Source organism: Salmo salar, chromosome 21 (genome assembly GCF_965601325.2).
Source record: "Salmo salar chromosome 21, fSalSal1, whole genome shotgun sequence".
NCBI lineage: Eukaryota > Metazoa > Chordata > Actinopteri > Salmoniformes > Salmonidae > Salmo > Salmo salar.
In genome coordinates this window covers 58,979,573-59,051,661 of record NC_138311.1, presented here as the reverse complement: position 1 = coordinate 59,051,661, position 72,089 = coordinate 58,979,573, and the positions used below count along the sequence as shown (strand labels likewise).

Genomic DNA, 72,089 nt, shown 5'->3' with positions numbered 1-72,089 from the left:
TACAGGGTCAGTTCCAGGGTCAGTAGCTATATACAGGATCAGTAGCTATATACAGGGTCAGTAGTTATATACAGGGTCAGTAGCTATATACAGGGTCAGTAGCTATATACAGTTTCAGTAGCTATATACAGGGACAGTAGCTATATACAGGGACAGTAGCTATATACAGGGACAGTAGCTATATACAGGGACAGTAGCTATATACAGGGTCAGTAGCTATGTACAGGGTCAGTAGCTATATACAGGGACAGTAGCTATATACAGGGTCAGTAGCTATATACAGGGACAGTAGCTATATACAGGGACATTAGCTATATACAGGGTCAGTAGCTATATACAGGGACAGTTCCAGGGTCAGTAGCTATATACAGGGTCAGTAGCTATATACAGGGACAGTAGCTATATACAGGGTCAGTAGCTATATACAGGGTCAGTAGCTATATACAGGGTCAGTAGTTATATACAGGGTCAGTAGCTATATACAGGGTCTGTAGCTATATACAGGGTCAGTAGCTATATACAGGGTCAGTAGCTATATACAGGGTCAGTAGCTACATACAGGGACAGTTCCAGGGTCAGTAGCTATATACAGGGTCAGTAGTTATATACAGGGTCAGTAGCTATATACAGGGTCAGTAGTTATATATCGGGTCAGTAGCTATATACAGGGTCAGTAGCTATATACAGGGACAGTTCCAGGGTCAGTAGCTATATACAGGGTCTGTAGCTATATACAGGGTCAGTAGCTATATACAGGGTCAGTAGCTATATACAGGGTCAGTTCCAGGGTCAGTAGCTATATACAGGGTCAGTAGCTATATACAGGGTCAGTAGCTATATACAGGGTCAGTAGCTATATACAGGGTCAGTTCCAGGGTCAGTAGCTATATACAGGGTCAGTAGCTATATACAGGGCCAGTAGTTATATACAGGGTCAGTAGCTATATACAGGGTCAGTAGCTATATACAGGGTCAGTAGCTATATACAGGGTCAGTTCCAGGGTCAGTAGTTATATACAGGGTCAGTAGCTATATACAGGGTCAGTAGCTATATACAGGGACAGTAGCTATATACAGGGACAGTAGCTATATACAGGGTCAGTAGCTATATACAGGGACAGTAGCTATATGCAGGGTCAGTAGCTATATACAGGGTCAGTAGCTATATACAGGGTCAGTAGCTATATACAGGGTCAGTAGTTATACACAGGGTCAGTAGCTATATACAGGGTCAGTAGCTATATACAGGGACAGTAGCTATATACAGGGTCAGTAGCTATATACAGGGTCAGTAGCTATATACAGGGCCAGTTCCAGGGTCAGTAGCTATATACAGGGTCAGTAGCTATATACAGGGTCAGTAGCTATATACAGGGTCAGTAGCTATATACAGGGTCAGTAGCTATATACAGGGACAGTTCCAGGGTCAGTAGCTACATACAGGGTCAGTAGCTATATACAGGGTCAGTAGCTATAAACATGGTCAGTAGTTATATACAGGGCCAGTAGCTATATACAGGGTCAGTAGTTATATACAGGGTCAGTAGCTATATACAGGGTCAGTAGCTATATACAGGGTCAGTAGCTATATACAGGGTCAGTAGCTATATACAGGGACAGTTCCAGGGTCAGTAGCTATATACAGGGTCAGTAGTTATATACAGGGTCAGTAGCTATATACAGGGTCAGTAGCTATATACAGGGACAGTAGCTTTATACAGGGACAGTAGCTATATACAGGGTCAGTTCCAGGGTCAGTAGCTATATACAGGATCAGTAGCTATATACAGGGTCAGTAGTTATATACAGGGTCAGTAGCTATATACAGGGTCAGTAGCTATATACAGTTTCAGTAGCTATATACAGGGACAGTAGCTATATACAGGGACAGTAGCTATATACAGGGACAGTAGCTATATACAGGGACAGTAGCTATATACAGGGTCAGTAGCTATGTACAGGGTCAGTAGCTATATACAGGGACAGTAGCTATATACAGGGTCAGTAGCTATATACAGGGACAGTAGCTATATACAGGGACATTAGCTATATACAGGGTCAGTAGCTATATACAGGGACAGTTCCAGGGTCAGTAGCTATATACAGGGTCAGTAGCTATATACAGGGACAGTAGCTATATACAGGGTCAGTAGCTATATACAGGGTCAGTAGCTATATACAGGGTCAGTAGTTATATACAGGGTCAGTAGCTATATACAGGGTCTGTAGCTATATACAGGGTCAGTAGCTATATACAGGGTCAGTAGCTATATACAGGGTCAGTAGCTACATACAGGGACAGTTCCAGGGTCAGTAGCTATATACAGGGTCAGTAGTTATATACAGGGTCAGTAGCTATATACAGGGTCAGTAGTTATATATCGGGTCAGTAGCTATATACAGGGTCAGTAGCTATATACAGGGACAGTTCCAGGGTCAGTAGCTATATACAGGGTCTGTAGCTATATACAGGGTCAGTAGCTATATACAGGGTCAGTAGCTATATACAGGGTCAGTTCCAGGGTCAGTAGCTATATACAGGGTCAGTAGCTATATACAGGGTCAGTAGCTATATACAGGGTCAGTAGCTATATACAGGGTCAGTTCCAGGGTCAGTAGCTATATACAGGGTCAGTAGCTATATACAGGGCCAGTAGTTATATACAGGGTCAGTAGCTATATACAGGGTCAGTAGCTATATACAGGGTCAGTAGCTATATACAGGGTCAGTTCCAGGGTCAGTAGTTATATACAGGGTCAGTAGCTATATACAGGGTCAGTAGCTATATACAGGGACAGTAGCTATATACAGGGTCAGTAGCTATATACAGGGCCAGTAGTTATATACAGGGTCAGTAGCTATATACAGGGTCAGTAGCTATATACAGGGTCAGTAGCTATATACAGGGTCAGTAGCTATATACAGGGTCAGTTCCAGGGACAGTAGCTATATACAGGGTCAGTAGCTATATACAGGGTCAGTAGCTATATACAGGGTCAGTTCCAGGGTCAGTAGCTATATACAGGGTCAGTAGCTATATACAGGGACAGTAGCTATATACAGGGACAGTAGCTATATACAGGGTCAGTAGCTATATACAGGGTCAGTAGCTATATACAGGGACAGTAGCTATATACAGGGACAGTAGCTATATACAGGGTCAGTAGCTATATACAGGGACAGTAGCTACATACAGGGACATTAGCTATATACAGGGACAGTAGCTATAAACAGGGACAGTAGCTATATACAGGGACAGTAGCTATATACAGGGTCAGTAGCTATATACAGGGACAGTAGCTATATACAGGGACAGTAGCTATATACAGGCTCAGTAGCTATATACAGGGACAGTAGCTATATCCAGGGTCAGTAGCTATATACAGGGTCAGTAGCTATATACAGGGTCAGTAGTTATCTACAGGGTCAGTAGCTATATACAGGGTCTGTAGCTATATACAGGGTCAGTAGCTATATACAGGGTCAGTAGCTATATACAGGGTCAGTAGCTACATACAGGGACAGTTCCAGGGTCAGTAGCTATATACAGGGTCAGTAGTTATATACAGGGTCAGTAGCTATATACAGGGTCAGTAGTTATATATAGAGTCAGTAGCTATTTACAGGGTCAGTAGCTATATACAGGGACAGTTCCAGGCTCAGTAGCTATATACAGGGTCTGTAGCTATATACAGGGTCAGTAGCTATATACAGGGTCAGTAGCTATATACAAGGACAGTAGCTATATACAGGGTCAGTAGCTATATACAGGGACAGTAGCTATATACAGGGTCAGTAGCTATATACAGGGTCAGTAGCTATATACAGGGTCAGTAGCTATATACAGGGTCAGTAGTTATATACAGGGTCAGTAGCTATATACAGGGTCAGTAGCTATATACAGGGTCAGTAGCTATATACAGGGACAGTAGCTATATACAGGGTCAGTAGCTATATACAGGGTCAGTAGCTATATACAGGGCCAGTTCCAGGGTCAGTAGCTATATACAGGGTCAGTAGCTATATACAGAGTCAGTAGCTATATACAGGGTCAGTAGCTATATACAGGGTCAGTAGCTATATACAGGGACAGTTCCAGGGTCAGTAGCTACATACAGGGTCAGTAGCTATATACAGGGTCAGTAGCTATAAACATGGTCAGTAGTTATATACAGGGCCAGTAGCTATATACAGGGTCAGTAGTTATATACAGGGTCAGTAGCTATATACAGGGTCAGTAGCTATATACAGGGTCAGTAGCTATATACAGGGTCAGTAGCTATATACAGGGACAGTTCCAGGGTCAGTAGCTATATACAGGGTCAGTAGTTATATACAGGGTCAGTAGCTATATACAGGGTCAGTAGCTATATACAGGGACAGTAGATTTATACAGGGACAGTAGCTATATACAGGGTCAGTTCCAGGGTCAGTAGCTATATACAGGATCAGTAGCTATATACAGGGTCAGTAGTTATATACAGGGTCAGTAGCTATATACAGGGTCAGTAGCTATATACAGTTTCAGTAGCTATATACAGGGACAGTAGCTATATACAGGGACAGTAGCTATATACAGGGACAGTAGCTATATACAGGGACAGTAGCTATAAACAGGGACAGTAGCTATATACAGGGTCAGTAGCTATGTACAGGGTCAGTAGCTATATACAGGGACAGTAGCTATATACAGGGTCAGTAGCTATATACAGGGACAGTAGCTATATACAGGGACATTAGCTATATACAGGGTCAGTAGCTATATACAGGGACAGTTCCAGGGTCAGTAGCTATATACAGGGTCAGTAGCTATATACAGGGACAGTAGCTATATACAGGGTCAGTAGCTATATACAGGGTCAGTAGCTATATACAGGGTCAGTAGTTATATACAGGGTCAGTAGCTATATACAGGGTCTATAGCTATATACAGGGTCAGTAGCTATATACAGGGTCAGTAGCTATATACAGGGTCAGTAGCTATATACAGGGTCAGTAGCTACATACAGGGACAGTTCCAGGGTCAGTAGCTATATACAGGGTCAGTAGTTATATACAGGGTCAGTAGCTATATACAGGGTCAGTAGTTATATATAGGGTCAGTAGCTATATACAGGGTCAGTAGCTATATACAGGGACAGTTCCAGGGTCAGTAGCTATATACAGGGTCTGTAGCTATATACAGGGTCAGTAGCTATATACAGGGTCAGTAGCTATATACAGGGTCAGTTCCAGGGTCAGTAGCTATATACAGGGTCAGTAGCTATATACAGGGTCAGTAGCTATATACAGGGACAGTAGCTATATACAGGGTCAGTAGCTATGTACAGGGTCAGTAGCTATATACAGGGACAGTAGCTATATACAGGGTCAGTAGCTATATACAGGGACAGTAGCTATATACAGGGACATTAGCTATATACAGGGTCAGTAGCTATATACAGGGACAGTTCCAGGGTCAGTAGCTATATACAGGGTCAGTAGCTATATACAGGGACAGTAGCTATATACAGGGTCAGTAGCTATATACAGGGTCAGTAGCTATATACAGGGTCAGTAGTTATATACAGGGTCAGTAGCTATATACAGGGTCTGTAGCTATATACAGGGTCAGTAGCTATATACAGGGTCAGTAGCTATATACAGGGTCAGTAGCTACATACAGGGACAGTTCCAGGGTCAGTAGCTATATACAGGGTCAGTAGTTATATACAGGGTCAGTAGCTATATACAGGGTCAGTAGTTATATATCGGGTCAGTAGCTATATACAGGGTCAGTAGCTATATACAGGGACAGTTCCAGGGTCAGTAGCTATATACAGGGTCTGTAGCTATATACAGGGTCAGTAGCTATATACAGGGTCAGTAGCTATATACAGGGTCAGTTCCAGGGTCAGTAGCTATATACAGGGTCAGTAGCTATATACAGGGTCAGTAGCTATATACAGGGTCAGTAGCTATATACAGGGTCAGTTCCAGGGTCAGTAGCTATATACAGGGTCAGTAGCTATATACAGGGCCAGTAGTTATATACAGGGTCAGTAGCTATATACAGGGTCAGTAGCTATATACAGGGTCAGTAGCTATATACAGGGTCAGTTCCAGGGTCAGTAGTTATATACAGGGTCAGTAGCTATATACAGGGTCAGTAGCTATATACAGGGACAGTAGCTATATACAGGGACAGTAGCTATATACAGGGTCAGTAGCTATATACAGGGACAGTAGCTATATGCAGGGTCAGTAGCTATATACAGGGTCAGTAGCTATATACAGGGTCAGTAGCTATATACAGGGTCAGTAGTTATACACAGGGTCAGTAGCTATATACAGGGTCAGTAGCTATATACAGGGACAGTAGCTATATACAGGGTCAGTAGCTATATACAGGGTCAGTAGCTATATACAGGGCCAGTTCCAGGGTCAGTAGCTATATACAGGGTCAGTAGCTATATACAGGGTCAGTAGCTATATACAGGGTCAGTAGCTATATACAGGGTCAGTAGCTATATACAGGGACAGTTCCAGGGTCAGTAGCTACATACAGGGTCAGTAGCTATATACAGGGTCAGTAGCTATAAACATGGTCAGTAGTTATATACAGGGCCAGTAGCTATATACAGGGTCAGTAGTTATATACAGGGTCAGTAGCTATATACAGGGTCAGTAGCTATATACAGGGTCAGTAGCTATATACAGGGTCAGTAGCTATATACAGGGACAGTTCCAGGGTCAGTAGCTATATACAGGGTCAGTAGTTATATACAGGGTCAGTAGCTATATACAGGGTCAGTAGCTATATACAGGGACAGTAGCTTTATACAGGGACAGTAGCTATATACAGGGTCAGTTCCAGGGTCAGTAGCTATATACAGGATCAGTAGCTATATACAGGGTCAGTAGTTATATACAGGGTCAGTAGCTATATACAGGGTCAGTAGCTATATACAGTTTCAGTAGCTATATACAGGGACAGTAGCTATATACAGGGACAGTAGCTATATACAGGGACAGTAGCTATATACAGGGACAGTAGCTATATACAGGGTCAGTAGCTATGTACAGGGTCAGTAGCTATATACAGGGACAGTAGCTATATACAGGGTCAGTAGCTATATACAGGGACAGTAGCTATATACAGGGACATTAGCTATATACAGGGTCAGTAGCTATATACAGGGACAGTTCCAGGGTCAGTAGCTATATACAGGGTCAGTAGCTATATACAGGGACAGTAGCTATATACAGGGTCAGTAGCTATATACAGGGTCAGTAGCTATATACAGGGTCAGTAGTTATATACAGGGTCAGTAGCTATATACAGGGTCTGTAGCTATATACAGGGTCAGTAGCTATATACAGGGTCAGTAGCTATATACAGGGTCAGTAGCTACATACAGGGACAGTTCCAGGGTCAGTAGCTATATACAGGGTCAGTAGTTATATACAGGGTCAGTAGCTATATACAGGGTCAGTAGTTATATATCGGGTCAGTAGCTATATACAGGGTCAGTAGCTATATACAGGGACAGTTCCAGGGTCAGTAGCTATATACAGGGTCTGTAGCTATATACAGGGTCAGTAGCTATATACAGGGTCAGTAGCTATATACAGGGTCAGTTCCAGGGTCAGTAGCTATATACAGGGTCAGTAGCTATATACAGGGTCAGTAGCTATATACAGGGTCAGTAGCTATATACAGGGTCAGTTCCAGGGTCAGTAGCTATATACAGGGTCAGTAGCTATATACAGGGCCAGTAGTTATATACAGGGTCAGTAGCTATATACAGGGTCAGTAGCTATATACAGGGTCAGTAGCTATATACAGGGTCAGTTCCAGGGTCAGTAGTTATATACAGGGTCAGTAGCTATATACAGGGTCAGTAGCTATATACAGGGACAGTAGCTATATACAGGGTCAGTAGCTATATACAGGGCCAGTAGTTATATACAGGGTCAGTAGCTATATACAGGGTCAGTAGCTATATACAGGGTCAGTAGCTATATACAGGGTCAGTAGCTATATACAGGGTCAGTTCCAGGGACAGTAGCTATATACAGGGTCAGTAGCTATATACAGGGTCAGTAGCTATATACAGGGTCAGTTCCAGGGTCAGTAGCTATATACAGGGTCAGTAGCTATATACAGGGACAGTAGCTATATACAGGGACAGTAGCTATATACAGGGTCAGTAGCTATATACAGGGTCAGTAGCTATATACAGGGACAGTAGCTATATACAGGGACAGTAGCTATATACAGGGTCAGTAGCTATATACAGGGACAGTAGCTACATACAGGGACATTAGCTATATACAGGGACAGTAGCTATAAACAGGGACAGTAGCTATATACAGGGACAGTAGCTATATACAGGGTCAGTAGCTATATACAGGGACAGTAGCTATATACAGGGACAGTAGCTATATACAGGCTCAGTAGCTATATACAGGGACAGTAGCTATATCCAGGGTCAGTAGCTATATACAGGGTCAGTAGCTATATACAGGGTCAGTAGTTATCTACAGGGTCAGTAGCTATATACAGGGTCTGTAGCTATATACAGGGTCAGTAGCTATATACAGGGTCAGTAGCTATATACAGGGTCAGTAGCTACATACAGGGACAGTTCCAGGGTCAGTAGCTATATACAGGGTCAGTAGTTATATACAGGGTCAGTAGCTATATACAGGGTCAGTAGTTATATATAGAGTCAGTAGCTATTTACAGGGTCAGTAGCTATATACAGGGACAGTTCCAGGCTCAGTAGCTATATACAGGGTCTGTAGCTATATACAGGGTCAGTAGCTATATACAGGGTCAGTAGCTATATACAAGGACAGTAGCTATATACAGGGTCAGTAGCTATATACAGGGACAGTAGCTATATACAGGGTCAGTAGCTATATACAGGGTCAGTAGCTATATACAGGGTCAGTAGCTATATACAGGGTCAGTAGTTATATACAGGGTCAGTAGCTATATACAGGGTCAGTAGCTATATACAGGGTCAGTAGCTATATACAGGGACAGTAGCTATATACAGGGTCAGTAGCTATATACAGGGTCAGTAGCTATATACAGGGCCAGTTCCAGGGTCAGTAGCTATATACAGGGTCAGTAGCTATATACAGAGTCAGTAGCTATATACAGGGTCAGTAGCTATATACAGGGTCAGTAGCTATATACAGGGACAGTTCCAGGGTCAGTAGCTACATACAGGGTCAGTAGCTATATACAGGGTCAGTAGCTATAAACATGGTCAGTAGTTATATACAGGGCCAGTAGCTATATACAGGGTCAGTAGTTATATACAGGGTCAGTAGCTATATACAGGGTCAGTAGCTATATACAGGGTCAGTAGCTATATACAGGGTCAGTAGCTATATACAGGGACAGTTCCAGGGTCAGTAGCTATATACAGGGTCAGTAGTTATATACAGGGTCAGTAGCTATATACAGGGTCAGTAGCTATATACAGGGACAGTAGATTTATACAGGGACAGTAGCTATATACAGTGTCAGTTCCAGGGTCAGTAGCTATATACAGGATCAGTAGCTATATACAGGGTCAGTAGTTATATACAGGGTCAGTAGCTATATACAGGGTCAGTAGCTATATACAGTTTCAGTAGCTATATACAGGGACAGTAGCTATATACAGGGACAGTAGCTATATACAGGGACAGTAGCTATATACAGGGACAGTAGCTATAAACAGGGACAGTAGCTATATACAGGGTCAGTAGCTATGTACAGGGTCAGTAGCTATATACAGGGACAGTAGCTATATACAGGGTCAGTAGCTATATACAGGGACAGTAGCTATATACAGGGACATTAGCTATATACAGGGTCAGTAGCTATATACAGGGACAGTTCCAGGGTCAGTAGCTATATACAGGGTCAGTAGCTATATACAGGGACAGTAGCTATATACAGGGTCAGTAGCTATATACAGGGTCAGTAGCTATATACAGGGTCAGTAGTTATATACAGGGTCAGTAGCTATATACAGGGTCTATAGCTATATACAGGGTCAGTAGCTATATACAGGGTCAGTAGCTATATACAGGGTCAGTAGCTATATACAGGGTCAGTAGCTACATACAGGGACAGTTCCAGGGTCAGTAGCTATATACAGGGTCAGTAGTTATATACAGGGTCAGTAGCTATATACAGGGTCAGTAGTTATATATAGGGTCAGTAGCTATATACAGGGTCAGTAGCTATATACAGGGACAGTTCCAGGGTCAGTAGCTATATACAGGGTCTGTAGCTATATACAGGGTCAGTAGCTATATACAGGGTCAGTAGCTATATACAGGGTCAGTTCCAGGGTCAGTAGCTATATACAGGGTCAGTAGCTATATACAGGGTCAGTAGCTATATACAGGGTCAGTAGTTATATACAGGGTCAGTAGCTATATACAGGGTCAGTAGCTATATACAGGGACAGTAGCTATATACAGGGTCAGTAGCTATATACAGGGCCAGTAGTTATATACAGGGTCAGTAGCTATATACAGGGTCAGTAGCTATATACAGGGTCAGTAGCTATATACAGGGTCAGATCCAGGGACAGTAGCTATATACAGGGTCAGTAGCTATATACAGGGTCAGTTCCAGGGTCAGTAGCTATATACAGGGTCAGTAGCTATATACAGGGCCAGTAGTTATATACAGGGTCAGTAGCTATATACAGGGTCAGTAGCTATATACAGGGTCAGTAGCTATATACAGGGTCAGTTCCAGGGTCAGTAGTTATATACAGGGTCAGTAGCTATATACAGGGTCAGTAGCTATATACAGGGACAGTAGCTATATACAGGGTCAGTAGCTATATACAGGGCCAGTAGTTATATACAGGGTCAGTAGCTATATACAGGGTCAGTAGCTATATACAGGGTCAGTAGCTATATACAGGGTCAGTAGCTATATACAGGGTCAGTTCCAGGGACAGTAGCTATATACAGGGTCAGTAGCTATATACAGGGTCAGTAGCTATATACAGGGTCAGTTCCAGGGACAGTAGCTATATACAGGGTCAGTAGCTATATACAGGGTCAGTAGCTATATACAGGGTCAGTTCCAGGGTCAGTAGCTATATACAGGGTCAGTAGCTATATACAGGGACAGTAGCTATATACAGGGACAGTAGCTATATACAGGGTCAGTAGCTATATACAGGGTCAGTAGCTATATACAGGGACAGTAGCTATATACAGGGACAGTAGCTATATACAGGGTCAGTAGCTATATACAGGGACAGTAGCTATATACAGGGTCAGTAGCTATATACAGGGTCAGTAGTTATCTACAGGGTCAGTAGCTATATACAGGGTCTGTAGCTATATACAGGGTCAGTAGCTATATACAGGGTCAGTAGCTATATACAGGGTCAGTAGCTATATACAGGGTCAGTAGCTATATACAGGGTCAGTAGCTACATACAGGGACAGTTCCAGGGTCAGTAGCTATATACAGGGTCAGTAGTTATATACAGGGTCAGTAGCTATATACAGGGTCAGTAGTTATATATAGGGTCAGTAGCTATATACAGGGTCAGTAGCTATATACAGGGACAGTAGCTATATACAGGGTCAGTAGCTATATACAGGGACAGTAGCTATATACAGGGTCAGTAGCTATATACAGGGTCAGTAGCTATATACAGGGTCAGTAGCTATATACAGGGTCAGTAGTTATACACAGGGTCAGTAGCTATATACAGGGTCAGTAGCTATATACAGGGTCAGTAGCTATATACAGGGACAGTAGCTATATACAGGGTCAGTAGCTATATACAGGGTCAGTAGCTATATACAGGGCCAGTTCCAGGGTCAGTAGCTATATACAGGGTCAGTAGCTATATACAGAGTCAGTAGCTATATACAGGGTCAGTAGCTATATACAGGGTCAGTAGCTATATACAGGGACAGTTCCAGGGTCAGTAGCTACATACAGGGTCAGTAGCTATATACAGGGTCAGTAGCTATAAACATGGTCAGTAGTTATATACAGGGCCAGTAGCTATATACAGGGTCAGTAGTTATATACAGGGTCAGTAGCTATATACAGGGTCAGTAGCTATATACAGGGTCAGTAGCTATATACAGGGTCAGTAGCTATATACAGGGACAGTTCCAGGGTCAGTAGCTATATACAGGGTCAGTAGTTATATACAGGGTCAGTAGCTATATACAGGGTCAGTAGCTATATACAGGGACAGTAGCTTTATACAGGGACAGTAGCTATATACAGGGTCAGTTCCAGGGTCAGTAGCTATATACAGGATCAGTAGCTATATACAGGGTCAGTAGTTATATACAGGGTCAGTAGCTATATACAGGGTCAGTAGCTATATACAGTTTCAGTAGCTATATACAGGGACAGTAGCTATATACAGGGACAGTAGCTATATACAGGGACAGTAGCTATAAACAGGGGCAGTAGCTATATACAGGGTCAGTAGCTATGTACAGGGTCAGTAGCTATATACAGGGACAGTAGCTATATACAGGGTCAGTAGCTATATACAGGGACAGTAGCTATATACAGGGACATTAGCTATATACAGGGTCAGTAGCTATATACAGGGACAGTTCCAGGGTCAGTAGCTATATACAGGGACAGTAGCTATATACAGGGACAGTAGCTATATACAGGGTCAGTAGCTATATACAGGGTCAGTAGCTATATACAGGGTCAGTAGTTATATACAGGGTCAGTAGCTATATACAGGGTCTGTAGCTATATACAGGGTCAGTAGCTATATACAGGGACAGTAGCTATATACAGGGTCAGTAGCTATATACAGGGTCAGTAGCTATATACAGGATCAGTAGCTATATACAGGGTCAGTAGCTATAAACAGGGTCAGTAGCTATATACAGGGTCAGTAGCTATATACAGGGTCAGTAGCTATATACAGGGTCAGTAGCTATATACAGGGACAGTAGCTATATACAGGGTCAGTAGCTATATACAGGGTCAGTAGCTATATACAGGGACAGTAGCTATATTCAGGGTCAGTAGCTATATACAGGGACAGTAGCTATATACAGGGTCAGTTCCAGGGTCAGTAGCTATATACAGGGTCAGTTCCAGGGTCAGTAGCTATATACAGGGTCAGTAGCTATATACAGGGTCAGTAGCTATATACAGGGTCAGTAGTTATATACAGGGTCAGTAGCTATATACAGGGTCAGTAGTTATATACAGGGTCAGTAGCTATATACAGGGTCAGTTCCAGGGTCAGTAGCTATATACAGGGACAGTAGCTATATACAGGGTCAGTAGCTATATACAGGGTCAGTAGCTATATACAGGGTCAGTTCTAGGGTCAGTAGCTATATACAGGGTCAGTAGCTATATACAGGGACAGTTCCAGGGTCAGTAGTTATATACAGGGTCAGTAGCTATATACAGGGACAGTAGCTATATACAGGGTTAGTAGCTATATACAGGGTCAGTAGCTATATACAGGGTCAGTAGCTATATACAGGGTCAGTAGCTATATACAGGGTCAGTAGCTATATACAGGGACAGTAGCTATATACAGGGTCAGTAGCTATATACAGGGTCAGTAGCTATATACAGGGTCAGTAGCTATATACAGGGTCAGTAGCTATATACAGGGTCAGTAGCTATATACAGGGACAGTAGCTATATACAGGGTCAGTAGCTATATACAGGGTCAGTAGCTATATACAGGATCAGTAGCTATATACAGGGTCAGTAGCTATATACAGGGTCAGTAGCTATATACAGGGTCAGTAGCTATATACAGGGTCAGTAGCTATATACAGGGTCAGTAGCTATATACAGGGACAGTAGCTATATACAGGGTCAGTAGCTATATACAGGGTCAGTAGCTATATACAGGGACAGTGCTCCAGGGTCAGTAGTTATATACAGGGACAGTAGCTATATACAGGGTCAGTAGCTATATACAGGGTCAGTAGCTATATACAGGGGTCAGTAGCTATATACAGTGTCAGTTCCAGGGTCAGTAGCTATATATCGGGTCAGTAGCTATATACAGGATCATTAGCTATATACAGGGTCAGTAGCTATATACAGGGTCAGTAGCTATATACAGGGTCAGTAGCTATATACAGGGTCAGTAGCTACATACAGGGTCAGTGGTTATATACAGGGTCAGTAGCTATATACAGTTTCAGTAGCTATATACAGGGTCAGTTCCAGGGTCAGTAGCTATATACAGGGTCAGTAGCTATATACAGGGTCAGTAGCTATATACAGGGTCAGTAGCTATATACAGGGTCAGTAGCTATATACAGGGTCAGTTGCTATATACAAGGTCAGTAGCTATATACAGGGTCAGTAGCTATATACAGGGTCAGTAGCTATATACAGGGTCAGTTCCAGGGTCAGTAGCTATATACAGGATCAGTAGCTATATACAGGGTCAGTAGCTATATACAGGGTCAGTAGCTATATACAGGGTCAGTAGCTATATACAGGGTCAGTAACTATATACAGTGTCAGTAGCTATGTACAGGATCAGTAGCTATATACAGGGTCAGTAGCTATATACAGGGTCAGTTCCAGGGTCAGTAGCTATATACAGGGTCAGTAGCTATATACAGGTTCAGTTCCTGTATATGGAGGAGTTAGTGGTGTTGAACGCTGAGCTGTAGTCAATGAACAGCATTCTCACGTAGGTATTCCTTTTATCTAGATGGTTGAAGGCCGTGCGAAGTGCAATTGAGATTGCATCATCTATGGATCTGTTGGGGGCGGTGTGTAAATTGGAGTGGGTCCAGGGTGTCTGGGATGATGGAGTTGAAGCACTTCATGATTACAGATGTGAGTGAGTCCAGGGCGGTTAGTCATTGTGACATGAAGCCTCAGAGTTCTTAGGAACAGGAATAATGGTGGTGGTCAATTTAAAACATGTGGGGATAACAGAGTGGAACAAGGAGAGGTTCAAAATAACACTGAATGTGCCTGCCAGCTGTTTTGTGTTACCGTGAGAACGCGCCCTGGACCACTGTCTTGCCCCTCAGCCTTGCAAGTGTTCACGTGGATAAAGACCTTATTCACGTCGACCTCGGGAGAGCGAGATCACCCAGTTCTCTGGGTCGGTGGGGACCCTCACCCACAGTACAGTTTGGTTACTGTCGAACTGTGCATAAAATGCATTGAGTTCGTCTGGTAAAGAGGTATCGTTGGATAGATCACAGCTAGGTCTACCTTGTTAATTGGTAATTGACTGATGCCCCTGCCACATGCAGTGGGCATCGCAGCCCACCTTATTCCTTTATTGTCCTGTTGCTCGTTTAAATACTCTGCGGAGGTCGTAGCAGGACTTGTTGCACTTGTTCCTGTCCTCAGCCGTAGCCTTATGGTTGTCTGCGATAGCCCTTTGTGCAGTAGTCCTGTCCTCCTTTAGCTAAGCTCCAACCTCAGTGTTATTCCAGGGCTTTTGATTGGGCAAGCAGTGAACCATTACTGTGGGGACAACATCTCCGTTGTATTTTCCGAATGAAGTTTGTGATGGAGGTGGTTAGCGCGTCGATATTGTTGGGGGAGTCTCGGAACATATTCCAATCAGCGCTAGCAAATCAGTCCTGTAGCATAATCTATCATTCTGATTACCATTCCTCAACAGAGCGAGTCACGGGTACTTCCTCTTTGAGCTTATGCTTGTAAGCAGGAAGCAGGAGTACGGAGTCATGATCTGATTTGCCGAATGGATGACGAGGGAGGGCCTTGTATGCTTGCTTGTGGGTAGAGTAACACTGGTCTATGAGTTTATCGCCCCTAGTGATTGTGGGTAGAGTAACAGTGGTCTAGGACTTTATCGCCCACTAGTGGTTGTGGGTAGAGTAACAGGGGTCTATGAGTTTATCGCCCCTAGTGGTTGTGGGTAGAGTAACAGGGGTCTGAGTTTATCGCCCCCTAGTGGTTGTGGGTAGAGTAACAGGGGTCTAGGAGTTTATCGCCCCCTAGTGGTTGTGGGTAGAGTAACAGGGGTCTAGGAATTTATCGCCCCTAGTGGTTGTGGGTAGAGTAACTGTGGTCTAGGAGTTTATCGCCCCTAGTGGTTGTGGGTAGAGTAACAGTGGTCTAGGAGTTTATGGCCCCTAGTGGTTGTGGGTAGAGTAACAGTGGTCTAGGAGTTTATTGCCCCTAGTGGTTGTGGGTAGAGTAACAGTGGTCTAGGAGTTTATCGCCCCCTAGTGATTGTGGGTAGAGTAACAGTGGTCTAGGAGTTTATCGCCCCTAGTGGTTGTGGGTAGAGTAACAGTGGTCTAGGAGTTTATGGCCCCTAGTGGTTGTGGGTAGAGTAACAGTGGTCTAGGAGTTTATCGCCCCCTAGTGGTTGTGGGTAGAGTAACAGTGGTCTACGAGTTTATCGCCCACTAGTGGTTGTGGGTAGAGTAACAGGGGTCTAGGAGTTTATCGCCCCCTAGTGGTTGTGGGTAGAGTAACAAGGGTCTAGGAGTTTATCGCCCCCTAGTGGTTGTGGGTAGAGTAACAGGGGTCTAGGAGTTTATCGCCCCTAGTGTTTGTGGGTAGAGTAACAGTGATCTAGGAGTTTATCGCCCCCTAGTGGTTGTGGGTAGAGTAACAGTGGTCTATGAGTTTATCGCCCCTAGTGGTTGTGGGTAGAGTAACAGTGGTCTAGGAGTTTATCGCCCCCTAGTGATTGTGGGTAGAGTAACAGTGGTCTAGGAGTTTATCGCCCCTCTAGTGTTTGTGGGTAGAGTAACAGTGGTCTAGGAGTTTATCGCCCCTAGTGGTTGTGGGTAGAGTAACATGGGTCTATGAGTTTATCGCCCCCTAGTGGTTGTGGGTAGAGTAACAGTGGTCTAGGAGTTTATCGCCCCCTAGTGGTTGTGGGTAGAGTAACAGTGGTCTATGAGTTTATCGCCCCTAGTGGTTGTGGGTAGAGTAACAGGGGTCTATGAGTTTATCGCCCCTAGTGGTTGTGGGTAGAGTAACAGTGGTCTAGGAGTTTATGGCCCCTAGTGGTTGTGGGTAGAGTAACAGTGGTCTAGGAGTTTATCGCCCCTAGTGGTTGTGGGTAGAGTAACAGTGGTCTAGGAGTTTATCGCCCCTAGTGGTTGTGGGTAGAGTAACAGTGGTCTAGGAGTTTATCGCCCCCTAAGGGTTGTGGGTAGAGTAACAGTGGTCTAGGAGTTTATCGCCCCCTAGTGGTTGTGGGTAGAGTAACAGTGGTCTAGGAGTTTATCGCCCCCTAGTGGTTGTGGGTAGAGTAACAGTGGTCTAGGAGTTTATCGCCCCTAGTGGTTGTGGGTAGAGTAACAGTGGTCTAGGAGTTTATCGCCCCTAGTGGTTGTGGGTAGAGTAACAGGGGTCTAGGAGTTTAACGCCCCCTAGTGGTTGTGGGTAGAGTAACAGTGGTCTAGGAGTTTATCGCCCCCTAGTGATTGTGGGTAGAGTAACAGGGGTCTATGAGTTTATCGCCCCCTAGTGGTTGTGGGTAGAGTAACAGTGGTCTAGGAGTTTATCTCCCCCTAGTGGTTGTGGGTAGAGTAACTGTGGTCTAGGAGTTTATCGCCCCGAGCGGCGAAAGAGAAGTGTTGATGGAAGATGGGCATCACGTGTCTTAATGACGAGGAATAAAAATCACCGGCAACAAGTTTTCCTGCATCTTTATAGCCTTATACAGTTTGTTAAGTGACAGCTTGTTCTTTTTCTTGTGGAATGTGGAATACACCAGTCAGGTGGAATGTATACACCAGTCAGGTGGAATGTATACACCAGTCAGGTGGAATGTATACACCAGTCAGGTGGAATGTATACAACAGTCTCAATAAGAGCTGATATTCCCCTAGGAGGTAGAAGGGTCGGCCTTTGACCATCAGGTATTTCAAGACGTGTGAACAATTTTTTTATTTTACCTTTATCAAAACCTTTATCAAAACATATTCAAAACTTTATAGCCTATTGTTTTATTGGTTTCTACTTTCATAAAACAATAATTGTCCACCTCACAGTTCAGCTGTCAGAGATTTGAGTACTAAATGCATAAGGGCATTCATTGCATGTATAGGCCTGTAGACTTAGGTGTCCACCGTATGATTTGAATATTTACTAAATAAATCTAAAGGATGAGAAGCTAAGGCCTGGCCCCAGAGAGACCTAGAGAAAGATACATCTACAGGATGAGAAGCTAAGGCCTGGCCCCAGAGAGACCTAGAGAAAGATACATCTACAGGATGAGAAGCTAAGGCCTAGCCCCAGAGAGACCTAGAGAAAGATACATCTACAGGATGAGAAGCTAAGGCCCCAGAGAGACCTAGAGAAAGATACATCTACAGGATGAGAAGCTAAGGCCTGGCCCCAGAGAGACCTAGAGAAAGATACATCTACAGGATGAGAAGCTAAGGCCCCAGAGAGACCTAGAGAAAGATACATCTACAGGAAGAGAAGCTAAGACCTAGCCCCAGAGAGACCTAGAGAAAGATACATCTACAGGATGAGAAGCTAAGGCCTGGCCCCAGAGAGAACTAGAGAAAGATACATCTACAGGATGAGAAGCTAAGGCCTGGCCCCAGAGAGACCTAGAGAAAGATACATCTACAGGATGAGAAGCTAAGGCCTGGCCCCAGAGAGACCTAGAGAAAGATACATCTACAGGATGAGAAGCTAAGGCCCCAGAGAGACCTAGAGAAAGATACATCTACAGGATGAGAAGCTAAGGCCCCAGAGAGACCTAGAGAAAGATACATCTACAGGATGAGAAGCTAAGGCCCCAGAGAGACCTAGAGAAAGATACATCTACAGGATGAGAAGCTAAGGCCTAGCCCCAGAGAGAGAGATATGCCTGCGTCATGCTACGACACCAACACGAATTGCAGAAGGAGGCAAATTTGTTCATTTTCTACAATAATATATTTTTTTATAAAGATAAGCATTATATTGTTACATTATAGGAGTAACTAATAGGCCTAAAACATTCTTCTTCAACCCAAATTAAACTGTCGGAGTCATTCGGAGCACCTGTGTGCACTGCATGATATTATATTGAGACAAACACAACATTACAAGTTGGAACTGAATTTGGCCAAAGAAATTGACTCAACAGAATGAAACAAAACACTTGCAACCCGATTTAAACCTTGACAACAGTTTTGAACAGACTATATTGTAGCAATTACCAAGAAAGCCCGGTGCCTACTGTACCCAACAAATGACAGCAATAGGCGGATGATATTATTTTACAACAGGCCTACTGACAGAGCCTTCAGAAAGTATTCACACCCCTTGACTTTTCCCACATTTTGTTGGATACAAATTGGATACAAATTGATTTAATTGTAAAAAAATTATTTAAAATGATGTCAACAATCTACTCAAAATATTCTGTAATGTCAAAGTGGAAGAAAAATTATAACATTTGTAAAAAATAAATAAAACACTAATATATCTTGATAAGATAAGTATTTAACCCCCTGAGTCAATACATGTTAGAATCACCTTTGGCAGCGATTATAGCTGTGAGTCTTTCTGGGTGGGTCTCTAAGAGCTGTGAGTCTTTCCGGGGGCGGTCTCTAAGAGCTGTGAGTCTTTCTGGGTAAGTCTCTAAGAGCTGTGAGTCTTTCTGGGTAAGTCTCTAAGAGCTGTGAGTCTTTCTGGGTAAGTCTCTAAGAGCTGTGAGTCTTTCTGGGTAAGTCTCTAAGAGCTGTGAGTCTTTCTGGGTAAGTCTCTAAGAGCTTTGGACACCTGGATTGTACAAATAGATACACATTATTATTATTTTTAATTCTTCAAGCTCTGTCAAGTTGGTTGTTGATTATCGCTAGACAGCCATTTTTGATTCTTGCCATAGATTTTCAAGCCGATTTAAGTCAAAACTGTAACTGGGCCACTCAGGAACATTCAATGTCGTCTTGGTTAGTAACTAAGTAACTAAGTAAGTAGATTTGGCTTTATGTTTTAGGTTATTGTCCCGCTGAAAGGTGACTTCATCTCCCCAGTGTCTGGTGGAAAGCAGACTGAACCAGGTTTTCTTTTAGGATTTTGCCTGTGTTTAGCTCTATTCCGTTTATTTTTATCCCAAAAAACACTCCCTAGTCCTTTCTGATGACAAGTATACCCATAACATGATGCATACCCAAACATAACGCTTTGTATTCAGGACAAAGTTTATTTCTTTGCCACATTTTTTGCAGTTTTACATTCTTTTCACTCTGTCATTTAGGTTGGATACAATGATACAATGTTGTTGATCCATCCTCAGTTCTCTTCTATCACAGCCATTAAACTCTGTAACTGTTTTAAACTCACCATTGGCCTCATGATGAAATCCCTGAGCGGTTTCTTTCCTCTCCGGCAACTGAGTTAGGAAGGAGGCCTGTATCTTTGTAGTGATTGGGTGTATTGATACACCATCCGAAGCGTAATTAATAACTTCACCGTGCTCAAAGGGATGTTCATTGTCTGCTTTTTAAAAAAAACAATTTACCAATAGGAGCCCTTCTTTGCGAGGCATTGGAAAACGTTCGTAGTCTTTGTGGTTGAATCTGTGTTTGAAATTCCCTGCTCGACTGAGGGACCTTACAGACAATTGTACGTGTGGTGTACAAAGATGAGGTAGTCATTCATAAATCATGTTGAACACTATTATTGCACACAGAGTGCATTTTATAATGTGACTTGATAAGAACATTGTTCATCCTGAACTTATTTAGGCTTGCAATAACAAAGGGGTTGAATACTGATTGACTCAAGACATTTCAGCTTTTCATTTTTAATTCATTTTGTAAATATTTCTAAAAACATAATTCCACTTTGACATTATGGGGTATTGTGTGTAGACCAGTGACACACAATCTCAATTTAATCCCTTTTAAATTTAGGCTGTAACACATCAAAATGTGGAAAAAGTAAATTATGTGAATACTTTCTGAAGTCTTAAACTAAATACAGAGCCCACAATTAATAAGACAAATCAAACTTCAGTTAGACAATGAAGATGACACAGAATGAAATCAAACACGTTTTTGCATATTTTAAGAACTGGTTTAGATTAATAAATAGGCCTACAGTAATAACAATAATATACAATAATAATAATGATAAAACAAATTATTATAAATATGAAAAAATAAATAAAAATTCCAAAATTGCATCCTACCTGAACAGTGAGTTGCACAGTACCTTGTACTTGGCCGTGCCAACATTCTTCTCATCTTTGACAAGTACAATATTAAAGCGTGTCCAGATGGAGGACATTCCCCTTGTAGTTCCAGACTAACATGGAGGACATTCCCCTTGTAGTTCCAGACTAACATGGAGGACATTCCCCTTGTAGTTCCAGACTAACATGGAGGACATTCCCCTTGTAGTTCCACACTAACATGGAGGACATTCGCCTTGTAGTTCCAGACTAACATGGAGGACATTCACCTTGTAGTTCCAGACTAACATGGAGGACATTCACCTTGTAGTTCCAGACTAACATGGAGGACATTCCCCTTGTAGTTCCAGACTAACATGGAGGACATTCCCCTTGTAGTTCCACACTAACATGGAGGACATTCCCCTTGTAGTTCCACACTAACATGGAGGACATTCACCTTGTAGTTCCACACTAACATGGAGGACATTCCCCTTGTAGTTCCACACTAACATGGAGGACATTCACCTTGTAGTTCCAGACTAACATGGAGGACATTCCCCTTGTATCTCCACACTAACATGGAGGACATTCCCCTTGTAGTTCCAGACTAACATGGAGGACATTCCCCTTGTAGTTCCAGACTAACATGGAGGACATTCCCCTTGTAGTTCCAGACTAACATGGAGGACATTCCCCTTGTAGTTCCAGACTAACATGGAGGACATTCCCCTTGTAGTTTCAGACTAACATGGAGGACATTCCCCTTGTATCTCCACACTAACATGGAGGACATTCCCCTTGTAGTTCCAGACTAACATGGAGGACATTCACCTTGTAGTTCCAGACTAACATGGAGGACATTCACCTTGTAGTTCCAGACTAACATGGAGGACATTCCCCTTGTAGTTCCAGACTAACATGGAGGACATTCACCTTGTAGTTCCAGACTAACATGGAGGACATTCACCTTGTAGTTCCAGACTAACATGGAGGACATTCACCTTGTAGTTCCAGACTAACATGGAGGACATTCCCCTTGTAGTTCCAGACTAACATGGAGGACATTCACCTTGTAGTTCCAGACTAACATGGAGGACATTCCCCTTGTAGTTCCAGACTAACATGGAGGACATTCACCTTGTAGTTCCAGACTAACATGGAGGACATTCACCTTGTAGTTCCAGACTAACATGGAGGACATTCCCCTTGTAGTTCCAGACTAACATGGAGGACATTCCCCTTGTAGTTCCAGACTAACATGGAGGACATTCCCCTTGTAGTTCCAGACTAACATGGAGGACATTCCCCTTGTAGCTACAGACTAACATGGAGGACATTCGCCTTGTATCTCCACACTAACATGGAGGACATTCACCTTGTAGTTCCAGACTAACATGGAGGACATTCCCCTTGTAGTTCCAGACTAACATGGAGGACATTCCCCTTGTAGTTCCAGACTAACATGGAGGACATTCCCCTTGTAGTTCCAGACTAACATGGAGGACATTCCCCTTGTAGTTCCAGACTAACATGGAGGACATTCGCCTTGTATCTCCACACTAACATGGAGGACATTCCCCTTGTAGTTCCAGACTAACATGGAGGACATTCGCCTTGTAGTTCCAGACTAACATGGAGGACATTCCCCTTGTAGCTACAGACTAACATGGAGGACATTCCCCTTGTAGCTACAGACTAACATGGAGGACATTCGCCTTGTATCTCCACACTAACATGGAGGACATTCCCCTTGTAGTTCCAGTCTAACATGGAGGACATTCCCCTTGTAGTTCCAGTCTAACATGGAGGACATTCGCCTTGTAGTTCCAGACTAACATGGAGGACATTCACCTTGTAGTTCCAGACTAACATGGAGGACATTCCCCTTGTAGCTACAGACTAACATGGAGGACATTCGCCTTGTATCTCCACACTAACATGGAGGACATTCACCTTGTAGTTCCAGACTAACATGGAGGACATTCGCCTTGTAGTTTTTTCCCAATATGTTTTTCATTTAGTGGCACCAGCCTATGATTTGGTCCAAATTATTTGAATTTTTTTGCAGCATTACGCAATATAACATTTTTTTTTTAGGCCTATCATTTCATAAAGTCATTAAGAGCATTATTAAAATGTGTAAATGACTACTGAGATGTTATTGGAGAAATAAGTTGTTTCATCTGTTCATGTTGTGATGAAGAAAAATATATATTTGAATGTAGAAAATGTGCAACCTAATCCAGTGATTATCATAATGGTTTTTATTGTTATATTTTACTGTTACAATAGGGCTCCCGAATTGTGTTTTTAATTTTTTTTTTGTTCAACAGGGATGAATTTGGTTACATCTTTATGTGCTTTAATATCATTGGCTGATTTACCAACCTGAGTGTAAACATCACCATCTCCAGCATTTTTCTCCGTCAGGAAAGGAGAGAAAGAGAGGTGACTCACTTGACACAGCAGCAAAACAGGTACAAGAGCAGGCAGGCAGAGGATAATGTACTTTACTCTTTGACCAAATCATGATTTTAGCCTCTTAAAAAATAGGTTTTTGAATGAATTCATGTGCAGGCCGCACCGATTCGACCAACTGCAGCACCACAATACAATGCATATTGCATTATTGTTTTCTAGTGAGTACAATTCTACTCTAGACCGTAAACTGCAGTGAAAATGTCATTTGAATAACGCTTCAATATAGCATAAATATGTGTAATTTAACTTTTAAAATGACATGTATTAGCATTTATGTGTGTCATAAACACAACCTGTCACAATGTTTTAATATGATGAAGCTACTTCAAAAGTCTCCTGTAGTCTCCTGTAATCTCCTGTAGAGTCTCCTGTAGAGTCTCCTGTAGAGTCTCCTGTAGTCTCCTGTAGAGTCTCCTGTAGTCTCCTGTAGAGTCTCCTGTAGTCTCCTGTAGTCTCCTGTAGAGTCTCCTGTAGAGTCTCCTGTAGAGTCTCCTGTAATCTCCTGTAGAGTCTCCTGTAGAGTCTCCTGTAGAGTCTCCTGTAGTCTCCTGAAGAGTCTCCTGTAGAGTCTCCTGTAGAGTCTCCTGTAGAGTCTCCTGTAATCTCCTGTAGAGTCTCCTGTAGAGTCTCCTGTAGAGTCTCCTATAGTCTCCTGTAGAGTCTCCTGTAGTCTCCTGTAGAGTCTCCTGTAGTCTCCTGTAGAGTCTCCTGTAGAATCTCCTGTAGAGTCTCCTGTAGAGTCTCCTGTAGAGTCTCCTGTAATCTCCTGTAGTCTCCTGTAGAGTCTCCTGTAGAGTCTCCTGTAGAGTCTCCTGTAGTCTCCTGTAGAGTCTCCTGTAATCTCCTGTAGTCTCCTGAAGAGTCTCCTGTAGAGTCTCCTGTAGAGTCTCCTGTAGTCTCCTGTAGAGTCTCCTGTAGAGTCTCCTGTAGTCTCCTGTAGAGTCTCCTGTAGAGTCTCCTGTAGTCTCCTGTAGAGTCTCCTGTAGAGTCTCCTGTAGAGTCTCCTGTGGAGTCTCCTGTGGAGTCTCCTGTAGAGTCTCCTGTAGAGTCTCCTGTAATCTCCTGTAGAGTCTCCTGTAGAGTCTCCTGTGGAGTCTCCTGTGGAGTCTCCTGTAGTCTCCTGTAGAGTCTCTTGTAGTCTCCTGTAGTCTCCTGTAGAGTCTCCTGTAGTCTCCTGTAGAGTCTCCTGTATAGTCTCCTGTAGAGTCTCCTGTAGAGTCTCCTGTAATCTCCTGTAGAGTCTCCTGTAGAGTCTCCTGTAGTCTCCTGTAGAGTCTCCTGTAGTCTCCTGTAGAGTCTCCTGTAATCTCCTGTAGAGTCTCCTGTAGAGTCTCCTGTAGAGTCTCCTGTAGTCTCCTGTAGAGTCTCCTGTAGAGTCTCCTGTAGTCTCCTGTAGAGTCTCCTGTAGAGTCTCCTGTAGAGTCTCCTGTAGTCTCCTGTAGAGTCTCCTGTAGAGTCTCCTGTAGAGTCTCCTGTAGTCTCCTGTAGAGTCTCCTGTAATCTCCTGTAGAGTCTCCTGTAGAGTCTCCTGTAATCTCCTGTAGAGTCTCCTGTAGAGTCTCCTGTAGAGTCTCCTGTAGAGTCTCCTGTAGTCTCCTGTAGAGTCTCCTGTAATCTCCTGTAGAGTCTCCTGTAGAGGCTCCTGTAGAGTCTCCTGTAGAGTCTCCTGTAATCTCCTGTAGTCTCCTGTAGAGTCTCCTGTAGAGTCTCCTGTAGAGTCTCCTGTAATCTCCTGTAGAGTCTCCTGTAGAGTCTCCTGTAGAGTCTCCTGTAATATCCTGTAGAGTCTCCTGTAGAGTCTCCTGTAGAGTCTCCTGTAATCTCCTGTAGAGTCTCCTGTAGAGTCTCCTGTAGAGTCTCCTGTAGTCTCCTGTAGAGTCTCCTGTAATATCCTGTAGAGTCTCCTGTAGAGTCTCCTGTAGAGTCTCCTGTAGAGTCTCCTGTAGAGTCTCCTGTAGTCTCCTGTAGAGTCTCCTGTAATCTCCTGTAGAGTCTCCTGTAGAGTCTCCTGTAGAGTCTCCTGTAGTCTCCTGTAGAGTCTCCTGTAGACTACCTGCCCATGTTCATCCTGCCAGTTTAATATACTGAACAAAAAATAGGAACGCTAACATGCAACAATTTCAAAGATTTTACTGAGTTAATGTTCATATAAGGAAATCAGTCAATTGAAATAAATGTATTAGGACCTAATCTATGGATTTCACATGACTGGGCAGGGGCACAGCCATGGGTGGGTCTTGGAGGGCATAGGCCCACCCACTGGGAGCCAGGCCCAGCCAATCAGAATGAGTTTTCCCCCACAAAAGGGCTTTACTAAAGACATAGACACACCCCCCCACAGATGTTGGCGTCATGTTTTTTATATGACACCTTGAGTTGGACCAGTACATTTCAAACTGTCTTTAAGGTCATCGACGATGTATTTTAAACATTGTCGGTCTTTTTAGACCAAGGCCTTCCATTTCAAGGTCAAATCTCTTCCCTGACAAGGCCTCAGTCAGAGCCTCAGACTGTAGTGACTCTCATGACCAGCTCCCGGGTGCTGTGGCTGGGGTGGCCGTGGGCCTCTGGCTGCCTCAGGTGGCTGAGGAGCTGGAGGATATTGTAGGCAGCACAGTGTTGGTCTGGTCCAGCTGTCCCACCGGCCTGCTCAGTGGAGCCCTGTGTGATCAGCCCTATCCCTGCGGCCGGTGATGCTGTAGCCGTGGCGGCAGCAGCGGAGGATAGACCTAGTCCTGTCCCAGGCTGGTTTCTCTGGCTAGACTGAGGCTGAGAGAGAGTCCGCACCGTGGCTGCTGTCTTCAGGTCCTCACTGTCAGTGGCCTTGTCGTAGTAGCCTTCCACCGGTTAAAGATACGGAACACTGAAGGTCCTTCATGGATGATTAGAGCTGCAGCGGAAGATAAGAGATATGGATATTAGTCAGATAATCCTGCAATCAGAAGCACAGTCAGAATCTTACTACACAGTCTTACTACATAGAGTCTTACTACATAGAGTCTTACTACATAGAGTCTTACTACAGTCTTACTACAGAGTCTTATTACATAGAGTCTTACTACATAGAGTCTTACTACAGAGTCTTACTACAGAGTCTTATTACATAGTCTTACTACATAGAGTCTTACTACAGAGTCTTACTACAGAGTCTTACTACATAGAGTCTTACTACACAGAGTCTTACTACATAGAGTCTTACTACACAGAGTCTTACTACATAGAGTCTTACTACACAGAGTCTTACTACATAGAGTCTTACTACATAGAGTCTTACAACATAGAGTCTTACTACAGAGTCTTACTACATAGAGTCTTACTACAGAGTCTTACTACATAGAGTCTTACTACAGAGTCTTACTACATAGAGTCTTACTACATAGAGTCTTACTACATAGAGTCTTACAACATAGAGTCTTACTACATAGAGTCTTACTACTACAGAGTCTTACTACACAGAGTCTTACTACACAGAGTCTTACTACATAGAGTCTTACTACAGTCTTACTACATAGAGTCTTACTACAGAGTCTTACTACATAGAGTCTTACTACAGAGTCTTACTACATAGAGTCTTACTACAGAGTCTTACTACATAGAGTCTTACTACATAGAGTCTTACTACATAGAGTCTTACTACAGAGTCTTACTACATAGAGTCTTACTACATAGAGTCTTACTACATAGAGTCTTACTACATAGAGTCTTTCTACAGAGTCTTACTACATAGAGTCTTACTACATAGAGTCTTACTACACAGAGTCTTACTACACAGAGAAATCTAGACACATATATAGTAAATGGCTCTGATTTGATCCATACACCTTCCCATAAGACATTATAAATATGATACTATTACGCTGTTTGTGACAGTGAGTGAGACATGCAAACATTTGTGTTCTGGGATTTCCACAGGTGAAAGATCCCGATAATACCTGGTCTCAGTTGTTCAAAGGGCTTTATAGATACATCCTCAGAATGTTGATGCATTGGGGAGAGAGTAGCTCTGTCTGATTGGTTGAGAGAGTAGCTCTGTCTGATTGGTTGAGAGAGTAGCTCTGTCTGATTGGTTGAGAGAGTAGCTCTGTCTGATTGGTTGTTGGCACATTGGGGAGTGAGTAGCTCTGTCTGATTGGTTGTTGATGCATTGGGGAGAGAGTAGCTCTGTCTGATTGGTTGTTGATGCATTGGGGAGAGAGTAGCTCTGTCTGATTGGTTGTTGATGCATTGGGGAGTGAGTAGCTCTGTCTGATTGGTTGTTGATGCATTGGGGAGTGAGTAGCTCTGTCTGATTGGTTGTTGATGCATTGGGGAGAGAGTAGCTCTGTCTGATTGGTTGTTGATGCATTGGGGAGAGAGTAGCTCTGTCTGATTGGTTGTTGATGCATTGGGGAGTGAGTAGCTCTGTCTGATTGGTTGTTGATGCATTGGGGAGTGAGTAGCTCTGTCTGATTGGTTGTTGATGCATTGGGGAGTGAGTAGCTCTGTCTGATTGGTTGTTGGTACAAAAAACATGCATGAAATGAAAATGAAATGTATGTATTCACTACTGTAAGTCGCTCTGGATAAGAATGTCTGCTAAATTACTAAAATGTAAATGTAATACATGGGGCATGAGTAGCTCTGTGTGTACCAACAACTGTGGTTATATGCAGAAACCAGACAAAGTTGAAATCAAGACTCAACTTGATAAATCAACATATCCTCACGTAACTGGGAGAGCGTGAGTGATTAGTTTTGTACAACAGCGCAGAGAAAATAATCCAACAAGCCACGGCTTCCCCAAAGAGCCACTTGGAGACGAGAGTAATGAACAGCTAAATGCTATCCGGTAAAACACAGCTAATATGTTCAACGCTCACAACAACTTGCTACAATCTGTTCATGGTCAGGACGTGGCAAGGGGGGTATTTGTTATTGTAGGTTGGTCAGGACGTGGCAGGGGGGTATTTGTTATTGTAGTTTGGTCAGGACGTGGCAGGGGGGGTATTTGTTATTGTAGGTTGGTCAGGGCGTGGCAGGGGGGGTATTTGTTATTGTAGTTTGGTCAGGGCGTGGCAGAGGGGGTATTTGTTATTGTAGTTTGGTCAGGACGTGGCAGGGGGGTATTTGTTATTGTAGTTTGGTCAGGACGTGGCAGGGGGGTATTTGTTATTGTAGGTTGGTCAGGACGTGGCGGGGGGGTATTTGTTATTGTAGTTTGGTCAGGACGTGGCAGGGGGGTATTTGTTATTGTAGTTTGGTCAGGACGTGGCAGGGGGGTATTTGTTATTGTAGTTTGGTCAGGACGTGGCAGGGGGGTATTTGTTATTGTAGTTTGGTCAGGACGTGGCAGGGGGGTATTTGTTATTGTAGTTTGGTCAGGACGTGGCAGGGGGGTATTTGTTATTGTAGTTTGGTCAGGACGTGGCAGGGGGGGTATTTGTTATTGTAGGTTGGTCAGGACGTGGCAGGGGGGTGTTTGTTATTGTAGTTTGGTCAGGACGTGGCGGGGGGGTATTTGTTATTGTAGTTTGGTCAGGACGTGGCAGGGGGGTATTTGTTATTGTAGTTTGGTCAGGACGTGGCAGGGGGGTATTTGTTATTGTAGTTTGGTCAGGACGTGGCAGGGGGGTATTTGTTATTGTAGTTTGGTCAGGACGTGGCAGGGGGGTATTTGTTATTGTAGTTTGGTCAGGACGTGGCAGGGGGGTATTTGTTATTGTAGTTTGGTCAGGACGTGGCAGGGGGGGTATTTGTTATTGTAGGTTGGTCAGGACGTGGCAGGGGGGTGTTTGTTATTGTAGTTTGGTCAGGACGTGGCGGGGGGGTATTTGTTATTGTAGTTTGGTCAGGACGTGGCAAGGGGGGTATTTGTTTAGAGTGTTTCGGGGTTTGTTAGGCTATGTTCTTATGTAAGAGGGGTGTTTGTTTTATGTGTTTCGGGGCTTGTGGTTACTGTTCTATGTTAGTATATTTCTATGTTCGTTCTAGTATGTCTAGTTCTATGTTTGGTTAATGGGGTTGACCTTCAATTGGAAGCAGCTGCTCCTAGTTGCTTCTAATTGAAGGTCCTATTTAAGAGGGGTGTTTTTCTGTGGGATTTTGTGGGTAGTTGTTCCTTGTTTAGCTGTGTGCCTGACAAGACTGTTATCGTCGTTGTTTTTGTATACGTGTTTTGTTTCGGTTTTCCTTCTTTCTGCCGAATAAAAGAAGATGAGTATACACATTCCCGCTGCGTTTTGGTCTAATCCTTACGACACCTGTGACAGTTTAAAAAAAATAGCTCTAAAAGACAGTAGAGGCTTTCGTATCAGAAATGCACAAAACAAGGTGTGCACATGAATGAACAAGGCAACAAAATTAGCATTTAGGAAACAAATGTGCAAACTTTAGAAGATGAATTGGACCAACAGAATGAGACGAAACATGAGAACACAACCTGGTCTCAGAGCATTTCGTATTATTCTGTACGTAAATTGCAGACAGTTAATTTAGTATGTTACGTTTCGTATGGTATGTATTAATTTGTGGATGTTACGAATTACAAATTTGTACAATATGTTACAAATCAGCAAAACGTACAATATGTTACAAATTTGCTAAACTATTGTTATGAATTCCAATTTGTTGTTGCTATCGTTATCTAGATGGCTAGGTGGCTAACGCTAACATTATCTAGCTCTAGGGTTTAGGGGTTAAGGTTAGGTTAGGTTAAAGGGTTAAGGTTTAGTTTTGCTAAAAGGGTTAAGGTTGGGGTTAGGGTAAGGGTTAGCTAACATGCTAAGTAGTTGCAAAGTAGCTAAAAAGTAGTAAGTAGTCATAAAGTTGCTAATTAGCTCAAATGCTAAAGTTTTCCGTGAGGAGATTCCAACATGCAACCTTTAAGTCGCTAGACTTTTGCGTTATACGCGCTTCCCGCCCACCTCAACCAACCACCCTACTTTCGCTTTTTCCTTAAGTAAACGTCAGTCTTATATAACCATAACAAACGTAACATAGCATACTAATTTGAGTGTCCCGGATATATACGTTTAGTTTGTTTCGTCTAGTCTATGAGGCCAGTCTGGAAGACAAGGAAAAAGGAGACTTTTTACTTTGTCGAAGTGATAGAGGAACTTGACGTGGGTTTATCACCAGAAGATCTGGAACAATTCCACAGGATCGACGTGAAACAGAAGAACGCTAAATACCAGCTGTAACCTTCAAACTATCAAACCAAACTCAACATTCTGAATGCACAAGGGGGAAAGGAGATCAAAATCCAAGGCCAGACCATTCGAGTCATCCAGGACCTATCTTCTAAACTGAGAAAAAAGAAGCAAAGAATACCTTCCAATCAGACAGTAGCATTTTTTGAGGGGTGTTACGGTCCCCAGCAAGAAAACCAGGGGGGGGGGGGGGGGGGGTCCACTGAAAGTTGACTAGCAACAACAACTGGGACCTAACAGACACCCAGCAGGAGACCTACTACATTTACCCAAGAAGAGGCAAATAAAATGAAAACCCACACCAAACTAAGACAGGAAGTAAACCTAAAAGGTGGAGCAAAACGAAACCAGGGAAATCAGATAAAGGATTGTTTGTCTACAAATCAAAATGGGGCACGCCAACTAAAGGTGTTAACCCTCCACATCTATCAACACAACTAAAGGAGTTAAACCCTCCACATCTATCAGGACAACTAAAGGAGTTAAACCCTCCACATCTATCAGGACAACTAAAGGAGTTAAACCCTCCACATCTATCCAGACAACTAAAGGAGTTAAACCCTCCACATCTATCCAGACAACTAAAGGAGTTAAACCCTCCACATCTATCCAGACAACTAAAGGTGTTAAACCCTCTACATCTATCAGGACAACTAAAGGAGTTAAACCCTCCACATCTATCAGGACAACTAAAGGAGTTAAACCCTCCACATCTATCCAGACAACTAAAGGAGTTAAACCCTCCACATCTATCAGGACAACTAAAGGAGTTAACCCTCCACATCTATCAAGACAACTAAAGGAGTTAAACCCTCCACATCTATCCAGACAACTAAAGGTGTTAACCCTCCACATCTATCAATACAACTAAAGGAGTTAAACCCTCCACATCTATCCAGACAACTAAAGGAGTTAAACCCTCCACATCTATCCAGACAACTAAAGGAGTTAAACCCTCCACATCTATCCAGACACCTAAAGGAGTTAAACCCTCCACATCTATCAAGACAACTAAAGGAGTTACCCTCCACATCTATCCAGACAACTAAAGGAGTTAAACCCTCCACATCTATGCAGACAACTAAAGGAGTTGACCCTCCACAGTTGAAGCACTGGGCCAGACACTCTTAAATAGCACATGGGCTCTAGCACAGGTGAAACATCTTCCCACTAACGAAATGGCGACCAGTAACACATATCAACTAACAAGGTGACACCAATTAGAGCGCCCTACGAGCTAACACGTTAAAGAAGGCACAGTGATGCCGAAAACGTTGGCGATTTACCAAATAAATTACTGGGAGTTAATATATGGGGTATGTGTAACGCCCTGGCCATAGAGAGGGTTTTTTTGTTCTTTATTTTGGTTAGGCCAGGGTGTTACATTGGGTGGGCGTTCTATGTTCCTTTTTCTATGTTTTTGTATTTCTTTGTTTTGGGCCGTGTGTGGCTCCCAATCAGGCACAGCTGAAGTTCGTTGTTGTTGATTGGGAGTCTGTAACGACTGTCTTCATAAATGGACCAAGGTGCAGCAGGTATGTGAATACTCATATTTAATTACAAATAAAGGAGTAAAGCATCCACTTAACAATACAATAAAGGTGACAACAGCTACAGTTCTGCAGGCTAGAAACGCAGTGCAAAAACAACCACCCACAACCACAAAGAAAAACACACACACCTATATAGGACTTCCAATCAAAGGCAACTATACACACCTGCCTTCAATTGGAAGTCCCAATCAACAATACAAACATTCCCCATAAACTGCCGCGTCCTGACCCCAAAACTAAAACAATAGCTCCATCTGCTGGTCAGGACGTGACAGAGTCACACATAAGGAGCATGTTTTTCCTTTTGGTTTTGTGGGTAATTGTTTCAGTTGAGTGTTTTGCACCTGACAGGACTGTTTGGCTGTCAGTTTTCTTGTTTTTGTATAGTGTTCACGTTGTTCAATTAAAATTATGATGAACACTAACTCCGCTGCACCTTGGTCTACTCTCTCTCACGACAGCCATTACAGTATGCGACTCTCTTTCTTTTTATCGCTTATAGTCCAACCTCAAAACATAAATGGAAAAACCAAAACCTTTAACGGGCAATATGATATTTCTGCTTCTAACTTTCTGTAACCATGGTAACGTCCACATTAATGTAGAAGTGTTTAGAAACATATTCTAATCTCATTTACAATAAAAATGACACTAAACATTATTTACCATTAATTTCTATTGGGCACAAAATAATCTGAAACACAACCAAAACACACAGCAAATGCATCCAACACGTTTGTCATTGCGCGCTAGGCTTTTTACTACTTTAATACACATAAGTGAATATGTCACAATACTTTTGTTCCCCTAAAATAGGGGGACTATGTGCAAACAGTGTTGTCATTTCTAAACGGTTCACCCGATATGGATGAAAATACACTCAAATTAAAGCTGACAGCCTGCACTTTAACCTCATAGTCATTATTGGATTTCATATCCAAAATCTTTGAGTATAGAGCCAAAAGAACAAATAAATGCTTCACTGTCCTAATAATTACAGAGGGCACCATATGTGTAGGAGGGTGGGAGAGAATGGGTGTGTGGATGCATAGGGTATACGTTTGATGTGAATGAAGGAGAATGGACCATGATATTGATGTATGGATGGGTGCAAGTGTGTCTGCGAGGTAGGAAGGGTGGCCAAAGATGGGAGTTTGGACAAGCTTGGCTTGGCTTGGGTGGGCAAGGATGGCCAAAGATGGGAGGTTGGGACAAGCTTGGCTTGGCTTGGGTGGGCAAGGATGGCCAAAGATGGGAGGTTGGGACAAGCTTGGCTTGGCTTGGGTGGGCAAGGATGGGCAAAGATGGGAGGTTGGGACAAGCTTGGCTTGGCTTGGGTGGGCAAGGATGGCCAAAGATGGGAGGTTGGGACAAGCTTGGCTTGGCTTGGGTGGGCAAGGATGGCCAAAGATGGGAGGTTGGGACAAGCTTGGCTTGGCTTGGGTGGGCAAGGATGGGCAAGAATGGGAGATTGGGACAAGCTTGGCTTGGCTTGGGTGGGCAAGGATGGAAGGTTGGGACAAGCTTGGCTTGGCTTGGGTGGGCAAAGATGGAAGGTTGGGACAAGCTTGGCTTGGCTTGGGTGGGCAAGGATGGGCAAGAATGGGAGATTGGGACAAGCTTGGCTTGGCTTGGGTGGGCAAGGATGGGAGGTTGGGACAAGCTTGGCTTGGCTTGGGTGGGCAAGGATGGAAGGTTGGGACAAGCTTGGCTTGGCTTGGTTGGGCAAGGATGGGCAAGGATGGGAGGTTGGGACAAGCTTGGCTTGGCTTAGGTGGGCAAGGATGGGCAAGGATGGGAGGTTGGGACAAGCTTGGCTTGGCTTGGGTGGGCAAGGATGGGAGGGGGGGCTGGGAGAGGGGGCTGGGAGGGGGGACTGGGAGAGGGGGCTGGGAGAGGGGGGCTGGGAGAGGGGGCTGGGAGGGGGGACTGGGAGAGGGGGCTGGGAGGGGGGGCTGGGAGGGGTGGCTGGGAGGGGGGCTGGGAGAGGGGGCTGGGAGGGGGGGGCTGGGAGGGGGGGGGCTGGGAGGGCGTCAAACACTTCTCTGAAGTATGGGTGGTGCTTCCACTCATCTCACTTCTGTCTTTCGGTGGATCCACTCTCTCAAGTAGAGCCCACCAGCCACTATACTTTCATTTAATTCACAAGGTTTTACAGACTGACCACGGTACTTAAGTGGCAGTCTTTCTCCAGTGTATTTACAATGACGTAATCCCCAGGCTTTTGGTACATTAGGAGAGAAACATAATGTTTTTTTTGTGTGATCTCTGAATAAATGTCTGCTCAGCCTAACACGTTCACATGTTTTATTTATGTAATGTATACAATAACTATGTATTCATACTATGGTTCTCCAATATCCATGGGATGTCCACCGCCTTCATATGATACGACTGCTAAAATGTTTTATCGGGTTCTTCAATGACAGACGGAACGAACTAGGTTAACTTTGATTCTAAGTAAAGACCAACAAAATACAACTTATCACATGGAATGTACACAGGCTCCACGATGGCTCAAAAAAAACAGAAGATTCGTAAACATTTAAAGAGATTGTCAGCAGTTAGTTCCTGGCCAAGGCAGCAGCTACTCTTCCTGGGGTTTATTATGGATCCCCATTAGTTCCCGCCAAGGCAGCGGCTACTCTTCCTGGGGTTTATTATGGATCCCCATTAGTTCCCGCCAAGGCAGCGGCTACTCTTCCTGGGGTTTATTATGGATCCCCATTAGTTCCTGTCAAGGCAGCAGCTACTCTTCCTGGGGTTTGTTATGGATCCCCATTAGTTCCTGCGTAGGCAGCAGCTACTCTTCCTGGGGTTTGTTATGGATCCCCATTAGTTCCTGCCAAGGCAGCGGCTGCTCTTCCTGTGGTTTATTATGGATCCCCATTAGTTCCTGCCAAGGCAGCAGCTACTCTTCCTGGGGTTTGTTATGGATCCACATTAGTTCCTGCCTAGGCAGCAGCTACTCTTCCTGGGGTTTGTTATGGATCCCCATTAGTTACTGCCAAAGCAGCAGCTACTCTTCCTGGGGTTTGTTATGGATCCACATTAGTTCCTGTCAAGGCAGCAGCTACTCTTCCTGGGGTTTATTATGGATCCCCATTAGTTCCTGCCAAAGCAGCAGCTACTCTTCCTGGGGTTTATTATGGATCCCCATTAGTTCCTGCCAAGGCAGCAGCTACTCTTCCTGGGTTTATTATGGATCTCCATTAGTTCCTGCCAAGGCAGCAGCTACTCTTCCTGGGGTTTATTATGGATCCCCATTAGTTCATGCCAAGGCAGCAGCTACTCTTCCTGGGGTTTATTATGGATCTCCATTAGTTCCTGCTATGGCAGCAGCTACTCTTCCTGGGGTTTATTATGGATCCCCATTAGTTCCTGCCAAGGCAGCAGCTACTCTTCCTGGGGTTTATTATGGATCCCCATTAGTTCCTGCCAAGGCAGCAGCTACTCTTCCTGGGGTTTATTATGGATCCCCATTAGTTCCTGTCAAGGCAGCAGCTACTCTTACTGGGGTTCATTATGGATCCCCATTAGTTCCTGCCAAGGCAGCAGCTACTCTTCCTGGGGTTTATTATGGATCCCCATTAGTTCCTGCCAAGGCAGCAGCTACTCTTCCTGGGGTTTATTATGGATCCCCATTAGTTCATGCCAAGGCAGCAGCTACTCTTCCTGGGGTTTGTTATGGATCTCCATTAGTTCCTGCCAAGGCAGCAGCTACTCTTCCTGGGGTTTATTATGGATCCCCATTAGTTCCTGCCAAGACAGCAGCTACTCTTCCTGGGGTTTATTATGGATCCCCATTAGTTCCTGCCAAGGCAGCAGCTAATCTTCCTGGGGTTTATTATGGATCCCCATTAGTTCCTGTCAAGGCAGCAGCTACTCTTCCTGGGGTTTATTATGGATCCCCAATAGTTCCTGTCAAGGCAGCAGCTACTCTTCCTGGGGTTTGTTATGGATCCACATTAGTTCCTGCCAAGGCAGCAGCTACTCTTCCTGGGGTTTATAATGGATCCCCATTAGTTCCTGTCAAGGCAGCAGCTGCTCTTCCTGTGGTTTATTATGGATCCCCATTAGTTCCTGTCAAGGCAGCAGCTACTCTTCCTGGGGTTTATTATGGATCCCCATTAGTTCCTGCCAAGGCAGCAGCTACTCTTCCTGGGGTTTATTATGGATCCCCATTAGTTCCTGTCAAGGCAGCAGCTACTCTTCCTGGGGTTCATTATGGATCCCCATTAGTTCCTGCCACGGCAGCAGCTACTCTTCCTGGGGTTTATTATGGATCCCCATTAGTTCCTGCCAAAGCAGCAGCTACTCTTCCTGGGGTTTATTATGGATCCCCATTAGTTCCTGCCAAGGCAGCAGCTACTCTTCCTGGGTTTATTATGGATCTCCATTAGTTCCTGCCAAGGCAGCAGCTACTCTTCCTGGGGTTTATTATGGATCCCCATTAGTTCATGCCAAGGCAGCAGCTACTCTTCCTGGGGTTTATTATGGATCTCCATTAGTTCCTGCTATGGCAGCAGCTACTCTTCCTGGGGTTTATTATGGATCCCCATTAGTTCCTGCCAAGGCAGCAGCTACTCTTCCTGGGGTTTATTATGGATCCCCATTAGTTCCTGCCAAGGCAGCAGCTACTCTTCCTGGGGTTCATTATGGATCCCCATTAGTTCCTGCCAAGGCAGCAACTACTCTTCCTGGGGTTTATTATGGATCCCCATTAGTTCCTGCCAAGGCAGCAGCTACTCTTCCTGGGGTTTATTATGGATCCCCATTAGTTCATGCCAAGGCAGCAGCTACTCTTCCTGGGGTTTGTTATGGATCTCCATTAGTTCCTGCCAAGGCAGCAGCTACTCTTCCTGGGGTTTATTATGGATCCCCATTAGTTCCTGCCAAGACAGCAGCTACTCTTCCTGGGGTTTATTATGGATCCCCATTAGTTCCTGCCAAGGCAGCAGCTAATCTTCCTGGGGTTTATTATGGATCCCCATTAGTTCCTGTCAAGGCAGCAGCTACTCTTCCTGGGGTTTATTATGGATCCCCAATAGTTCCTGTCAAGGCAGCAGCTACTCTTCCTGGGGTTTGTTATGGATCCACATTACTTCCTGCCAAGGCAGCAGCTACTCTTCCTGGGGTTTATTATGGATCCCCATTAGTTCCTGCCAATGCAGCAGCTACTCTTCCTGGGGTTTATAATGGATCCCCATTAGTTCCTGTCAAGGCAGCAGCTGCTCTTCCTGTGGTTTATTATGGATCCCCATTAGTTCCTGTCAAGGCAGCAGCTACTCTTCCTGGGGTTTATTATGGATCCCCATTAGTTCCTGCCAAGGCAGCAGCTACTCTTCCTGGGGTTTATTATGGATCCCCATTAGTTCCTGTCAAGGCAGCAGCTACTCTTCCTGGGGTTCATTATGGATCCCCATTAGTTCCTGCCAAGGCAGCAGCTACTCTTCCTGGGGTTTATTATGGATCCCCATTAGTTCCTGCCAAGGCAGCAGATACTCTTCCTGGGGTTTATTATGGATCCCCATTAGTTCATGCCAAGGCAGCAGCTACTCTTCCTGGGGTTTGTTATGGATCTCCATTAGTTCCTGCCAAGGCAGCAGCTACTCTTCCTGGGGTTTATTATGGATCCCCATTAGTTCCTGCCAAGACAGCAGCTACTCTTCCTGGGGTTTATTATGGATCCCCATTAGTTCCTGCCAAGGCAGCAGCTAATCTTCCTGGGGTTTATTATGGATCCCCATTAGTTCCTGTCAAGGCAGCAGCTACTCTTCCTGGGGTTTATTATGGATCCCCAATAGTTCCTGTCAAGGCAGCAGCTACTCTTCCTGGGGTTTGTTATGGATCCACATTAGTTCCTGCCAAGGCAGCAGCTACTCTTCCTGGGGTTTATTATGGATCCCCATTAGTTCCTGCCAAGGCAGCAGCTACTCTTCCTGGGGTTTATAATGGATCCCCATTAGTTCCTGTCAAGGCAGCAGCTGCTCTTCCTGTGGTTTATTATGGATCCCCATTAGTTCCTGTCAAGGCAGCAGCTACTCTTCCTGGTGTTTATTATGGATCCCCATTAGTTCCTGCCAAGGCAGCAGCTGCTCTTCCTGTGGTTTATTATGGATCCCCATTAGTTCCTGCCAAGGCAGCAGCTACTCTTCCTGGGCTCCAAACACATCAAGGCACTTATATCACACATAAAACAAAAGATAAAACAGTACATGATATAACATTATTACACCACTCCATATCTACAACACAAAATGTTTGATACCACCACACAACAATATTACAATATGTGTGTGTGTGCTAGCGCCCGTGTGTGTGTTATTGTGTCTGTGCCCATGTCTCTTGACAGTCCCTGCTGTTCCATAAGGTGTATTTTTATCTGATTTTTTAAAATCAAATTTTACTGCTGGGATTTTTGGCCTTTAACGTGTACATTAGGGGAATTCTAATCTCTTACTTAACAAAAGTAAAATCTGAAATTTCAATTAAAGAAAAAGAAAATCACTATCTTAGAAAAAGCCCATTTAAAGTATTTACAAGGTAAAGAAGAAAATACTATTTCTAAACTTAAGCAGGAATATGATCTTTTACTTTCGAACTACAGGTTAAACTCAAATAAACTTAACACTTGAATGTCAAATAAACCTAGTAAACACCTTGTAGCCCTCACAAAACTAATACACGCCAAAGTTAGTATAATTTTTATATATGTTTTATTTGTAATTTATTTAGCCTTTTATTTAACTAGGCAAGTCAGTTAAGAACAAATTCTTATTTACATTGACAACCTACCCCGGTTAAACCCTAACCCAAACAACGCTGGGTCAATTGTGTGCCGCCCTATGGGACTCCTAATCACGGCCGGTTGTGATACAGCTTGGAATCGAACCAGGGTCTGTAGTGATGCCTCTAGCACTGAGATGCAATGCCTGCGCCACTCGGGAGCCAAAGGATACAAATGCTTTCATTAGATTAATGACAATTTTAAAATCTACCATGAAAAACAATAAGAATCAAACAACAGTTGAACTGATTCTTAGACTCGACAACCCTGAAGCAACTATCAGCAGACAAAAAAAAAATCACTAAAAATAGAAATCACCCAAAAATAAATATTAGACACTGCTGAAACATTTGGAGAAAAGGACCAGGTTTGGACGTCTTTCCAGTAGAATTATATTTAACATTCTGGGACAAAGTACCGCCGCTATTTATTAAAATTAAAAACCAGGAAAATCTGCAGAATCCACTGCTGATTACAGACCAATACGTTTAATAAATTGTGACAATAAAATAATAACAAAACTCATAAGCAGCAGAATAGCAAAAGTCTTACCAGACTTGATACATATTAATCAAACGGGGTTTATTAAAAATAGACAATTACAAACAAATACAAGAACATGTTTCAGTATAATATAGTATGCTAAAAAACAAGATGTAGATTTAGCAATAATATCTGTTATTTCGACCTTTCAACCTTTTTGAAAGGCCTTTTCTATTCAAAACGTTGGAAATCTTCAACTTTCCAGCTGAAATAATACATTTAATAAAAATATTACATAAATATTCCAAAGCAGAAATATACATAAATAATACATTATCTAATGAAATTGCTTTCGAAAGCGTCATGAGACAGGGATGTCCCCTCTCCCCTTCCTGTTTGTACTGACAATTGAACCGCTTGCAGAAAGAATTAGACAGGACCCAATAATGGTAACAGGTATCAGTATTATTAATCATGAATATAAACCAAACTGGAATTAAAATTGATTTTTTTTGGGGGGGGGGGGGTTGTATCATTTGATTTACACAACATGGCTAGCACCTTGAAGATTCAAAATATTTTTTTTATTGTGAAACAAACAAGGAATAAGACAAAAAAACTAAACTTGAGCGTACATAACTATTCACCCCCCCAAGGTCAATACTTTATAGAGCCAAATTTTGCAGCAATTACAGCTGCAAGTCTCTTGGGATATGTCTCTTTAAGCTTGGCACATCCAGCCACTGGGATTTTTGCCCATTCTTCAAGGCAAAACTGCTCCAACTCCTTCAAGTTTGATGGGTTCCTGCTGGTGTACAGCAATCTTTAAGTCATACCACAGATTCTCAATTGGATTGAGGTCTGGGCTTTGACTAGGCCATTCCAAGACATTTAAATGTTTCCCCTTAAACCACTCGAGTGTTGCTTTAGCAGTATGTTTAGGGTCATTGTCCTGCTGGAAGGTGAACCTCCATCCCAGTCTCAAACCTCTGGAAGACTGACACAGGTTTCCCTCAAGAATTTCCCTGTATTTAGCGCCATCCATCATTCCTTCAATTCTGACCATTTTCCCAGTCCCTGCCGATGAAAAACATCCCCCACAGCATGATGCTGCCACCGCCATGCTTCACTGTGGGGATAGTGTTTTCGGGGTGATGAGAGGTGTTGGATTTGTGCCAGACTTAGCGTTTTCCTTGATGGCCAAAAATATCAATTTTAGTCTCATTTGACTAGAGTACCTTCTTCCATTTGTTTGGGGAGTCTCCAACATGCCTTTTGGCAAACACCAAATGTGTTGGCTTATTTTTTTTCTTTAATTCTGGCCACTCTTCTGTAAAGCCCAGCTCTGTGGAGTGTACGGCTTAAAGTGGTCCTATGGACAGATACTCCAATCTCCGCTGTGGAGGTTTGCAGCTCCTTCAGGGTTATCTTTGATCTCTTTGTTGCCTCTCTGAATAATACCCTCCTTGCCTGGTCCATGAGTTTTGGTGGGCGGCCCTCTCTTGGCAGGTTTGTTGTGGTGCCATATTCTTTCAATTTTTTAATAATGGATTTAATGATGCTCTGTGGGATGTTCAAAGTTTAGGATATTTTTTTTATAACCCAACCCTGATCTGTACTTCTCCACAGCTTTGTCCCTGACATGTTTGGAGAGCTCCTTGGTCTTCATGGTGTCACATGCTTGGTGGTGCCCCTTGCTTAGTGGTGTTGCAGACTCTGGGGCCTTTCAGAACAGGTGTATATATAGATCATGTGACACTTAAATTTCACACAGGTGGACTTTATTTAACTAATTATGTGACTTCTGAAGGTAATTGGTGGCACCAGATCTTATTTAGGGGCTTCATAGCAAAAGGGGTGAATACAGTATGCACACACAACTTTTCAATTTTTTTTTCATTTAGTTGTTTTTTTTCATTTAACTTCACCAATTTGGACTATTTTGTGTATGTCCATTACATGAAATCCAAATAAAAATCTATTTAAATTACAGGTTGTAATGCAACAAAATAGGAAAAACGCCAAGGAGGATGAATACTTTTGCAAGGCCCTGTAGCTAAAGAGAGCAGAGTTAAGGACTCCACAGCTCTATACTCTCTCTGTCACGTCCTGATCTGTTTCACCTGTCTTTGTGCTTGTCTCCACCCCCCTCCAGGTGTCGCCCATCTTCCCCATTATCCCCTGTGCATTTATACCCGTGTTCTCTGTTTGTCTGTTGCCAGTTCGTCTTGTCTCGTCAAGCCTGTTTTTCGAACTCCTGTTTTCTCGTGCCCTGTTTTGTAGTTATCCCGGTTTTGATCATTCTGCCTGCCCTGAGCCTGCCAAGGACTCTAGTCAGTCATCTATCAGACAGACTCACACTCTCCAGACCTAACAACGACTCTAGTCAGTGTATATAAAACACTGCAGAGGATTAATTTATATGCAGAAAGGAATAAGTTACAGTATGTTTAAAACTAAAGACTCAACAAAGTACATCAGAGTTAGACTACCCTGGTCCTGGAGGGCCCAGTCACTATCTTCATCAGGGGTAGACAACCGTGGTCCTAGAGGATCACAGGCACTGTCTTCGTCAGGGGTAGACAAACCTGGTCCTGAATCAGGGGTAGACAAACCTGGTCCTGAATCAGGGGTAGACAAACCTGGTCCTGAATCAGGGGTAGACAACCCTGGTCCTAAATCAGGGGTAGACAAACCTGGTCCTAAATCAGAGGTAGACAAACCTGGTCCTAAATCAGGGGTAGACAAACCTGGTCCTGGAGGGCCACTTCATGTTTTTGATTGAACTGACACGAAAGACCAGGGGTGTGGAATTTAGTCAATCACTGAGCTGATCAATGATGATGCCTAGTGGGAACAAAATCCTACACTTCCTGAGGCACTCCAGGAACTGAGCTGCCTACCTCTGGAGTAAAGGATTAAACCCCAGACGAACTAAATCATTATATAATGACAAAGTATTGTCACATTAGACCTGTAGGCAAAAACTATACAGATCTATCAAATTGATAATTCATCATTTCTGCCTTTCATTCTCTCAGTGTCTTTAGCATTCCACTCACATACAGTAAGGTGATATCGGAGTGAGATAACCAGAATACCAAGCAACTGCCATCCATTACATTCACTGTCAGTGAGCCACGGTTGTAAACTAGAATAGGGCTCAGCCTCACCGAAGCAGACGACGTCCATGAATCCGTACATGCCGTAGCAGATCTGGAAAAGCAGGTCATGTCTCTGCCAGCGGGCTGAGGGGCTGAAGGAGGACCAGACCAGCCAGGACAGACTGGCCACCAGGAACATAGACCCCAGAAGCGCTGCAGCTATCTGAACCTTCTCTATCCCCGCCAGGGAGATGGACTGCCACTGAGGGAGGGAAGGGAGGGACGGAGATACTGTAAACACAAATGCACACTTGTTTGTTTGAAAAATGTAATGGGTTTATTATGGATCCCCATTAGTTCCTGCCAAGGCAGCAGCTACTCTTCCTGGGGTTTATTATGGATCCCTATTAGTTTCTGGGGTTTCTTATGGATCCCCATTAGTTCCTGCCAAGGCAGCAGTTACTCTTCCTGGGTTTATTATGGATCCCCATTAGTTCCTGCCAAGGCAGCAGCTACTCTTCCTGGGGTTTATTATGGATCCCCATTAGTTCCTGCCAAGGCAGAACCTACTCTTCCTGGGGTTTATTATGGATCCACATTAGTTCCTGCCAAGGCAGCAGCTACTCTTCCTGGGGTTTATTAATGGATCCCCATTAGTTCCTGCCAAGGCAGCAGCTACTCTTCCTGGGGTTTATTATGGATCCCCATTAGTTCCTGCCAAGGCAGCAGCTACTCTTCCTGGGGTTTATTATGGATCCCCATTAGTTCCTGCCAAGGCTAAATCAAATCAAATCAAATGTTATTTGTCACATACACATGGTTAGCAGATGTTAATGCGAGTGTATCGAAATGCTTGTGCTTCTAGTTCCGACAGTGCAGTAATACCTAACAAGTAATCTAACAATTCCCCAACAGCTACCTAATACACACACATCTAAAGGGGTGAATTAGAATATGTACATATAAATATATGGATGAGCGATGGCCCAGCGGCATAGGCAAGGTGCAGTAGATGGTATAAAATATAGTATATACATGTGATATGAGTAATGTAAGATATGTAAACATTATTAAAGTGGCATTATTTCAAGTGGGATTGTTTAAAGTGACTAGTGACCATTTATTAAAGTGGCCAGTGATTAGGTCTCAATACAATATATACATGTGATATGAGTAATGTAAGATATGTAGACATTATTAAAGTGGCATTATTTAGAGTGGGATTGTACAAAGTGACTAGTGATCCAATTTGCTAAAGTGTCCAGTGATTGGGTCTCAATGTAGGCAGCAGCCTCTCTATGTTAGTGATGGCTGTTTAACAGTCTGATGGCCTTGAGATAGAAGCTGTTTTTCAGTCTCTCGGTCCCAGCTTTGATGCACCTGTTCTGACCTCGCCTTCTGGATGATAGCGGGGTGAACAGGCAGTGGCTCGGGTGGTTGTTGTCCTTGATGATCTTTTTGGACTTCCTGTGACATCGGGTGCTGTAGGTGTCCTGGAGGGCAGGTAGTTTGCCCCCGGTGATGCGTTGTGCAGACCTCACTACCCTCTGGAGAGCCCTGGGGATGTGGGCGGTGCAGTTGCCGTACCAGGCGGTGATACAGCCCGACAGTATGCTCTCGATTGTGCATCTGTAAAAGTTTGTCAGGGTTTTGGGTGACAAACCAAATTTCTTCAGCCTGTCTGTGTAGGTGGACCATTTCAGTTTATCTGTGATGTGTACGCCGAGGAACTTACAACTTTCCACCTTCTCCACTGCTGTCCCTTCGATGTGGATAGGGGGGTGTTCCCTCTGCTGTTTCCTGAAGTCCACGATCATCTCCTTTGTTTTGTTGACGTTGAATGAGAGGTTGTTTTCCTGACACCACACTCCGAGTTCCCTCACCTCCTCCCTGTAGGCCGTCTCGTCGTTGTTGGTAATCAAGCCCACTACAGTTATGTCGTCTGCAAACTTGATGATTGAGTTGGAGGCATGCATGGCCACGCAATACAGGAGGGGGCTGAGCACGCACCCTTGTGGGGCCCCAGTGTTGAGGGTCAGCAAAATGGAGATGTTGTTCCCTACCTTCACCACCTGGGGGCGGCCCGTCAGAAAGTCCAGGACCCAATTGCACAGGGCGGGGTTGAGACCCAGGGCCTCCAGCTTGATGAGCTTGGAGGGTACTATTGGGTTGAATGCTGAGCTGTAGTTAATGAACAGCATTCTTACAAAGGTATTCCTTTTGTTCAGATGGAATAGGGCAGTGTGCAGTGTGATGGCGATTGCGTCGTCTGCAGACCTGTTGGGGCGGTAAGCAAATTGGAGTGGGTCTAGGGTGTCAGGTAGGGTGGAGGTGATATGGTCCTTGACTAGTCTCTCAAAGCACTTCATGATAACGGAAGTGAGTGCTACAGGGCGGTAGTCATTTATTTCAGTTATCTTTGCCTTCTTGGGTACAGGAACAATGCCATCTTGAAGCATGTGGGGACAACAGACTGGGATAGGGAGCGATTTAATATGTCCGTAAACACACCAGCCAGCTGGTCTGCGCATGCTCTGATGACGTTGCTAGGGATGCCGTCTGGGCCAGCAGCCTTGAGAGGGTTAACACATTTAAAGTCGGCCACGGAGAAGGAAGGTGGGGGCGCAGTCCTTGTTAGCGGGCCGCGACGGTGGCACTGTACTTACCTCAAAGCGGCAAAGAAGGTGTTTAGTTTGTCTAGAAGCGTGACGTCGGTGGTTTTCTTTTTGTAGTCCGTGATTTCCTGTAGACCCTGCCACATACATCTCATGTCTGAACCGTTGAATTGCGATTCCACCTTGTCCCTGTACCGGCATTTCACTTGTTTGATTGCCTTGCGGTGGGAATAACTACACTGTCTACGTATATTCAGCCATATTCCCAGACCTCTTTCCATGGTTAAATGCGGTGGTTAGCGCATTCAGTTTTGCGCGAATGCCGCCATTAATCCACGGTTTCTGGTAGGTTTTAATAATCACAGTAGTAATAATCAGTAATAATCACAACATCTCCAATGCACTTCTTTATAAACTCACTCACAGAGTCAGCGTATAGGTCGATGTTGTTTGCTGAGTCTGACCGGAACATATTCCAGTCCGCGTGATCAAAACAATCTTGAAGCGTGGCTTCCGATTGGTCAGACCAGCGTTGAATGGTTCTAGTCACTGGTCCATCCTGTTTGAGTTTCTGCCTATAAGATGGTAGGAGCAAGATGGCGTCGTGGTCGGATTTGGCGAAGGGAGGGCGGCGGAAGGCTTTGTATGCATCGCGGAAGTTAGAGTAGCAGTGATCGAGTGTATTACCCCTCACGTGCAGTGCAATCAATATGCTGATAGAATTCAGGTAGCCTTGTTCTCAAATTAGCTTTGTTAAAATCCCCAGCTACAATAAATGCAGCCTCAAGATACAGTTGAAGTCGGAAGTTTACATACACCTGAGCCAAATACATTTAAACTCAGTTTTTCACAATTCCTGATATTTAATCCTAGTAAAAATGTCCTGTCTTAGGCCAGTTAGGATCACCACTTTATTTTAAGAATGTGAAATGTCAGAATAATAGTAGAGAGAATGATTTATTTCAGCTTTTATTTCTTTCATCACATTCCCAGTGGGTCAGAAGTTAACATACACTCAATTAGTATTTGATAGCATTGCCTTGAAATTGTTTAACTTGGGTCAAACATTTCGGGTAGCCTTCCACAAGCTTACCACAATAAGTTGGGTGAATTTTGGCCCATTCCTCCTGACAGAGCTGGTGTATCTGAGTCAGGTTTGTAGGCCTCCTTGCTCGCACACGTTTTTTCAGTTCTGCCCACAAATTTTGGAAGTATGCTTGGGGTCATTGTCCATTTGGAAGACCCATTTGCGACCAAGCTTTATTAACTTCCTGATTGATGTCTTAAGATGTTGCTTCAATATATCCACATAATTTTCCTACCTCGTGATACCATCTATTTTGTGAAGTGAACCAGACCCTCCTGCAGCAAAGCACCCCCACAACATGATGCTGCCACCCCCATGCTTCACGGTTGGGATGGTGTTCTTTGGCTTGCAAGCCTCTCCCTTTTTCCTCCAAACATAACGATGGTCATTATGGCCAAACAGTTCTATTTTTGTTTCATCAGACCAAATTGTGATTCAGTGAGTTATAAGTGAAATAATCTGTCTGTAAACAATTGTTGGAAAAATTACTTGTGTCATGCACAAAGTAGATGTCCTAACCGACTTGCCGAAACTATAGTTTGTTAACAAGAAATTTGTGGAGTGGTTAAAAAAACTAGTTTTAATGACTCCAACCTAAGTGTATGTAAATTTCCCGACTTCAACTGTATATGATTTCCTGTTAACATAGAGTCCAGTAAAGTTCCTTGAGGGCTGTTTTGGTGTCTGCTTGAGGGGGAACGTACACAGCTGTGACTATAACTGACGAGAATTCTCTTTGTAGGTAAAATGGCCGGCATTCGATTGTAAGGAATTCTAGGTCGGGTGAGCAGAAGGACTTGAGTTCCTGTATGTTGTTATGATTATACCATGAGTCGTTAATCATGAAGCATACACCCACACCCTTCCTCTTCCCAGACAGGTGTTTATCTCTGTCGGTACGATGCATGGAGAAGCACAGTGGCTGAACCGATTCTGATAGCATATCCCGAGAGAGCCATGTTTCTGTGAAACAGAGAATGTTGCAATCTGATGTTTCTCTGGAAGACAACCCTTGCTCGAATTTTGTCTACCTTGTTGTCAAGAGACTGGACATTGGCGAGTAATATTGTCGGGAGTGGTGGGCGATGTGCACGTCTACGGAGCCTGACCAGGAGGCCGCTCCGTCTACCCCTTCTACGGCGTCGTTGTTTTGGGTCGGCTACTAGGATTAGATCCATTGTCCTGGGTGGTGGACCAAACAGAGGATCCGCTTCGGGAAAGTCATATTCCTGGTCGTAATGTAGAACCTATTCTTCCTGGGGTTTATTATGAATCCACATTAGTTCCTACCAAGGCAGCAGCTACTCTTCCTGGGGTTTATTATGAATCCACATTAGTTCCTGCCAAGGCAGCAGCTACTCTTCCTGGGGTTTATTATGGATCCCCATTAGTTCCTGCCAAGGCAACAGTTACACTTCCTGGGGTCCAGTGAAATTAAGGCAGTTTATACAATTTTAAAAACGTTACAACACATTCACAACAGATTTCACAACAACTCAACACAACCTCTCTAGGTTTCGGCCTTTCTAGGGAGTTTTTCTTAGCCACCGTGCTTCTACACCTGCATTGCTTGCTGTTTGTGTCACGGTTGTCGTAGGAAGGAGCGGACCAAAGTGCAGCGTGTGTGTCGTTCCACATTTTATTTATCCTGTGAAACTATGCAATACATAAATAAACTGAATGACAAAAAACAACAAACTGTGATGCAGAGGTGAAACATACACTACTCAAAATGTATCTCCCACAAACCCAGGTGGAAAAAAACCCCTACTTAAGTATGATCCCCAATTAGAGACAATGAGGACCAGCTGCCTCTAATTGGAGATCATCCCAAACAAACCCAACATAGAAATACAAAAACTAGAACCTGAACATAGAAATACAAAACATAGAAAAACACCCCCTGTCACGCCCTGACCTACTCTACCATAGAGAATAACATCTTACTATGGTCAGGACGTGACAGTACCCCCACCCAAAGGTGCGGACTCCGACCGCACCTAAACAAAACAACAAACCCCCCCCCAAAAAAAGAAAGGTAGGGTAGGGCAGGGTGGGTAACTATTGTCTATGGCGGCTCTGGTGCAGTACCCATAACCTTCTCATCCCGCGGATCCTCCCACAGAAGAAGCGGCTCCGGTTTGGGGCGTAACCCCCGCTCCGCCCGCTGATCCCTCTGCTTCTGTACCACCGGACCGTGGATCGTCGTCAGAGGGTCTGGGCTGCAGGCCGTCTCAGGAGGTTCCGGGCTGCAGGCCGTCGCTGGAGGTTCCGGGCTGCAGGCCATCTCAGGAGGTTCCAGACTGCAGGCCATCTCAGGAGGTTCCGGACTGTACGCCGTCTCAGGAGGTTCTGGACTGGGGACCGTTGCTGCAGTCTCCATGCCATGGATCATCACTGCAGGCTACGCGCCATGGATTATCCCTACAGGCTCCGGGCCATTGATTATCCCTACAGGCTCCGGGCCATGGATCATCCCTACAGGCTTCGTGCCATGGATCATCACTGGAGACTTCGGACCATGGATCATCACTGGAGGCTTCTTACGTGGAGCCGGAACAGGTCTCACCGGACTGGGGAACGTCGCTGGAGGCTCCGGACTGGGGGACATCGCCGGAAGCCCTGGACTGGGAACTGTCGCCGGAAGCTCTGGACTGGGAAGACACACTGGAGGCCTGATGCGCGGAGCTGGCATAGGTGGCAGCAGACTGGTAACATGCACCTCAGGGTGAGTGCGAGGAGCAGGAACAGGACACACCGGACTGGGCAGGCGCACTAGAGACCTGATGTGTGGGGCTGGCACAGGTGGCGCCAGACTGGTAACACGCACCTCACGGTAAGCACGAGGAGTTGGCTCAGGTCTCCAACCTGACTCTGCCAATCTCCCCGTGTGCCCCCCAAACATTTTGGGGGGGGGGCTGCCTCTCGTGCTTCCCTCGTTGCCGTGCTCTCGCTGCCTCCACCTGTTCACATGGGAGGCGCTTTTCTCCTGCCCCTAAATCCTCCAAAGCCCTGGATATACTCCTTATCTCCTCAATAGTCCACTGGTCCATTCCACGCTGCTTGGTCCTTTGGTGGTGGGAGATTCTGTCACGGTTGTCGTAGGAATGAGCGGACCAAAGTGCAGCGTGTGTGTCGTTCCACATTTTATTTATCCTGTGAAACTATGCAATACATAAATAAACTGAATGACAAAAAACAACAAACTGTGATGCAGAGGTGAAACATACACTACTCAAAATGTATCTCCCACAAACCCAGGTGGAACAAAACCCTACTTAAGTATGATCCCCAATTAGAGACAACGAGGACAAGCTGCCTCTAATTGGAGATCATCCCAAACAAAACCCCAACATAGAAATACAAAAACTAGAACCTGAACATAGAAATACAAAACATAGAAAAACACCCCCTGTCACGCCCTGACCTACTCTACCATAGAGAATAACATCTTACTAGGGTCAGGACGTGACAGTTTGGGGTTTTAGGCTGGGTTTCTGTACAGCACTTTGTGACATCAGCTGATGTGAGAAGGGCTCCGTGAATAAATTTGATTTGATTTGATTAAGTGTGTGCCCTCAGACCACCACTCTACTACCACTTATATACAGCATCAATGTGTGTGTGTGTGTGTGTGTGTGTGTGTGTGTGTGTGTGTGTGTGGTGTGTGTGTGTGTGTGTGTGTGTGTGTGTGTGTGTGTGTGTGTGTGTGTGTGTGTGTGTGTGTATTTAAATGTCCTGCTGGCGTGGTAGCAGCTCACCTGTAGTGGGTTCCTGGTGCTGATGCTGATGACCTGGTACTTGTAGTAGCAGAGCTCACAGGCCCAGGATCCTCTCTCACTGATCCACTTGATGAGGCAGGGCTGGTGGGTACAGCGGACCGACCCACTGCAGCGACACGGGCTCAGCAGCTCCCCCTGGGGGACAGAATATATTACATACATTAGTTGAAATCAAAGGCCCTTAAATCCTCACTGGCATTATACAGTGAGGAATTATATTATTATAAAGTATGGACACACCTGTTTTTCTTTCTTTGTACTATTTTATACATTGTAGAATAATAGTGAAGACATCAAAACTATAATATAACACATATGGAATCATGTAGTAACCAAAAAAGTGTTAAATAAATCGAAAATATATTTTATATTTGAGATTCTTCAAAATAGCCACCCTTTGCCTTGATGACAGCTTTGTACACGCTTGGCATTCCCTCAACCAGCTTCACCTGGAATGATTTTCCAACAGTTTTGAAGGAGTTCCCACATATGCTGAGCACTTGGCTGCTTTTCCTTCACTCTGCGGTCCAACTCATGCCAAACCATCTCAGTTGGGTTGAGGTCGGGTGATTGTGGAGGCCAGGTCATCTGATGCAGCATGCCATCACTCTCCTTCTTGGTCAAATAGCCTGGAGGTGTGTTGGGTCCCGTGTGGCTCAGTTGGTAGAGCATGGGGTTGTGGGTTCGATTCCCACGGGGGACCAGTACAGAAAAAAAAACCTTCTGGTCATCTATGAACATTTGAACATCTTGGCCATGTGCTGTTATAATCTCCACCCGGCACAGCCAGAAGAGGACTGACCACCCCTCACAGCCTGGTTCCTCTCTAGGTTTCTTCCTAGGTTCCTGCCTTTCTAGGGAGTTTTTCTTAGCCACCGTGCTTCTACATCTGCATTGCTTGCTGTTTGGGGTTTTAGGCTGGGTTTCTGTACAGCACTTTGTGACATCAGCTGATGTAAGAAGGGCTTTATAAATACATTTGATTGATTTGGGCTGCAATTTCTGAGACTGGTAAATCTAATGAACTTATACCCTGCAGCAGAGGAAACTCTGGGTCTTCCTTTCCTGTGGCGGTCCTCGTGAGTGCCAGTTTCATCATTGTGCTTGATAGTTTTTGTGACTGCACTTGAAGAAACTTTCAAAGTTCTTGAATTTTTCCGGATTGACTGACCTTCATGTCTTAAAGTAACTGTTGTTTCTCTTTGCCTATTTGAGCTGATCTTGCCACAATATGGACTTTGTCTTTTACCAAATAGGGCTATCTTCTGTATACCACCCCTACCTTGTCACAACACAACTGATTTACTCAAGGAAAGGAAAATAAGGAAAGAAATTCCACAAATTAACTTTTAACAAGGCACACCTGTTAATTGAAATGCATTCCAGGTGACTACATCATGAAGCTGGTTGAGAGAATGCCAAGCGTGTGCAAAGCTGCCATCAAGGCAAAGGGTGGCTACTTTAAAGAATCTCAAATATAAAATATATTTTCGATTTGTTTTAACACTTTTTTGGTTACTACATGATTCCATATGTGTAATTTCATATGTTTGATGTCTTCACTATTATTCTACAATGTAGAAAATAGTAAAAATAAAGAAAAAATGGAATTAGTAGGTGTGCCCAAACTTTTGACTGTTGTTGTATGTTGAACAGGATTAAATAGTTTTTTTGTTTAGAGGGACTGGATGAATTGTCACGTTCGTTATAATAATGATCGGACTAAGGCGCAGCGTGAGTAGCGTTCCACATCATTTATTAGAAAGTGAAACTTTAGAAAAATACAAAACAAATGAAGAATAAACGAACCGTGACTAACAATGCACACAACTACACATAAACAATATCCCGTAACCCACAAGTGAAAAACAAGCTACTTAAGTATGATCCCCAATTAGAGACAACGATTACCAGCTGCCTCTAATTGGGAATCATTCAAATCACCCAAACATAGAAAAACTAAACTAGAACCCCACATAGAAAATAATAACTAGAAGGATAAAAAACAGTCACGCCCTGGCCTACTCTACCATAGAAAATAAGAGCTCTCAATGGTCAGGACGTGACATGAATAGAAACACACAAGCACGCTAGGATGACTGGATGGATAGAAACAGGATGCTGGTGTCTATGACAGCAGGAGCAGCATCTCAGTCACAGAGTAGAGAGGAAATACAGAGGAAATACAGAGTAGACAGGAAATACAGAGCAGAGAGGAAATACAGAGCAGAGAGGAAATACAGAGGAAATACAGAGTAGGGAGGAAATACAGAGCAGAGAGGAAATACAGAGCAGAGAGGAAATACAGAGCAGAGAGGAAATACAGAGTAGAGAGGAAATACAGAGCAGAGAGGAAATACAGAGTAGACAGGAAATACAGAGCAGAGAGGAAATACAGAGCAGAGAGGAAATACAGAGTAGAGAGGAAATACAGAGCAGAGAGGAAATACAGAGTAGACAGGAAATACAGAGCAGAGAGGAAATACAGAGCAGAGAGGAAATACAGAGCAGACAGGAAATACAGAGCAGACAGGAAATACAGAGTAGAGAGGAAATACAGAGTAGAGAGGAAATACAGAGCAGACAGGAAATACAGAGTAGAGAAGAAATACAGAGGAAATACAGAGTAGAGAGCAAATACAGAGCAGACAGGAAATACAGAGCAGAGGAAATACAGAGCAGACAGGAAATACAGAGTAGAAAGGAAATACAGAGCAGACAGGAAATACAGAGTAGAGAGGAAATACAGAGCAGAGAGGAAATACAGAGCAGACGGGAAATACAGAGCAGACAGGAAATACAGAGTAGAAAGGAAATACAGAGTAGAGAGGAAATACAGAGCAGAGAGCAAATACAGAGCAGACAGGAAATACAGAGCAGACAGGAAATACAGAGCAGACAGGAAATACAGAGTAGAGAGGAAATACAGAACAGAGAGGAAATACAGAGTAGAGAGGAAATACAGAGCAGAGAGCAAATACAGAGCAGACAGGAAATACAGAGCAGACAGGAAATACAGAGTAGACAGGAAATACAGAGCAGAGAGGAAATACAGAGCAGACAGGAAATACAGAGCAGACAGGAAATACAGAGTAGAGAGGAAATACAGAGTAGAGAGGAAATACAGAGCAGAGAGGAAAAACAGAGTAGAGAGGAAATACAGAGCAGACAGGAAATACAGAGTAGAAAGGAAATACAGAGTAGAGAGGAAATACAGAGCAGACAGGAGATACAGAGACACTATACTTTTGACACTGGACAAAAGTAGTGCACTATACAGGGAATAGGCTGCCATTTAGGACATAACCTGAGAGAAAACTACTGAATAAAACAAAGCTCCGTGTGAATCCCTCTAAGTGAAGTGTGGCCTTGAAGAGTCCCTCCTCTCTTTACGTGCTTCCTCTCTGGCTTGTGTTGAATACCAATTTCCTGTCAGAGGAAAAAACTTCAAAGCTTTAACAGCGTAATGTTTCTAGTGTCGGCGGGGTGCATTTGACATGTTATTTATTATTAAACTCCAGCGATTTCAGAGGGTCACTTCATGTCACATCGCCTCTCATTCTTTACACTAGGGGTCCCAAACGGCACCCTATCGGGACCCTGGTCATAAGTAGTCCACTACAAAGGTATTAGGGTGCCATTGAAATGCAGCCCAAGCTGTGTCAAGTGCTTTAACTTGACTGCAGGAGAAAAATGCCAATAATGAGCAGCACTCCAGCTAGGAACAGAACAACTGGGTCGGTTAGGAGGACAATCTGATAAAGTCAAGAATGGAAGTTGGAACTTGTTGGGAGATGTTGTGAAGGACGAAGGGTTCCAGTTCGTTCCATTAATTCAGACAAAATGTCACACCTTCTAGAATAAGTAGCCTTTTACTGAGATGAAAAGCTCCTCAGTCACATGACCAGCTGACGATTCTGACAGCAACCCTAACCCTGGCCCCTTTAGGCGATGCCACCTGAGGACTCAGATCATAACAGCAAAACAAAGCCAGTGTTGCGTTAATAAAGGGTCTATTCAATATCACCGTTTCAGGTCCCTGGAAGCAGATCCTGCAGACAGGTGTCCTGATGCTGCCACTCTCACTATAACTGCACAAGGAGAACCTCTGTTCCAGTTTGTCCTTAGCCCAGCTATCAGAGGAGCCGCTGCAGTGTAACACCTCCGACGGCTCTGTCGCCGCCGCATCAACCCAGCCTGAGAGTCTGTCTCTCTCCGGCCCGTTGGCAGCCCCCGGTGGCGGGGCAGTCCAAACGTCCCGCTGCCCCTCATGGGCCGTTAACGTGTTGTTGTCCGGTACACTGACTTCTGAAGGGACCACGTGGCTGTCCGGTATGTGTCCGGTCGTGGGGATCGATACCGGAGTCGGGGTCCGGAGTAACAGCACCTTCAGGTCACCAAATAGGACGCAACAGCGGCTCTTCAGCATGTCCAGACCACGCAGCATCACTGAGGAATTAGCAGCACCATGCGATGACAATGAGGCTAAAAAGTTCCTCTACAAATCATCGAATAAAATGTGATGTTTACATACGGGGATGTGTTACCCCCCCAAAAAAAGTCCAAACTGCCTTGGTACCTTTTCAAAATAAATAACATATTCCATTGGCGCAAACAAGTATCTGAATACATTGGATATTTGGGTTGTTTAGGCTAGAACTTCAATGAATATTTAAAACAGGCTTTCAGATTTTAATCCCCCCAAAAAATTTAGTCTATTCCCACAGTATATTCCAGAGTGGTCCTAAAGACAGGCAATATCCCATTGGTTCATTGTTGATGTCTGGTGAATAACCATTGAGAATATCTGTATGAGTTTTTCCATCGATGTGCCATTCATCACAAACGGTGTATCAAACAAAATCTGTCAGGACAATCCGATATCTGTTCATAGATAACTATCCAAAGCTAGACAAAAAATAAACGAAACTGTGTCTGTCGTTGGCATGCTGTTCAAAGCTTCCAGTAGCCTAGCTGTCGTTAGTTTTCAATACATACACCAGTCGCTTTTTGAAGAAAAAAACACCGAATTTCCATGTTTTTAAAGAACAGAACAGTGCACGTGTATCCATAAATTATATTTCATCCCAGTTTTCGAGACTGTCCTAATGTTAGGTGGTTTGTCTGTGTGATCATTGGCTGCTGATTTTGTGCTCACGCTGCAGTTTCAGTGCCATGATTCCTGGGACAGCTCCCAAGAACAGCACGCACCCGCAGGGCGGCGAGCGGAGACAATCTGCTCAGAATAACAAAAGGGGGGAAGCTAAACATCGTCATGCCTTTCAACGTCTCGGTCCGGTATGTCCAGCATAGCCTACAAATAACAGAGCAGACAATATTCAAATTAAACGTGCTTGCTAAGGGCAAAGCACAACTCTGGATTTATTTTATCAATTATAAAAAAATATATAACGTTGCATTAATTAGCATAAAATAACCCACCAACAAGTAACTCTTCAACCATTCAAGGTAGGAACCAAACCACCTCTACTACTATTTGAAGTATTACACTACCACTACTATAACCAGTCACTACCACTACTATAACTATAACCAGTCACTACCACTACTATAACCAGTCACTACCACTACTATAACCAGTCACTACCACTACTATAACCAGTCACTACCACTACTATAACCAGTCACTACCACTACTATAACCAGACACTAACACTACTATAACCAGTCACTACCACTACTATAACCAGTCACTACCACTACTATAACCAGTCACTACCACTACTATATCCAGACACTACCACTACTATAACCAGTCACTACCACTACTATAACCAGTCACTACCACTACTATAACCAGTCACTACCACTACTATAACCAGTCACTACCACTACTATAACTATAACCAGTCACTACCACTACCATTACTATAACCAGTCACTACCACTACTATAACCAGTCACTACCACTACTATAACCAGTCACTACCATTACTATAACCAGTCACTACCACTACTATAACCAGTCACTACCACTACTATAACCAGACACTACCACTACTATAACCAGTCACTACCACTACTATAACCAGTCACTACCACTACCACTACTATAACCAGTCACTACCACTACTATAACCAGTCACTACCACTACTATAACCAGTCACTACCACTACTATAACCAGTCACTACCACTACTATAACTATAACCAGTCACTACCACTACCATTACTATAACCAGTCACTACCACTACTATAACCAGTCACTACCACTACTATAACTATAACCAGTCACTACCACTACCATTACTATAACCAGTCACTACCACTACTATAACCAGTCACTACCACTACTATAACCAGTCACTACCATTACTATAACCAGTCACTACCACAACTATAACCAGTCACTACCACAACTATAACCAGTCACTACCACTACTATAACCAGTCACTACCATTACTATAACCAGTCACTACCATTACTATAACCAGTCACTACCACTACTATAACCAGTCACTACCACTACTATAACCAGTCACTACCACTACTATAACTATAACCAGTCACTACCACTACTATAACTATAACCAGTCACTACCACTACTATAACCAGTCACTACCACTACTATAACCAGTCACTACCACTACTATAACCAGTCACTACCACTACTATAACCAGTCAATACCACTACTATAACCAGTCACTACCACTACTATAACCAGTCACTACCACTACTATAACCAGTCACTACCACTACTATAACCAGACACTAACACTACTATAACCAGTCACTACCACTACTATAACCAGTCACTACCACTACTATAACCAGTCACTACCACTACTATAACTATAACCAGTCACTACCACTACCATTACTATAACCAGTCACTACCACTACTATAACCAGACACTACCACTACTATAACCAGTCACTACCACTACTATAACCAGTCACTACCACTACTATAACCAGTCACTACCACTACTATAACCAGTCACTACCACTACTATAACCAGTCACTACCACTACTATAACCAGTCACTACCACTACTATAACCAGTCACTACCACTACTATAACCAGTCACTACCACTACTATAACTATAACCAGTCACTACCACTACCATTACTATAACCAGTCACTACCACTACTATAACCAGTCACTACCACTACTATAACCAGTCACTACCATTACTATAACCAGTCACTACCACTACTATAACCAGTCACTACCACTACTATAACCAGTCACTACCATTACTATAACCAGTCACTACCACTACTATAACCAGTCACTACCACTACTATAACCAGTCACTACCATTACTATAACCAGTCACTACCACTACTATAACCAGTCACTACCACTACTATAACCAGTCACTACCACTACTATAACCAGTCACTACCACTACTATAACTATACCAGTCACTACCACTACTATAACTATAACCAGTCACTACCACTACTATAACCAGTCACTACCACTACTATAACCAGTCACTACCACTACTATAACCAGTCACTACCACTACTATAACCAGTCACTACCACTACTATAACCAGTCACTACCACTACTATAACCAGTCACTACCACTACTATAACCAGTCACTACCACTACTATAACCAGTCACTACCACTACTATAACCAGTCACTACCACTACTATAACCAGACACTACCACTTCTATAAGCAGTCACTACCACTACTATAACTATTACCAGTCACTACCACTACTATAACCAGTCACTACCACTACCATTACTATAACCAGTCACTACCACTACTATAACTATAACCAGTCACTACCACTACTATAACCAGTCACTACCACTACTATAACCAGTCACTACCATTACTACTAACCAGACACTACCACTACTATAACCAGTCACTACCACTACTATAACCAGTCACTACCACTACTATAACCAGACACTACCACTACTATAACCAGTCACTACCACTACTATAACCAGACACTACCACTACTATAACCAGTCACTACCACTACTATAACCAGTCACTACCACTACTATAACCAGTCACTACCACTACTATAACCAGTCACTACCACTACTATAACTATAACCAGTCACTACCACTACTATAACCAGTCACTACCACTACTATAACCAGTCACTACCACTACTATAACCAGTCACTACCACTACTATAACCAGTCACTACCACTACTATAACCAGTCACTACCACTACTATAACCAGTCACTACCACTACTATAACCAGTCACTACCACTACTATAACCAGTCACTACCACTACTATATCCAGACACTACCACTACTATAACCAGTCACTACCACTACTATAACCAGTCACTACCACTACTATAACCAGTCACTACCACTTCTATAACCAGTCACTACCACTACTATAACCAGTCACTACCACTACTATAACCAGTCACTACCACTTCTATAACCAGTCACTACCACTACTATAACCAGTCACTACCACTACTATAACCAGTCACTACCACTACTATAACCAGTCACTACCACTACTATAACCAGTCACTACCACTACTATAACCAGTCACTACCACTACTATAACCAGTCACTACCATTACTATAACTATAACCAGTCACTACCACTACTATAACTATAACCAGTCACTACCACTACTATAACCAGTCACTACCACTACTATAACCAGTCACTACCACTACTATAACCAGTCACTACCACTACTATAACCAGTCACTACCACTACTATAACCAGTCACTACCACTTCTATAACCAGTCACTACCACTACTATAACCAGTCACTACCACTACTATAACCAGTCACTACCATTACTACTGTAGACACTACCACTACTATAACCAGTCACTACCACTACTATAACCAGTCACTACCACTACTATAACCAGACACTACCACTACTATAACCAGTCACTACCACTACTATAACCAGTCACTACCACTACTATAACTTAACCAGTCACTACCACTACTATAACCAGTCACTACCACAACTATAACCAGTCACTACCACTACTATAACCAGTCACTACCACTACTATAACCAGTCACTACCACTACTATAACCAGTCACTACCACTACTATAACCAGTCACTACCACTACTATAACCAGACACTACCACTACTATAACCAGTCACTACCACTACTATAACCAGACACTACCACTACTATAACCAGACACTACCATTACTATAACCAGTCACTACCACTACTATAACCAGTCACTACCACTACTATAACCAGTCACTACCGCTACTATAACCAGTCACTACCACTACTATAACCAGACACTACCACTACTATAACCAGTCACTACCACTACTATAACCAGTCACTACCACTACTATAACCAGTCACTACCACTACTATAACCAGTCACTACCACTACTATGACCAGTCACTACCACTACTATAACTATAACCAGTCACTACCACTACTATAACCAGACACTACCATTACTACTGTAGACACTACCACTACTATAACCAGTCACTACCATTACTATAACCAGTCACTACCACTACTATAACCAGTCACTACCATTACTATAACCAGTCACTACCACTACTATAACCAGTCACTACCACTACTATAACCAGTCACTACCTTTACTATAACCAGTCACTACCACTACTACTGTAGACACTACCACTACTATAACCAGTCACTACCACTACTATAACCAGTCACTACCACTACTATAACCATTCACTACCACTACTATAACCAGTCACTACCACTACTATAACCAGTCACTACCACTACTATAACCAGTCACTACCATTACTATAACCAGACACTACCACTTCTATAAGCAGTCACTACCACTACTATAACTATTACCAGTCACTACCACTACTATAACCAGTCACTACCACTACCATTACTATAACCAGTCACTACCACTACTATAACTATAACCAGTCACTACCACTACTATAACCAGTCACTACCACTACTATAACCAGTCACTACCATTACTACTGTAGACACTACCACTACTATAACCAGTCACTACCACTACTATAACCAGTCACTACCACTACTATAACCAGACACTACCACTACTATAACCAGTCACTACCACTACTATAACCAGACACTACCATTACTATAACCAGTCACTACCACTACTATAACCAGACACTACCACTACTATAACCAGTCACTACCACTACTATAACCAGTCACTAGCACTACTATAACTATAACCAGTCACTACCACTACTATAACCAGTCACTACCACTACTATAACCAGTCACTACCACTACTATAACCAGTCACTACCACAACTATAACCAGTCACTACCACTACTATAACCAGACACTACCACTACTATAACCAGTCACTACCACTACTATAACCAGTCACTACCACTACTATAACCAGTCACTACCACTACTATAACCAGTCACTACCACTACTATAACCAGTCACTACCACTACTATAACCAGTCACTACCACTACTATAACCAGTCACTACCACTTCTATAACCAGTCACTACCACTACTATAACCAGTCACTACCACTACTATAACCAGTCACTACCACTTCTATAACCAGACACTACCACTACTATAACCAGTCACTACCACTACTATAACCAGTCACTACCATTACTATAACCAGTCACTACCACTACTATAACCAGTCACTACCACTACTATAACCAGTCACTACCACTACTATAACCAGTCACTACCACTACTATGACCAGTCACTACCACTACTATAACTATAACCAGTCACTACCACTACTATAACCAGACACTACCATTACTACTGTAGACACTACCACTACCACTACTATAACCAGTCACTACCATTACTATAACCAGTCACTACCACTACTATAACCAGTCACTACCATTACTATAACCAGTCACTACCACTACTATAACCAGTCACTACCACTACTATAACCAGTCACTACCTTTACTATAACCAGTCACTACCACTACTACTGTAGACACTACCACTACTATAACCAGTCACTACCACTACTATGACCAGTCACTAACACTACTATAACCAGTCACTACCACTACTATAACCAGTCACTACCACTACTATAACCAGTCACTACCACTACTATAACCAGTCACTACCATTACTATAACCAGACACTACCACTTCTATAAGCAGTCACTACCACTACTATAACTATTACCAGTCACTACCACTACTATAACCAGTCACTACCACTACCATTACTATAAGCAGTCACTACCACTACTATAACTATAACCAGTCACTACCACTACTATAACCAGTCACTACCACTACCATTACTATAACCAGTCACTACCACTACTATAACTATAACCAGTCACTACCACTACTATAACCAGTCACTACCATTACTATAACCAGACACTACCACTACTATAACCAGTCACTACCACTACTATAACCAGTCACTACCACTACTATAACTATAACCAGTCACTACCACTACTATAACCAGACACTACCATTACTACTGTAGACACTACCACTACCACTACTATAACCAGTCACTACCATTACTATAACCAGTCACTACCACTACTATAACCAGTCACTACCACTACTATAACCAGTCACTACCATTACTATAACCAGTCACTACCACTACTATAACCAGTCACTACCTTTACTATAACCAGTCACTACCACTACTACTGTAGACACTACCACTACTATAACCAGTCACTACCACTACTATAACCAGTCACTACCACTACTATAACCATTCACTACCACTACTATAACCAGTCACTACCACTACTATAACCAGTCACTACCATTACTATAACTATAACCAGTCACTACCACTACTATAACTATAACCAGTCACTACCACTACTATAACCAGTCACTACCACTACTATAACCAGTCACTACCACTACTATAACCAGTCACTACCACTACTATAACCAGTCACTACCACTACTATAACCAGTCACTACCACTTCTATAACCAGTCACTACCACTACTATAACCAGTCACTACCACTACTATAACCAGTCACTACCATTACTACTGTAGACACTACCACTACTATAACCAGTCACTACCACTACTATAACCAGTCACTACCACTACTATAACCAGACACTACCACTACTATAACCAGTCACTACCACTACTATAACCAGTCACTACCACTACTATAACTATAACCAGTCACTACCACTACTATAACCAGTCACTACCACAACTATAACCAGTCACTACCACTACTATAACCAGTCACTACCACTACTATAACCAGTCACTACCACTACTATAACCAGTCACTACCACTACTATAACCAGTCACTACCACTACTATAACCAGACACTACCACTACTATAACCAGTCACTACCACTACTATAACCAGACACTACCACTACTATAACCAGACACTACCATTACTATAACCAGTCACTACCACTACTATAACCAGTCACTACCACTACTATAACCAGTCACTACCGCTACTATAACCAGTCACTACCACTACTATAACCAGACACTACCACTACTATAACCAGTCACTACCACTACTATAACCAGTCACTACCACTACTATAACCAGTCACTACCACTACTATAACCAGTCACTACCACTACTATGACCAGTCACTACCACTACTATAACTATAACCAGTCACTACCACTACTATAACCAGACACTACCATTACTACTGTAGACACTACCACTACCACTACTATAACCAGTCACTACCATTACTATAACCAGTCACTACCACTACTATAACCAGTCACTACCATTACTATAACCAGTCACTACCACTACTATAACCAGTCACTACCACTACTATAACCAGTCACTACCTTTACTATAACCAGTCACTACCACTACTACTGTAGACACTACCACTACTATAACCAGTCACTACCACTACTATAACCAGTCACTACCACTACTATAACCATTCACTACCACTACTATAACCAGTCACTACCACTACTATAACCAGTCACTACCACTACTATAACCAGTCACTACCATTACTATAACCAGACACTACCACTTCTATAAGCAGTCACTACCACTACTATAACTATTACCAGTCACTACCACTACTATAACCAGTCACTACCACTACCATTACTATAACCAGTCACTACCACTACTATAACTATAACCAGTCACTACCACTACTATAACCAGTCACTACCACTACTATAACCAGTCACTACCATTACTACTGTAGACACTACCACTACTATAACCAGTCACTACCACTACTATAACCAGTCACTACCACTACTATAACCAGACACTACCACTACTATAACCAGTCACTACCACTACTATAACCAGACACTACCATTACTATAACCAGTCACTACCACTACTATAACCAGACACTACCACTACTATAACCAGTCACTACCACTACTATAACCAGTCACTAGCACTACTATAACTATAACCAGTCACTACCACTACTATAACCAGTCACTACCACTACTATAACCAGTCACTACCACTACTATAACCAGTCACTACCACAACTATAACCAGTCACTACCACTACTATAACCAGACACTACCACTACTATAACCAGTCACTACCACTACTATAACCAGTCACTACCACTACTATAACCAGTCACTACCACTACTATAACCAGTCACTACCACTACTATAACCAGTCACTACCACTACTATAACCAGTCACTACCACTACTATAACCAGTCACTACCACTTCTATAACCAGTCACTACCACTACTATAACCAGTCACTACCACTACTATAACCAGTCACTACCACTTCTATAACCAGACACTACCACTACTATAACCAGTCACTACCACTACTATAACCAGTCACTACCATTACTATAACCAGTCACTACCACTACTATAACCAGTCACTACCACTACTATAACCAGTCACTACCACTACTATAACCAGTCACTACCACTACTATGACCAGTCACTACCACTACTATAACTATAACCAGTCACTACCACTACTATAACCAGACACTACCATTACTACTGTAGACACTACCACTACCACTACTATAACCAGTCACTACCATTACTATAACCAGTCACTACCACTACTATAACCAGTCACTACCATTACTATAACCAGTCACTACCACTACTATAACCAGTCACTACCACTACTATAACCAGTCACTACCTTTACTATAACCAGTCACTACCACTACTACTGTAGACACTACCACTACTATAACCAGTCACTACCACTACTATGACCAGTCACTAACACTACTATAACCAGTCACTACCACTACTATAACCAGTCACTACCACTACTATAACCAGTCACTACCACTACTATAACCAGTCACTACCATTACTATAACCAGACACTACCACTTCTATAAGCAGTCACTACCACTACTATAACTATTACCAGTCACTACCACTACTATAACCAGTCACTACCACTACCATTACTATAAGCAGTCACTACCACTACTATAACTATAACCAGTCACTACCACTACTATAACCAGTCACTACCACTACCATTACTATAACCAGTCACTACCACTACTATAACTATAACCAGTCACTACCACTACTATAACCAGTCACTACCATTACTATAACCAGACACTACCACTACTATAACCAGTCACTACCACTACTATAACCAGTCACTACCACTACTATAACTATAACCAGTCACTACCACTACTATAACCAGACACTACCATTACTACTGTAGACACTACCACTACCACTACTATAACCAGTCACTACCATTACTATAACCAGTCACTACCACTACTATAACCAGTCACTACCACTACTATAACCAGTCACTACCATTACTATAACCAGTCACTACCACTACTATAACCAGTCACTACCACTACTATAACCAGTCACTACCTTTACTATAACCAGTCACTACCACTACTACTGTAGACACTACCACTACTATAACCAGTCACTACCACTACTATAACCAGTCACTACCACTACTATAACCATTCACTACCACTACTATAACCAGTCACTACCACTACTATAACTATAACCAGTCACTACCACTACTATAACCAGTCACTACCACTACTATAACCAGTCACTACCACTACTATAACCAGTCACTACCACTACTATAACCAGTCACTACCACTACTATAACCAGTCACTACCATTACTATAACCAGACACTACCACTTCTATAAGCAGTCACTACCACTACTATAACTATTACCAGTCACTACCACTACTATAACCAGTCACTACCACTACCATTACTATAACCAGTCACTACCACTACTATAACTATAACCAGTCACTACCACTACTATAACCAGTCACTACCACTACTATAACCAGTCACTACCATTACTACTGTAGACACTACCACTACTATAACCAGTCACTACCACTACTATAACCAGTCACTACCACTACTATAACCAGACACTACCACTACTATAACCAGTCACTACCACTACTATAACCAGACACTACCATTACTATAACCAGTCACTACCACTACTATAACCAGACACTACCACTACTATAACCAGTCACTACCACTACTATAACCAGTCACTAGCACTACTATAACTATAACCAGTCACTACCACTACTATAACCAGTCACTACCACTACTATAACCAGTCACTACCACTACTATAACCAGTCACTACCACAACTATAACCAGTCACTACCACTACTATAACCAGACACTACCACTACTATAACCAGTCACTACCACTACTATAACCAGTCACTACCACTACTATAACCAGTCACTACCACTACTATAACCAGTCACTACCACTACTATAACCAGTCACTACCACTACTATAACCAGTCACTACCACTACTATAACCAGTCACTACCACTTCTATAACCAGTCACTACCACTACTATAACCAGTCACTACCACTACTATAACCAGTCACTACCACTTCTATAACCAGACACTACCACTACTATAACCAGTCACTACCACTACTATAACCAGTCACTACCATTACTATAACCAGTCACTACCACTACTATAACCAGTCACTACCACTACTATAACCAGTCACTACCACTACTATAACCAGTCACTACCACTACTATGACCAGTCACTACCACTACTATAACTATAACCAGTCACTACCACTACTATAACCAGACACTACCATTACTACTGTAGACACTACCACTACCACTACTATAACCAGTCACTACCATTACTATAACCAGTCACTACCACTACTATAACCAGTCACTACCATTACTATAACCAGTCACTACCACTACTATAACCAGTCACTACCACTACTATAACCAGTCACTACCTTTACTATAACCAGTCACTACCACTACTACTGTAGACACTACCACTACTATAACCAGTCACTACCACTACTATGACCAGTCACTAACACTACTATAACCAGTCACTACCACTACTATAACCAGTCACTACCACTACTATAACCAGTCACTACCACTACTATAACCAGTCACTACCATTACTATAACCAGACACTACCACTTCTATAAGCAGTCACTACCACTACTATAACTATTACCAGTCACTACCACTACTATAACCAGTCACTACCACTACCATTACTATAAGCAGTCACTACCACTACTATAACTATAACCAGTCACTACCACTACTATAACCAGTCACTACCACTACCATTACTATAACCAGTCACTACCACTACTATAACTATAACCAGTCACTACCACTACTATAACCAGTCACTACCATTACTATAACCAGACACTACCACTACTATAACCAGTCACTACCACTACTATAACCAGTCACTACCACTACTATAACTATAACCAGTCACTACCACTACTATAACCAGACACTACCATTACTACTGTAGACACTACCACTACCACTACTATAACCAGTCACTACCATTACTATAACCAGTCACTACCACTACTATAACCAGTCACTACCACTACTATAACCAGTCACTACCATTACTATAACCAGTCACTACCACTACTATAACCAGTCACTACCACTACTATAACCAGTCACTACCTTTACTATAAACAGTCACTACCACTACTACTGTAGACACTACCACTACTATAACCAGTCACTACCACTACTATAACCAGTCACTACCACTACTATAACCATTCACTACCACTACTATAACCAGTCACTACCACTACTATAACCAGTCACTACCACTACTATAACCAGTCACTACCATTACTATAACCAGACACTACCACTTCTATAAGCAGTCACTACCACTACTATAACTATTACCAGTCACTACCACTACTATAACCAGTCACTACCACTACCATTACTATAACCAGTCACTACCACTACTATAACTATAACCAGTCACTACCACTACTATAACCAGTCACTACCACTACTATAACCAGTCACTACCATTACTACTGTAGACACTACCACTACTATAACCAGTCACTACCACTACTATAACCAGTCACTACCACTACTATAACCAGACACTACCACTACTATAACCAGTCACTACCACTACTATAACCAGACACTACCATTACTATAACCAGTCACTACCACTACTATAACCAGACACTACCACTACTATAACCAGTCACTACCACTACTATAACCAGTCACTAGCACTACTATAACTATAACCAGTCACTACCACTACTATAACCAGTCACTACCACTACTATAACCAGTCACTACCACTACTATAACCAGTCACTACCACTACTATAACCAGTCACTACCACTACTATAACCAGACACTACCACTACTATAACCAGTCACTACCACTACTATAACCAGTCACTACCACTACTATAACCAGTCACTACCACTACTATAACCAGTCACTACCACTACTATAACCAGTCACTACCACTACTATAACCAGTCACTACCACTACTATAACCAGTCACTACCACTTCTATAACCAGTCACTACCACTACTATAACCAGTCACTACCACTACTATAACCAGTCACTACCACTTCTATAACCAGACACTACCACTACTATAACCAGTCACTACCACTACTATAACCAGTCACTACCATTACTATAACCAGTCACTACCATTACTATAACCAGTCACTACCACTACTATAACCAGTCACTACCACTACTATAACCAGTCACTACCACTACTATAACTATAACCAGTCACTACCACTACTATAACTATAACCAGTCACTACCACTACTATAACCAGACACTACCATTACTACTGTAGACACTACCACTACCACTACTATAACCAGTCACTACCATTACTATAACCAGTCACTACCACTACTATAACCAGTCACTACCATTACTATAACCAGTCACTACCACTACTATAACCAGTCACTACCACTACTATAACCAGTCACTACCTTTACTATAACCAGTCACTACCACTACTACTGTAGACACTACCACTACTATAACCAGTCACTACCACTACTATGACCAGTCACTAACACTACTATAACCAGTCACTACCACTACTATAACCAGTCACTACCACTACTATAACCAGTCACTACCACTACTATAACCAGTCACTACCATTACTATGACCAGACACTACCACTTCTATAAGCAGTCACTACCACTACTATAACTATTACCAGTCACTACCACTACTATAACCAGTCACTACCACTACCATTACTATAAGCAGTCACTACCACTACTATAACTATAACCAGTCACTACCACTACTATAACCAGTCACTACCACTACCATTACTATAACCAGTCACTACCACTACTATAACTATAACCAGTCACTACCACTACTATAACCAGTCACTACCATTACTATAACCAGACACTACCACTACTATAACCAGTCACTACCACTACTATAACCAGTCACTACCACTACTATAACTATAACCAGTCACTACCACTACTATAACCAGACACTACCATTACTACTGTAGACACTACCACTACCACTACTATAACCAGTCACTACCATTACTATAACCAGTCACTACCACTACTATAACCAGTCACTACCACTACTATAACCAGTCACTACCATTACTATAACCAGACACTACCATTACTATAACCAGTCACTACCACTACTATAACCAGTCACTACCACTACTATAACCAGTCACTACCACTACTATAACCAGTCACTACCACTACTATAACCAGTCACTACCACTACTATAACCAGTCACTACCACTACTATAACCAGTCACTACCACTACTATAACTATAACCAGTCACTACCACTACTATAACCAGTCACTACCACTACTATAACCAGTCACTACCACTACTATAACCAGTCACTACCATTACTATAACCAGTCACTACCATTACTATAACCAGTCACTACCACTACTATAACCAGTCACTACCACTACTATAACCAGTCACTACCACTACTATAACCAGACACTACCATTACTATAACCAGTCACTACCACTACTATAACCAGTCACTACCACTACTATAACCAGACACTACCACTACTATAACCAGTCACTACCACTACTATAACCAGTCACTACCACTACTATAACCAGACACTACCACTACTATAACCAGTCACTACCACTACTATAACCAGTCACTACCACTACTATAACCAGACACTACCACTACTATAACCAGTCACTACCACTACTATAACCAGTCACTACCACTACTATAACCAGTCACTACCACTACTATAACCAGTCACTACCACTACTATGACCAGTCACTACCACTACTATAACTATAACCAGTCACTACCACTACTATAACCAGACACTACCATTACTACTGTAGACACTACCACTACCACTACTATAACCAGTCACTACCATTACTATAACCAGTCACTACCACTACTATAACCAGTCACTACCATTACTATAACCAGTCACTACCACTACTATAACCAGTCACTACCACTACTATAACCAGTCACTACCTTTACTATAACCAGTCACTACCACTACTACTGTAGACACTACCACTACTATAACCAGTCACTACCACTACTATAACCAGTCACTACCACTACTATAACCATTCACTACCACTACTATAACCAGTCACTACCACTACTATAACCAGTCACTACCACTACTATAACCAGTCACTACCACTACTATAACCAGTCACTACCACTACTATAACCAGTCACTACCACTACTATAACCAGTCACTACCATTACTATAACCAGACACTACCACTTCTATAAGCAGTCACTACCACTACTATAACTATTACCAGTCACTACCACTACTATAACCAGTCACTACCACTACCATTACTATAACCAGTCACTACCACTACTATAACTATAACCAGTCACTACCACTACTATAACCAGTCACTACCACTACAATAACCAGTCACTACCATTACTACTGTAGACACTACCACTACTATAACCAGTCACTACCACTACTATAACCAGTCACTACCACTACTATAACCAGACACTACCACTACTATAACCAGTCACTACCACTACTATAACCAGACACTACCATTACTATAACCAGTCACTACCACTACTATAACCAGACACTACCACTACTATAACCAGTCACTTCCACTACTATAACCAGTCACTAGCACTACTATAACTATAACCAGTCACTACCACTACTATAACCAGTCACTACCACTACTATAACCAGTCACTACCACTACTATAACCAGTCACTACCACTACTATAACCAGTCACTACCACTACTATAACCAGACACTACCACTACTATAACCAGTCACTACCACTACTATAACCAGTCACTACCACTACTATAACCAGTCACTACCACTACTATAACCAGTCACTACCACTACTATAACCAGTCACTACCACTACTATAACCAGTCACTACCACTACTATAACCAGTCACTACCACTTCTATAACCAGTCACTGCCACTACTATAACCAGTCACTACCACTACTATAACCAGTCACTACCACTTCTATAACCAGACACTACCACTACTATAACCAGTCACTACCACTACTATAACCAGTCACTACCATTACTATAACCAGTCACTACCATTACTATAACCAGTCACTACCACTACTATAACCAGTCACTACCACTACTATAACCAGTCACTACCACTACTATAACTATAACCAGTCACTACCACTACTATAACCAGTCACTACCACTACTATAACCAGTCACTACCACTACTATAACCAGTCACTACCATTACTACTGTAGACACTACCACTACTATAACCAGTCACTACCACTACTATAACCAGTCACTACCACTACTATAACCAGACACTACCACTACTATAACCAGTCACTACCACTACTATAACCAGACACTACCATTACTATAACCAGTCACTACCACTACTATAACCAGACACTACCACTACTATAACCAGTCACTACCACTACTATAACCAGTCACTAGCACTACTATAACTATAACCAGTCACTACCACTACTATAACCAGTCACTACCATTACTACTGTAGACACTACCACTACTATAACCAGTCACTACCACTACTATAACCAGTCACTACCACTACTATAACCAGACACTACCACTACTATAACCAGTCACTACCACTACTATAACCAGACACTACCATTACTATAACCAGTCACTACCACTACTATAACCAGACACTACCACTACTATAACCAGTCACTACCACTACTATAACCAGTCACTAGCACTACTATAACTATAACCAGTCACTACCACTACTATAACCAGTCACTACCACTACTATAACCAGTCACTACCACTACTATAACCAGTCACTACCACTACTATAACCAGTCACTACCACTACTATAACCAGACACTACCACTACTATAACCAGTCACTACCACTACTATAACCAGTCACTACCACTACTATAACCAGTCACTACCACTACTATAACCAGTCACTAC

At 43.0% G+C, this 72,089-nt stretch overlaps 1 protein-coding gene across 1 annotated transcript; it reads right to left on the bottom strand.

Moving 5' to 3' along the window:
- Positions 1-25,628: 25,628 nt before the first annotated feature.
- marchf4b (membrane associated ring-CH-type finger 4b) lies at positions 25,629-54,655 on the bottom strand. The gene is given in 5 exon segments (XM_082966910.1): positions 25,629-26,441; positions 26,444-26,497; positions 42,794-42,986; positions 50,188-50,343; positions 54,236-54,655. Coding segments are annotated over 5 exon segments (1,152 nt in total). The 3' UTR covers positions 25,629-26,112.
- Between the last annotated feature and the right edge of the window lie 17,434 nt (positions 54,656-72,089).